The sequence below is a fragment of the Eptesicus fuscus genome, chromosome 6 (genome assembly GCF_027574615.1).
Source record: "Eptesicus fuscus isolate TK198812 chromosome 6, DD_ASM_mEF_20220401, whole genome shotgun sequence".
In the NCBI taxonomy this organism is placed as follows: Eukaryota; Metazoa; Chordata; class Mammalia; order Chiroptera; family Vespertilionidae; genus Eptesicus; species Eptesicus fuscus.
The window spans coordinates 22,256,019-22,328,107 of NC_072478.1; the positions used below are offsets into that span (position 1 = coordinate 22,256,019).

General features: G+C 44.5%; 2 protein-coding genes across 2 annotated transcripts in view; both read right to left on the reverse strand.

Annotated features, from left to right (window-relative positions):
* Positions 1-8,962, reverse strand: part of LOC103304565 (zinc finger protein 14-like) — a 22,753-nt gene extending 13,791 nt beyond the window's left edge. The window contains exon 1 of the mRNA XM_054717389.1: positions 8,868-8,962. Coding sequence (XP_054573364.1) covers positions 8,868-8,870 — 3 coding nt within the window. The 5' untranslated portion in view covers positions 8,871-8,962. The remainder of the gene's footprint in view (positions 1-8,867) is intronic.
* A 10,132-nt stretch (positions 8,963-19,094) lies between these two features.
* LOC114229662 (zinc finger protein 709-like) lies at positions 19,095-45,362 on the reverse strand. Its single transcript, XM_054718337.1, is given in 6 exon segments — positions 19,095-19,520; positions 19,522-20,923; positions 21,567-21,627; positions 21,833-21,959; positions 38,489-38,515; positions 45,318-45,362. Coding segments are annotated over 6 exon segments (1,743 nt in total). The 3' UTR covers positions 19,095-19,439.
* Between the last annotated feature and the right edge of the window lie 26,727 nt (positions 45,363-72,089).

Here is a 72,089-nt window from a genome sequence, read left to right on the forward strand (position 1 = left end):
TTAATCAATAAAGAAATTAAAAAAAAAAAAGATGGCAATACCTGTGGAACCATATTACCTGAAGTACTGGATTCCATCCGGCCACCAACTTGTTCAACTAACAAGCCCCTGCATCTACCCCTTCAGGATGTCTACAAAATTGTTGGTGTCAGTACTGTCCCTGAGGGCCAAGTGGAGACTGGTGCTCTCAAAACCTGGCACAGTGGTCACCTTTGCTCCAGTGAACACCACAACTGAAGTGTGTTGAAATGCTCCATAAAACTGAGCAAGACTCTTCCTGGGCACAACGTGGACTTGAATGACAAGAATGTTTCTGTCACAGATGTTCACTGCAGCAATGTGGCCGGTGACAGAAAAACTGCCCACGAATGGGAGTAGCTGGTTTCCAGCTCAGGTGATTCCCCTGAACCATCCAGGCCAAATCAGTGCTGGGTATGCACCTGTGCGGGATTGTCACACAGCTCACATTGCTTGCAAATTTGCTCACCTGAAAAAGATGAATCATCGTTCTGGAAAAAAGCTGGAAGAAGCCCCAAGTTTTTGAAACCTGGTGATGCTGCCATCATTGATATGGTTCCTGGCAAGGCCATGTGTGTTGAGAGATTCTCTGACCATCCTCCTCTGGACCATTTTGCTGTTCATGACATGAGACAGACAGTTGCCGTGGGTGTCAGAAAAGCAGTGGACAAGAAGGCAACTGGAACTGGCAATCACCAAGACTGCCTTGAGGTTTCAGAAGGCTGAATAAATATTATCCCCAATAACCTGCCACCTAGTCTTAATCGGTGGTGGAAGAACAGTCTCAGAACTGTTTGTCTTCATTGGCCATTTAAGATTAAAGTAACAGACTGGTTAATGATTACATCGTAAAACCTTCAGAAAGAAAGGAGTGTTTTGGAAATATTTGGTGTGTTTTTCCCCTGTGGCAGTTTTTAAATTTTTAGTTTTGAAAAATCAGTACTTTTTGGCAGCAAGAGAAAAGCAGCTAGATACACAAAGCTGAATACCCATATGACTATCGGCCAATTTTTCAGGAGAAACTTTGCAGTCCAGAAAATAATAGCATGACATATTAAAAAAGGTAAAAGGAGCCCTAACTGGTTTGGCTCAGTGGATAGAGCATGAGCCTGTGGACTGAAGGGTCCTGAGTTCAATTCTGGTCAAGGGCACATGCCCGGGGTTGCAGGCTTAATCCCCAGTAGGAGGCATGCAAGAGGCAGCCAATCAATGATTCTCTCTCAACTCTGATGTTTCTCTCTCTCCCTCTCCTTTCCTCTCTGAAATCAATAAAAAAAATATATTTTAACAAAAAGGTAAAAGGAAAAACACCTACAAACAAGCATACTCCACCCAATAAGGTAATCATTCAGAATTAAAGGAGAGATAAAAAAAAATTTCCCAGTCAGAAAAATAAAAAAATCTCACTAGTAAAAGTAAATAAACATTTAGTAAAAGTAGATCAACTAATTGTAAAACTACTATGATGGTTAAAGACAACAGTAGTAAAATCAGGATTATATTAAATAATTAAGAAAGAAACAATGGACAAAAACATAAAACATGTTATTATAAATGTAATATGTAGAGAGAGTGTAATAAGTGTAGTATTTTTAGAATGATTCAACTGAGGCAGCCATTAACTTAAAATGGACAACTTTAAACATAAGTTGTTATAAATGAAGCTCATGGTAACCACAACCAAAAAAAATATAATAGATACAAAAAAAAATTTAAAGAGAAATGTATCCATATATAACATTAAAGAAACTTATCAATACCCAAAATAAAAAAGCCAAAAATGAAATACAAAAAGAACAACTACAAGAACAAAAAAATAACAATTAATACAATGGCAATAAGCACATGTGCCTATCAATAATTACTTGAAATGGAAATTGAACAAAATGCTCCAATAAAGATTTAGGGTGACTAAAGGGATAGTAAAAAACAAGATATATTCATATGCTGCCTACAAAGACTAATTTCAGACATAAAGACATAGACTAAAATGTAGGATGGAAAAGGTATGTCATACAAACGAAAATGAAAAGAAAGCTAAGGTAGCAAGACAAAAAAAGACTTTAAAATTAAAACCATACCAAGAGACAAAAGACATTACATAAAGATAAAAAGATCAATCAAACAGGATGATATAACACTGTACAAATCTATGCACCCAACATCCTATATAATAAAGAGGTAATATGCAAATTGACCCTCAAACCCTTGTACAAGATGGCCGCCCCCATGTAGTCAAAGATGGCCGCCACAAGATGGCTGGCAGGGGAGTGTAGTTGTGGGCGATCAGGCCAGCAGGGGAGGGCAGTTAGGGGTGACCAGTCCGGCAGAGGAGGGCAGTTAGGGATAACCAGTCTGGCAGGGAGGGCAGTTAGGGGTGACCAGGCCGGCAGGGGAGGGCAGTTAGGGGTGACCGGGCTGGCAGGGGAGGGCAGTTAGGGGTGACCAGGCCAGCAGGGGAGGGCAGTTAGGGGTGACCGGGCCTGCAGGGGAGGGCAGTTAGGGGCGACCAGGCCGGTAGAGGAGGGCAGTTGGGGGTGACTGGGCCGGCAGAGGAGGGCAGTTGGGGGTGATCAGGCCGGCAGGGGAGGGCAGTTGGGGGCAATCAAGCCTGCAAGGGAGGGCAGTTGGGGGCAATCAGGCCTGCAAGGGAGGGCAGTTGGGGGCGATCAGGCCTGCAAGGGAGGGCAGTTGGGGGCGACCATGCCTGCAGGGGAGGGCAGTTAGGGGCGACCGGGCCAGCAGGGGAGGGCAGTTGGGGGCGACCGGGCCAGCAGGGGAGGGCAGATGGGGGCAATCATGCTGGCAGGGGAGCAGTTAGGTGTTTGTCAGTCTGGCAGGGTAATGGTTAGGGGGTGATCAGGCTGGCAGGCAGGCGACCGGTTGGGAGCCAGCAGTCCCGGATTGTGAGAGGGATGTCTGACTGTGGGATTGGGCCTAAATTGGCAGTTGGACATCCCCCGAGGGGTCCCAGATTGGAGAGGGTGCAGGCTGGGCTGAGGGACAATCCCTCCCCGCCCAGTGCACCAATTTCGTGCACCGGGCTTCTAGTAGTAGCACCTAAATATAAAGCAAAAATTAATAGATATAATGGAAGATATAGGTACTATAATAATAATAGGAGGGGACTTCCAGTACCCCATTTAAATCAATGGATAGATCATCCAGACACAAAATCAACAACAAAAAAACTTGGCTCAAAATGACATTTTATACAGGTGGATTTAATAGCTACTGCAGAATATCCCATCTACAGACAGCAGAACACACATTCAAGTCCAATGCACATGAAACATTCTACAAATTAGATCACATTAGTCCACAGAACTAGTCTCAATAAATTTAAGAAGACTAAAATCATATCAAGCATCTTATCTGACCACACATTATAAAATTAGAAATCAATTACAAGAAAAAAAAAAACTAGAAAAAGCACAAATATGTGAAGGCAAAAAAACATGCTACTAAGAATATATCAAAATATATCTTAAGACAAATGGAAATGGAAATACAATATTCCAAAATCTATGAGACAAAGCTAATGTAGTTCTAAAAGGCAAGTTGATAGTTACACAGGCCCTCATAAACAAGGAAAACCTCAAATAAACAATCTAAATAACAAGGAATTACAAAAAGAACAACTAAATCCCACTGTAGTAGAAGGAAGAAAATAGTAAAGATCAGAGCAGAAATCAAGACTAAAAAAAAAAAGAAAAAAAAAATCAATGAAACCAAGAGCTGGTTCTTTGAAAAGATAAACAAAATTGATAAACCCTTAGTGGGATTTATCTAAAGACAGATCGAGAGAGACAAAGAGACAGGCCCCCCAAAAATACAATCGGAAATAGAAGAGAAGTTACAACCAACATTAATAGAAACACAAAGTGTGTACTATGAATGATATACCCACAAGCTGGACAACCTAAAAGAAAAAGACAAATTCTTAGAAACATACAATCCTCCAAGAAGAATCAGAATGACACAAGACAATCTGAACAACTGCTTACTGGAAACAAAATTGAATCTGGAATCCTATATAATCCTATATCATAAAGAGCTAATATGCAAATGGGGCCGGGGGACCTGAGGTCACCCCCCCTGCCCCGGCGTTGAGGCACCTGATGCTGTGCCCAGGTCTGGGGACCTGGGTCTGGGGACCTGAAGCTGCGCTGGGGGACCTGAGGCTGTGCCCCTCCCCTTCTCCCCCCTCCCCCCCCGGGGCCCTGCCCCAGTGCTGGGGGACCTGAGGCCACACACCCCACCCAGACCCAGCTTTTTTCTCTTGTCTGTCTTTTCTCAATCCTTCACTGCCCCCTGTGAGGTTCACTGAACCTGGCTGAGCTGGCTCGACACATATTATAATACATTCGGGATTTCTAATTAAACCCCTCCCCTGAAATGAACTAGAAATTCCAAAGGTTTCCATGTTTTGAGGTGTTTTCCTAATATCAAGGAATACAGAAATGCAATTGCTTTTCCACACATCCATTAAAATAGGAACTCATTCGCTTTAGCATTAGTATTGTGGCAGCATAGTAAGAAGCTAGGAAAATTCCTGGGCAAGTAGAATAGGGAAACGGAGACAAGAAAATGAAACAAGGCCAAACAACTTGAAAAACTTAGAGCCAGCTTGTGAATCGCAAGACCTCATCTTCCCCGACCAAGAACACTTGAAAGCAAATGGTTTCTACCTCCCCTACCTAACCAGAGAATACATAGCTTAAATAACCCTGGTCAGGGAGACAGAGGACAAAGACAATGCCATTTGTACCAGCTAAACCCAAGGACAAATGAAGTCAGGGGACCAAATAACAAAACCCCATTAAAGCCAGGCAGACCCAAAATAAAAGTAAAACAGACCAAAGAAGAATCCCAAACTTCCCTATACACTCATTTTGATGCATCAGCATATTAAAAATGTACATGGAAAGATGATGAATATCCTGCTGAAACACGCCCCTAAGATTCTCACCTGCAGCCAAAAAGATTTTAAAAAGACAAAGACCCAGTGTGGGCTCACTCTAGAGCAGTGGTTCTCAACCTTTCTAATGCCGGGACCCTTTAATACAGTTCCTCATGCTGTGGTGACCCCCAACCATAAAATTATTTTCGTTACTACTTCATAACTGTAATTTTGCTACTGTTAATGAATCGTAACGTAAATATCTGTGTTTTCCGATGGTCTTAGGCGACCCTGCTAGCGGTTCTCGACCTGTGGGTCTCGACCATCGGAAAACACAGATATTTACATTACGACTCATTAACAGTAGCAATTGTAATAAGCTACAGTTATGAAGTAGCAACGAAAATAATTTTATGGTTGGGGGTCACCACATGAGGAACTGTATTAAAGGGTCGAGGCATTAGAAAGGCTGAGAACCACTGCTCTAGAGCATGCCCATGCCCCTTCTCTGGCCTGAACTTTTTACTTCCCCCTCAACTCCAAGGTTCCTCACAAGACTTGCAACCAGGGGTGCTTACCCCCGGATCCCGTCTCAAGGCCTTCTTTTCTCTCACTTCCCGGTAGGCTAAGGCAGCCTATAATGTTTCTAGACAGCCAAGGCAGAGCACCGCCTGGCCTTTCTCCTGCTGCTTCTGCTCCCCGAAGCCCTTCCTTTGTGTCACTGTCCCCAGCTTTCATAAACATCCCCTCAAAATCACCCGGACTCATGTTGTGAAATCTTTCCTGCACAAAGTCAAGAACCCACGCACTACCGGCCGGCCTCAGACGCAGAACCACTCCGGGCCTGTCCCTATCCATAACCACATGTCCTTTTAACTGTCAAACTTCTCTAGAGAAAGAAACATACAAGTGATGACAAAAAAAAAAAAAAAGGAAAAAGCACCTGAGACACCCATCTCACATCTTTTGGTTCTCTTGCCTAAAGAGAACCAAAATTCCATTAATGACAGAATTTCCTTGCCTTACATAGTGTCTCTCAATTAACTTACCTACTAAAAGCCCAAGGGCTAACGTAAACTAGAAAAGAACTGTAATAGTCAATGGAGAAAAAAAATATCCGAAGAGAAGAAACCTGATGTTGGAATCCAAATATAGCGGGCTGCTTCCCTAGAATTCAAAAGAAAAAGCCACGTGAAGAAAACTGAACATCAGTGTGAATGAAAAGGGGCTCCGTGATACATCTGACAAAGCTCTGTGAGGGAAACGCACCTCACAGGGCGATCTAATCACAGACTCCTAACTGCAGTAGGTCAGGAAGGGTCACCCAGCCTCGGGCCTCACAGATCCCTACCACAATGCTTATTTACCCCCTGCCTTAAGCAAGCCCTGTCCATTGTTCCAAACACACCTTTGAAATTCGAGAAAGTCATCCGTCTTTCTCAGACCCCTGAGCCTTAACAAACCTCAAAGGAGCACATAATTTTTATCCGTGTCCTGTCCTGGAATCCAGCCCTGGCCTTGCCATCTTTCACCTTCATCTAATCTTCTCTGCTTCCTCTTTAACTCCCAAAGTGTTAAAAGAACTGCAAACTGTCTTTTTGTTACCAGAACAGGGACCTGGCCTTGAACAGGTCTGCACAGGGCCAGCTGGTACTGTGTGTGGGTTTTTGCCTTCATGCAGAAAAGATTTCACAATACGAGTCCAGGTGATTTACAGAGGAGGTTTATTAAAGCTGGGGAAGGGGATGGAAGATATATGTAATACTATCCACAATAACAAATATATTTAAAAATGAAAAAATAAAGCTGGGGACAGTGAAACAAGGAAGGGCCTAGGATAGAAGTAACAGGAGAGGGACTAACTAGGTGGGGAAATGAGCCTGGCCGGACTGCTTTGGCTCACTAAGAAGTCAGAGAAAAGGGGGCCAGCAGCCTGACACCCTGAGAGTTTGGACGAAGAGGGGGAAGGGACAGGCCTGGACATGTGTGCTCCTGGGAGGGAGAGCTGCATGCTAGGTCCTTGGTTTTTAAGGCTGGGAGTATGGGGGCGGTCTTAGTGGAGGATCAATAGAATATTCATCATCTTTATGTTGATGCACCAAAATGAGATGTACTCCCTGAACTTCATCTGTCTGTCCCTGGACATCTGCTGTCTACCTCCCTGAGTAGGGGGTGATTTAAGCTATTCATCCTCCGGTTGGGGAGAACGGTAAACCATTTACTCTTAAGTGTCCTTGGTTTAGGGAAGATAGGATTTACTAGATGGCTACAAACTGCTTGCTTAACGATCTGTCTCAGTTTCCCTATTCTGTTTGCCCTGGCTTACTAGCCTGTCTCATTTTGAGATCTTGCTTCAAGGCCTATCCTGTATTTGGACCAAATAAATTCTAATAAACTCTAAATTTTTCTAAAAATTTGGGCTTTTTTATGTCAACACCAGATTTGGAGCTTAGACAACCCCCGTTGAGACAAAACCTATATAGCAGGCGTCCTCAAACTACGGCCCGCGGGCCACATGCGGGTGTTTTTGCCATTTTGTTTTTTTACTTCAAAATAAGCTATGTGCAGTGTGCATAGGAATTTGTTCATAGTTTTTTTTTAAACTATAGTCCGGCCCTCCAACGGTCTGAGGGACAATGAACTGGCCCCCTGTTTTAAAAGTTTGAGGACCCCTGCCTATAGAGTTGGTCAGTCTGGGTGGGGGGGGGGGGTGGAGGAGAGAGAGGATGGGAACACCTGAGCAGCCCAGGACTGAACTCTTAGAGCTCCACACACCCTCCCCTCTTGTAAACATGGAACCGCTCCCGCTAGTTTAAGGTTATGACCCAAATGGCCCCCAATTTCATGAACCATTGGTTCATGAGATAAAACACCTGATCTTCACACTTGCTCAGTGTATACAAACTATCATCTGAATGCAAGACAACAACAAAATCTATAAGTGTCTAAGCCTAAAAAGCCGTAACTACAACCTCAGAAAGGGCATCATCACCGCCACCCTACCCCAGCCCTCCCTGCCGTGTTCCCCACCCCCACCCCGCCTTGCACCCCCAGCTTTCCAGGGCTTCCTGGCGTTTCTCACGAATCTAACTTGGAACAATTCCGCTTTGCAAGACTAAGCCCTGGGATTATATATTAAAACTCCGAAAATAACACACACGTCAGAAACTTGCTATACATGCTCAGGAAGAGAGAATTCTACAAAAATAGAACGTAATGCTGCAGTACTTTATGTTTTCTGAGTTCACAACCTTCCTGCCTGCTTGGAACTATTTTATACTGTCTTCCAAGCTCCAGTAATTAAATGCATTTTTACTCCCGTTGAAAACAAATAATACCTAAATTAGTACATGTTTTCAAGTGACAAGCCCAGGGAAGGAGCGGTAATGCCAAGAGAGAACAGCCAGGAAAGTTCCCCAAGAGGAACCTCCCATGAACTTCCCACAGGATGTCTGGGCCCAGGAAAGGGGATGGGGAAAGACCAAGGAGGATTTCATGTACGTCTTCCAGGTGGTTCCTGTCGGCTTTCCCCTCGTGTAAAACAGCCACAACAAATATAAATCCTTACAACACACACACACACTTTTTTGAAAAGTCAAACTGTGACGCCCAAGACGGACATTTGGCTTTGGGAATTTAAGGAGGGATTTGGAAATGTAGAGATGTACACCACTCCTAGGAAGAGCCACCTCGGGGGAACAGAATCTTGGATTTGAGCACTGCTTTCCAAACAATTCGAAAACTCAGGAAAAAACTGAACCCCAGCGGTTACAAAAGCACCACAGCTCCTCCCACTCGTGAATCCGGGAAGCCAGGGCGGAGCTGCGCCCAGCGCGGTCTCGCGTCCGCGGACTTCAGACTTGACCAGCGGGGAGACGGGTCTTGCCCCGGGTGGTTCCAGGGGGCCCTAGGTCCCCGTCCCGGTCTCCCAGCCACGCACACTCACCATTTCCCAGCGTCTGGGGTCCCTTTGAGCGGTCCTGTCCGCTCCCGCGGCGGGTACCAGTCACAGCGGCACTGACGCCGCCGCAGGTACCTGCACCGTTCAGCGCAGGTGAGACTCGAGCCCGGTCAGCCTCGCAGGTCCCGGGGTTTGCTGAGAGCGGGCCCGCCCACCTGCCCCGCTCCGCCCCTGATAGGGCAGTTTGTGAGGACCCGCCTCCCTCCCTCCTGAGTGACGGCCGAGGGAACAGCTCAGGTGGCTGAGCAGAGCCAGCTTCCGCTGGTGGGCGGGACCATCCTCCAGGGAAGTTTGCTTTTTTAAGAAAAAAAAAACAACAACATACAAACTTATTTAACAGAAGTAAAAGGTAAAGTCAAACAGGCACTAATGTTATGAGAAAAAGCACCTAGGAGAAATGTTATGTTAAACACCTTACAGTAACCTGCCTCCAATTGCATGTAACTGATCTCTGTTGCCGTGACGACACAGCTCCTGCCCGTGAATGGATGAACGATCTGAACACTTTTTCAAATGCCCACTGAATACTACCATATGTACGTACATATTGCATTTGGGGGTGGGGCAATGTAATGGACGACCCCCCGACAGACTTCTGGAAGAGGCCGTCTAGAGAGAAACATCTGCGCTTCTGGCTCCTGAACCGCGTTCTGAACCCAGCCTAGACGCTGCTGGACACCAAGTGTCTTCAGACCTCAGCGGGTTTGGAAAACTTGTTTGGGAAAGTTCTTGGGGTCACATGACATTCCCGTGTTCATTGTGCTCGTGGAAGTATCTGTCAGCTACTGGATCTGATTGTGCGCCGTTCTGCCGGCAGGTGGGAGGTGCACGCGGGGGGCAGTGGGGGGCGCAGGGAGAGCGGGCCAAACGTACCCCTCGCTCCAAGGCCTGGATTGTGCTGTGACCAACCCCAGGGACGTCTGCTTTAAACAAAACTTCCTGCTTCTAGAGTAAGGTGACCAGATTTTAACATTGGTAAAGCGGGACACCATTGAGCGGGGGGGGGGGGGGGGGGGGGGGGGGGGGTCTTTTTCTTTTTAATATATTTTATTGATTTTTTTACAGAGAGGAAGGGAGAGGGATAGAGAGTTAGAAACATCGATCAGCTGCCTCCTGCACATTCCCTACTGGGGATGTGCCCGCCACCAAGGTACATGCCCTTGACCGGAATCGAACCTGGGACCCTTGAGTCCGCAGGCCAACGCTCTATCCACTGAGCCAAACCGGTTTCGGCCAGGGGAGAGGGGGGGATGGGGGGGGTTCTTGATTAAAAATTTGGTCTATATTGTAATCGCTTTTGGTTTTTTTAATAAAAGGAAATTCACTTCTTAGATCATCGTTGAATTTGCATCCTCTTTTCTTACTCATTATGTTAAAAATCTAAAAAAAATAATTTAAAATTATATTATAAATTATTATATACATATTGCTTAAAAACACAGTAAGTAGGTACATAATTACATGAACATATTTTATTGTTAGTTTATAAATTAATTTGATTGTTATAAAGTAACTAGATTTAAAAAATTATTTTAATTTTAATCCTATATTTCTTTCTAAATAATAACAATACTAACTTGTATTATTTTTCCTCTGAATTTGCCGTAACGTAAGTCGTAAGTGTCACTTTCAAGGCCGGCGCTAGACTTTTTGCCGCCACTATAAAATATAAATAATACGAGTACTGTCTGCTAAATTCAAGAAAATTTATGTATTTATGAAATAAATAAATAAGTTCCTTACCTAAATTATCTGAATAGCTGATTTGTAATGACATCACTTGTTTAACTAGCTTACTAGCATGCAGTACGATGTGTATCATCTGAGAGACAGTTACAAAATGTTTTCGTCGTTGCCAATCCCAAAAAATGCCATTGTTCATTAAGTCCAAACAATGGTGGTCGAATTCTAACAACTGATCAACAATGCGAACTTTGATAAGCAGTTCTCGATAATCAGTTCTCAACAATTATTTGTTATTATTAAAGTTTAACATTATAAAATTAACAAAAATAATCTAAAACTCATATCCTGGCTAAATAGCCACATGGCCGCCGAAAACCGTATATTCCCTTCCCGTTCTCCCGCCGTTCCCTAGTTTGTCGTGCATTCTTTAAAAAAATCGGGACTTTTTTAAAATGCCGCGGGCCGCGGGCCAAATTGTTAAAAATCGGGACTGTCCCGCCAAAAGCGGGACGTCTGGTCACCTTATTCTAAGGGATAGTGGCGTCTTCCCGCAGACACAGATGTGAAGAGGGAATTTCAGATGTTGCCATCCTTGTCCTCAGCAAAAGGGCTGCTCAGGCCAAGCCAGACTGGGACCAGGGGGTCAGAGGTCCTCCCCGGGTCAGAGGTTGGCAAACATACTTTAAAATGTTTTACAAACACACTTAAAAATAACCTCACCATATGCAGTGGAGAGTTTTCGTGTTTATTGGCAGCATGTAGACTTCCACCCATCCATCTCTACCTCTATACATGTGGTACTTTAGCTAAGGAGCCCCATGGCTTCCCAAACATTTGGATCTGGTGGCAAATTTGAACCGAGCAGAGCCACATGGGTCACATGGGTGCAGGGACTCTTCTGTGTACAATCATAAGCTTGAGCTGTGCTCAATAAAACTCACAGGTGCACTAGTACATTTTACAGAAGGAGGGAAACATTTTTTATAGTTGTTTTTTAATCCTCACCTGAGGACATGCTTTGAGAGAGGAAGGGAGAGAGAAGAGAGAGAGAGAGAGAGAGAGAGAGAGATAGAGAGAGAGAGAGAGAGAGAGAGAGAGAGAGATGGATGTGAGAGAGAAACTTCAATTGATTGCCTTCTGTTTGTGCACCTACGGGGGATCAAACCCAAAACCCAATTATGTGCCCTGACCAGAATCCAACTGGCAAACTTTCAGTACGCAGGACAGCGCTCAACCCACTGAGCCACTCCAGCCAGGCTCTTTTTATAGTTTTTGAGTGTGTGCCTAGAGATTTTGTAATGTAAGTGGCTATGCTATCCATAAGGCAGTGATGGGCAACCTTTTGAGCTTGGTGTGTCAAACTTCGCCAAAAAACTGAGCATAACTCAGGTAGTGTGTCACTTTGAGGGAAAAATCATTATTTCGCAAATGTTTCATCCTCAGGAGCAGCAAATGTTTCATCCTCGGCATGCGGCCGCCTCAGCAGCCGCGTGTCATCAGAAATGGCTACGCGTGTCAGTGCTGACACGCATGTCATAGGTTCGCCATCACTGCCATAAGGCAATTGAATTTCTATTTTCACCAACATGGAAAAAAACAATAAAAGATTTTGGAAAATTGGATGTATATGAAAACTCAATATACTTAACACATTGGTTCAAAACTTCTAATTATTTGTATATTTAAATAGCTTTATTGAAGTACAATAGTACGCTATATAATGCTTCCCTTTAATGTGTACAATTCATTGATTTTCAGTATACTCACAGACAACATACAAGCATTACAGTTTTTGAACATTTTTGTAGTCTCAAAAAGAGCCCCCTATACCCTATAACTATAAATTCTCCATCTTTTCATGTTTCACCTGAAAGCCACAGTCCTCTTATCTTTCTCTTTCTATAGAATTCCCTATTCTGGGTTTACATATGAATAGAATCATATAATAGGTTGTCTTGATAAGTAACTTCAGTAACAGCTTAATTTTTTCAAGAAACATCCATGAAGTAGCATGTATGGGATACTCCATTTCTTTTCACAGCCAAATACCATTTGATCGTTTGGATAAAGCACAATGTGTTTATTCATCTTTTCATAGTCATTGGGTGTGGTTCCAGCTTTTGGCTATTCTGAATAATGTTACAAAAAAGCCTATATGGCCCTAACCCAGGAGCTCAGTTGGTTAGAGTGTCATCCCAATATGGCAAGGTTGCAGGTTCGATCCCCTGTCAGTGCACATAAAAGAATCAACCAATGAATGCATAAATAAATGAAACAACAAACCCATCTACTTCTCTCTCTCTCCCCCCTCCTCTTCCTCTCTCTCTAAAATCAATAAAGATATTAAAAAAAAAAAAAAAAAAAAAAGCCCTAGCTGCTTTGGCTCAGTGGATAGAGCATCAGCCTGCAGACTAAAGGGTCCCGACTTTGATTCCGGTCAAGGACACGTGCCCAAGTTGTGGGCTCCATCCCCAGTAGGGGGCGTGCAGGAGACAGCTAATCAATGATTCTCTCTCATCATTGATGTTTCTATTTCTCTCTTCTTCGCCCTTCCTCTCTGAAATATATATATATCCTATCTAATAATAGAGTAACATGTAAATTACCATCACTCCGCTACACCCACGATTGGGCGACGGGAGGCTGGGGGGCGGGACTCGGGGTGGCCTATCCGGCCATTGAGAGGCACGGATCCGCTGCCACTGAGGGGAGCTACCCGCTGTTGAGAGGCGCAGGGGGCGGGACTCCCACCCCCTGTGCCTCTCAATGGCCAGATCCGAGGCCGCTGAGGGGGCCTGCCACAGACACCCAGCTGGGCCTCTCAAGGGCAGGGTAGCCAGGTGTCGGTGGCAGCCCCCCTCAGCGGCCGTTGAGAGGTGCACAGGGCGGGAGTCCCGCCCCCAGCGCCTCTCAACAGCAGGGTAGCCCCCCTCAGTGGCAGCAGACCATCAAAAGTGTGGGAGCTGGGTGCCTGTCTGCTCAGGCACCAGGCCTTTCAGAAGCCTCCGCCGCACTGGAGGCTTCTGAAAGGCCTGGTGCACCAGCGGACAGGCACCCAGCTCCCTGCGATCAAAAGCAGAAGTGTAGGGGACCCTACACGTGCATGATTCAATCATGCACTGGGCCACTATATATATATATATATATATATATATATATATATATATATATATGCGCCTATATGTACAAGTTTTCATTTGGGCATATGTTTTGATTTATTTGGGGCATATACCTCGGGGTGAAATGCTGGGTCCTATGGCAATCCTCGCTTTAATTGTTGAGGACCTGCAACCTGTTTCCTAAGTGGCTACTGCACCATTTTATATTCCTACCAGCAGTGGGTGAGGGGTCCAATTTCCATATTCCCCACAGAACAAATTATTATCCCACTCTCTGATTCCAGACATCCTGGTGGTTGTGATGTTGTATTTCATTGGGGTTTTGACTTGGATTTGCTTGATAACGAGTAATTTCTAGCATCTTTTTTTGTGTGTTCTTGCCCATTCCTACATCTTCCCTGGGGAAATTTTCTATTTACATCCTTTGACATTTTATTTATTTGTTTATTTATTTAGTTTTTTACAGAGTACAACAAGATTGGTCACTTTTATTTAAAAGAAACATTAGCCCTAGCCTGTTTGGCTCAGTGGATAGAGTGTTGTTGGCCTGTGGACTGAAGGGTCCCAGGTTTGATTCTGATCAAGGGCACATGCCCAAGTTTCAGGCTCGATCCCCAGTAGGGGCATGTAGGAGGCAGCTGATCAATGATTTTCTCTCATCATTGATGTTTCTATTCTCTCTCTCCCTCTCCCTTCCTCTCTGAAATCAATAAAAATATATATTTTAAAAAAGTCAGAGAGAAAGGGATTTGGGATTTGGGGACAGAGAAAGGGGTTTGCCCAGATGAACTACCCCTGCCCTTGGCTGCCCTGGTTCTAAGCCTCATGGGTCCCCTAGAGTTTGAGAGGTGCATGTGGGGAAAGAAAATAGGGAGGGGGTAGGAGGAGGAAAGGGGAAAGGCACTGTCATGCTCCGAGCATGGGGAGAGTGTGCATTGGGACCTTTGTTTTGAGGGGTTTTAAAGGCTGAGAGTTTAGGGGAGGTCTTATGGGAGGATTTTAATAGAATATTCATCAGCTTTATGCTGCTGTACCAAAATGAGATTTATTCTCTTCATCGGTCCTTGGTTGGCAAATGGCACTAATGTGGTTGGCAAATGGCACTAATTGGATTTCTGCTGTCTCCCTGAGTGGGGCGATTTAAGCTATTTACCCTCTTATTGGGGAGAACTGTAAACCATTTACTCTTTAAGTGTCCTTGGTTTAGGGAAGATGGGATTTACTAGATGGCGGCAACTGCTGTTTAAATCTGGTCTCAGTTTCCCTATTCTGCTAGCCCTCGCTTACTGGCCTGCCTCAAAATCATGTCACGTTCCAGAGGAAGGCATTGCTTTCATAGATGACAGCTCCATGTGTGTTATTGCTCCAGAAGACCTTCCAGTGGACAACAGATGAGGAAGACAGTGAAACTGATGACCCTGACCTGGTGTAGGCCTAATGTGTTTGTGCTTAGTTTTTAACAAAAAGTAAAAAAATAAAAAATAAATAAATAAATAAATTTAGAAGTCTTATAGAATAAGGAATAAAAATATTTTTGGAAGCTGTAAAAAAAAAATCATATCAAGCATCTTTTCTGACCACAACGGTATGAATTTAGACATCAATTACAAGAAGAAAACTAGAAAAAGCACAAACAGGCGAGGGAAAACAACACGCTACTGTTGGCGGTGCAACGGCACCAGGTGTTAGACTGGTAGAGTCAGACCAGACCTGGGTTCAACAACCTCGGGACTTGAGTTCTGGCTAAGAAAGAATTCAGAGCCAAGACTCAAACTATAAGGAGAAAGTTTACTTAGAAAGTCACAGAGTTAGAAGTAAGCCATAGAATAAATGGGCTCAGGAAACAAGTTGCAGAGTCAAAAGGGAGGGCCCTTGGAGATTGGGAGAGAGGAAGGTAAAGGTAACGTGCCTGGGGGAGAAGAGAAGGAGGGGCGTGCTCCTGGGAGGGAGAGTGTGTTGGGTCTTTCCGTCGTCTTTGTAAGAGCTTTTAAGGGTGAAGACTTTAGGGGAGGTCGAAGGGGAGGATCTCAGTAGAATATTCAGCAGCTTTTCACTAGTGTCTCCTCAGGGTTGTGGTCTCCACTGATTGGTCTGCTCAAGGACAGGGGGTCATCAGTCAAAGCAGTTGGCCCTGATGTCATCCATGGCATTGCTTATGTGGTATTGCTGCTTTTCTGGGCCTAGAGCTGAAGCACAACTGAGGCCTAGATGTATTTGATGCAGGTCAGAGCCTCATTGTCTTGGGGGCTCAATGCTTAAGGGCTGTTCTCTGGCCCCCTTATTTATTCTCCCTCTAAGGGTGTTATGCAAAGTGCTGAGGTCCCAGGAAAACCTCATCTTATTGTTCATGGATTGCAAAGAAATAACCCAGAGGAATATCTGTGAAAGACATGGGATTATTAGAATTTGCGTGTGCACTGGTGGTGGCCGACTGGTGAAGTTTACCATGGCACCAGCTGCCACCAGTGAAGTTGTCCAAGTCCCACCTGGGGAAGAGTTGGAGCATGGGAAGGGCCCCATGTTCCTGTCTACCATATAAAGGGGGTCTAACCTGCATGACTAGCCACATGTCAGCGATATGAAAGGTCAGGAGTTCTAAACGGAATGACCAGCAATATGCTAGGGAAGGAAAGATGACCCTAGTTTTGCCAGTTGCTAGGCGCCCATGGCTTTCTGCCCTGGTGACCTTCTGTACCTCGCCCATCATCCTTGCTCTGCTCATGTCTAACTGCCTACCACACAAAAACTTGTTCAACCTGATCCTCACCTGTGAAGGGTGTGCAAACAGGTGGCAAAAAAAATCTGAATTTCAGAGAGCAGGAGACTTGCTCAATGTGGACATCCAGGACAACCACAGAGATGCCACCCTGGGCACCCGTGAGCTCTGCCAGAGCTCTCAGCACATGAAGGAGGGGAAGAGAGAGCAACAAGCTGCTACAGGAGTTTGAGAAGAGTGGCAACACCTTCCTGTACACCCTCTGCTTCTACTGAATTACCCGTTTTCCTAAAGCTACCTTCTTGAACTTACTCTTGTTAATCCTCTTTCCTTCTTAACCCTTGTTTGTTGGAGTTTCATTGTTGTTGTTTGTCCTCACCAAAGGAAATATTTGGTATATCTTTAAAATATATTTTTATTTATTTCAGAGAGGAAGGGAGAGGGAGAGGGAGAGAGAGGGAGAGAGAAACATCAATGATGAGAATAACTGATCAGCTGCCTCCTTGCGCACTCCCTACTGGGGATTGTGCCCGAAACCCAGGCATGTGCCCTTGACTGGAATTGAACCCAGGACCCTTCAATCTGCAGGCCGACGCTCTATCCACTGAGCCAAGCCAGCCAGGGCTCACCTGCACTATTAATACCATAAAACTGTTTCCTATAATTGGGCCTCATTTTGACATAATCCAGAAAAGAGGAACACCAGAAAATACTCGCAAGCATCAAAGTCTGAAACTATTTCCTGGTGGACACAGATGGCTTAAAAGTAATCCACCCTCCAATAGACCTTTGATGTGGATCTTGTGAAGACGTCTGTGGAAAACTACACCTCTAAGAAAACGAAAACTGAAGAGTTGGTGGTGGTTTTGAAGATACACTTGATTGAAGAGTAAGAAATCCAAAAAATCAGCTGGAAGATGGTATCCTCGAAGTTCCTATGTATCTGTCTCCCTCTGTATGGTGGTGGCTCCAATATCACACAGAATGACTTCTTGGCTTCTGCCTCCCAAAGCCATACAAGTGAGGCTATTGGTATATTTTAACATGGAACCACAGAGAAAGTGAGTCCTGAAAAATCTACTTTCTACCACTACCAAAAGAGGGAATAGCTCCAACTGAGATATTTTGCCCTATCACAGAACTCCTCTTTTTTTTAAATCCTCATCTGAAGATATGTTTTTATTGATTTGAGAGAGAGGAAGGGAGGGGGAGAGAGAGAGAGAGAGAGAGAGAGAGAGAGAGAGAGAGAGAGAGAGAGAGAGAGAGAGAAAGCTATGAGAAACATCGACCAGTTGCCTCCTGCCTGGAATCAAACCTGCAATCCTTTTGGTGGACAGAATGATACTCCAACCAACTGAGCCATCCAGCCAGAGCAGGTCTCTCTTCTTAAATCAACATCTACTTACCATATGTCGGTCAAAAGCAAAAGCAAAAGTTTAACAGTAAAAATAATAACACATAAAACTTCATTCTTTCATAAACATGACAAACAAAATTTACTCCAACTTTTTATGAGTGGGAAAAGTAGGATTTTTTACCCCCCCCCCCAAAAAAAGACTTATTGAATAAGAAAGGGAGAATATATACTAGTATAATAGACCAGGAATGTGCAGGAACTGTCACAAGGCCTGTAGGAAAGTCTCAACTTAAACCAAACTGTCATTTTTCAATGGCCCTTTAATACATACAAAAATAAACATCTTAAAAAAATAAACCTAATTGCATATTAGAAATACACTTGAATTAACCCATAAATCTAACAGACTTCAAAATATAAAAAGACAATGTTACTGATTTAATAAGTCACTACCTTGTCATGTTATAGACTATTGCTGAAAGACAACTCGCAGAACTATCTCCCATCGATATTCATTTCTGAAAATAGTTTCAGTTGACCCTTGAACAACGTAAATTTGAACTGCACAGTCCACTTATATTGGTGTTAAAAATCTCTGTAAAAAATTGGAAATCCATACATGCAGAGGCCCATCTGAAGTTGTAGGTGGATTTTTGATGATGTAATTGGTCAATGCTCCTAACCTCCCCTCCCCCTTGTCCAAGTGCCTACTTCAGTAAAAACCCAGTATTCAATGATGCACTATTTAGTAAGAAAAGAAAGAAGTTGGGTGAACATAATTTACAATTTTATTACCAACCCTTTAATGTTGAAATTTTTCTACAATATTATATGTATATGAATTAATTTGTTTCTCACCTGAGGATATGCTGGGGTTATTAAAATTGATTTGAGAGAGAGAGAGAGAGAGGAGAGAGAAAGAGAGAGAGAGAGAGAGAAAGGGAGAGGAGAGAGGGAGAGAGGAAGAGAGAGTTACAATTTTATTATTAACCCTTTAATGTTGAAAATTTTCTACGATATTATATATGAATTAATTTAATTCTCACCTGAGGATATGCTGGGGTTTTTAAAATTGATTTTACAGAGAGAGAGAGAGAGGGAGAGGGAGAAGGAGAGAGAGGGAGAGAGGGAGAGGAGAGAGAGAAACATTGACATGAGAAAGAAACATCCTTTCAGTTGCCTCCCTTACATGCCCCTACCAGGAATTGAACCAGAAACATGGGAATGTGCCCTAACTGGGCATCGAAACTACAATCCTTTGGTGCATGGGAATGACACTCCAACCAAGTGAGCCACATCAGTCAGGGCTATATTAATTACTTTTCATAACGTATTCTTACATTATTTACATTTTTATATTTTTGGTGGAAGTTTTACAAGTAAGGATATGGGCCAATTGAAGCATTTCCCACACTGATTACATTCAAGAGATTTGACCCAGTGAGTCCTTTCACATCTTCAGAAGAGAAATGACTGAAGGTTTTCCCACATGCCTCACATTTATGTAGTTTCTCTGCTGAGTACACTCTCATCTTGTGATTTTGAAGGATTTTGTTAAAAGTAAAGGCTTTTATGCAGACCTGACATTCATAGCTCTTATTCCAGTGTGAGTTCTTTCATGTCATTGTAAGGAACTCTGTTCAATGTAGGCTTTACCGCATTGTTTTCATTCATAGTGTCTATTTCCAGTGTGAATTCTTTTGTCTTTGATGCAAACTAAGACAAGTGAATGCTCCCCGACACTCCTTACACTGATAGGGTATTATTTCAAGTATGCATTTTCACGTGTCTTTGAAGGGATTTTCGAGAAATGAAGGCTTTACCACAATGTTTACATTCAAAGGGCTTCTCTCCAGTGTGAGTCCTTTCATGTGTTTGTAAGGAACTGTAAGATATGAAGGCCTTTCCACATTGCTTACATCCATAGGGTCTCTCCCCACTGTGAATTCTTTCATGTATTCGAAGATTACTGGGATATCTGAATGCTTTACTGCATTTTTTACAGACATAGGGTTCCTCTCCTTTGTGAGTCCTTTTGTGCATTTGTAAAGAACTGGAATATCTGAAGGATTTTTCACATTCCTTGCATTTGTAAGGTTTCTCTCCTGTGTGAGTTCTTTCATGTGTTTGTAAGTTACCAGAAGATCTGAAGGCTTTTCCACATTCTTTACATCCATAGGGTTTCTCTCCTGTGTGCGTCCTTTCATGTGTTTGTAAGGAATTAGAAAATCGAAAGGCTTTTTCACATTCTTTACATTTATACCGTTTTTCTGCAATATGAGTTCTTTCATGTTTTCGAAGGTAATTGGGAGCGCTGAATGCTTTACCACAATGCTTGCATTCATAGGGTTTCTCTCCAGTGTGAGACCTTTCATGTATTTGTAAGGACCTGTAATTACTGAAGGCCTTTCCACATTCCTTACATTCATAGGGTTTCTCTCCTTCATGAGTTCTTCTGTGTGGTTTTAAGGCACTGTAAGATCGGAAGGCCTTTCCGCATTCCTGACATTCATAGGGTTTCTCTTCAGTGTGAGTTGCTTCATGTATTCGAAGGTAACTGGGATACATGAATGCCTTACCGCATTTTTGGCACAGATAGGGTTTCTCTTCAGTGTGATTTCTTTCATGTCTCTGAAAACTTTTATAACATCTGAAGGCTTTCCCACAGTGTTTACATTGATAGGGCTTCTCTCCTGTGTGGGTTCTCTCACATATTTGCAGTGCAGCTGAAGAACTAAAGGTTTTCCCACACACCTTACATTTATAAGGAACATCGACAGTGTGTGTGATCATGTGTCTTTGGAGGGCTTTGAGCCACATGAATGTTTTCCCACATTCCTCACATTTATAGGGTTTCTCAACGTTGTGATTTTGTTTGTGTTTTTCAAAACACTGAAGATAACGGAAAGCTCGCCCACATGTGTTACATTTATATGGCTTCTCTCCATACTTATGATACTCAGCCGGCTTATGTCCAGAGTGACACCTAGTGTGCCTATTATTGGATGAATGATCCATGATGACTTTTCCATGCACACTGTCTTCCCAGGGTTTTACTGATGGAAACATTTTCTTCTTCACATTCATATTGGGAATAAAGCTGAAGTTTTCCCCATACTGACTACTTTTTTCTCCTTTACAGAGCCTCTCTACCATATGAATTCTGGAGGAGGGGAAAAAAAGAAGCACATTATTAATAATTTATTTATTAGTGATGTTATGTATTTATTAATAGAATATTTGAAGTATATTTTTTATAATTTATAGCAAAATTGTAAGTATTCTGCTTGATTCATATTGTTTGAAATAGAACACACTGAAAACTCTAAAAGACAACTTTACCTTGCAATTATTAAAACAGTGACATTCATATATACAGTTTATTAATGCTGTCTCCATGGGAACTAGTTTGCAAAAATGAACATCTATGTCATATATAAGAAAGTAATTTGGTGAAAATTTCTGGGAAGTAATTAATTTGAAGCAGGGGTTATTTTGTCTTCTTCTTCTTCTTCTTCATCATCATCATCATCATCATCACCACCCAAAGATATTTTTCCATTGATCTTTTAGAAAATGTGGAAGAGAGAGGGAAAGACAGAAACATCGATGTGAGAGAAACACACTGATTGGTTGCCTCCTGCATGTGCCCTGACCAGGGCCTCGGCCGGGGAGGAGCCTGCAACCAAGGTATGTGCCCTTCACTGGAATCAAACCTGGGACCTTTTGGTCCACAAGCCAACACTTTATCCACTGAGCCAAACCAGCTAGGGCTGTGAGACCCTGCTTTCTACTGTGTGACTCACCTTTTTTTTCTCTGTTGGTTTTTGTACTGATCTTCCATATCAACATCTTCCCATTTTTTACCTATAATGCAGACCCAAAGAAAGCATTCCAAAGTATTAAAAATTATAGAAAATTTATTAGATTTTAGTTCTATAATTAGCTATGACCATGCCCAGTTTATTTACCAGTGTCCTCTCTTCCCACATTGTACACCTTAAGACAATGTTGAAGAATAAGAAATATTTGTCCTGTAAATGAGGAAGTGAAGGGAACTTGTCATCCTTACCTATTGAAACCAGGTTCCTAAAGGTTTCCAGCATCACATCTCTGTAGAGTTTCTTCTGTGAAGGCTCCAGTAAGGCCCACTCTTCCAGACTGAAGTTCACAGCCACATCCTCAAAGGTCACTGAGTCCTAAAACACCCCAAATGTGTGTACAGTAGGATGAGTGAGACTGATAGCACTGGACACCTAGACTCCATTTATAAGAAGGTAACATCTGATTCTATCATTTACAAACATTTATACTATGAGTTAATCATCAATAATTTACTCTCTATCTACACTTATTTTTTTTATAAAATTAATACCATCATAAGGAAGTAAAAATTATCAACACATTTTTACTGTGATCACATTACATATCTTTCTCTAATGTCAGGGTTCAGAGTATACTGGGAAATAACAGACATGTTACACTAATAAAACAAATATTATTATTTTAAAATCATCTGCCCTGACCAGTGTGGCTCAGTTAGTTGGGCATTGTTCCATGCACCAAAAGGTTGCTGGTTGGATACCTGGTCAGGTCACATACCCGAGGTTGTGGGCTCAATCCCCAGTGGGGGTCATGCAGGAGGCAGCTGATTGATGTTCACTCTCACATTGATGTTTCTCTTTCTCTCTCACTCTCCTCTCTCTCTAAAAAGCAATTATGTATGTATATACATATATATATATATTAAAAAGCATCAGGTCTGGCCGGTGTGCTCAGCAGTTAGAGCGTCAGCCCATGCACTGAAGGATCATGGGTTCGATTCGTGGTCAAGGGCACATACCTGGGAGGCAACCAATTGATGTATCTCTCTCACAACTGATGTTTCCCTCTCTCTCTCCCATCAATTCATTATGAAAAAAATTCTTTCCATCTGTCTCCTTATTACCCATTTACCGCACCCATGATACCTCATCTGCATGAGGTTTAAATAAATAAAAACATAGTGAAAAACTGGAAGCTTTTCCTTCTGTTCCCATTACCAGAAACGAAGAGTCCAGGAGGCTTGTGGAAATCCTACATTTAGCAGAGCCTAGCTGGCCATGCTGTCTTAAAGTTCTACAGACCATTAGGAGTACAGACATACTTTGTTTATTGGGCTTTAATATATTGCATTTGGCAGATATTGCATTTTTATCAATATGGAGATATGATTACACCTCCTTGAAGGCTCAGATGATGGTGAGCTTTTTTTAAGCAATAAAGTATTTTTAATTTTTATTTATTGATTTTAGAGAGAGGAAGGAAGAGAGAAACATCTTTTTTGTTGTTGTTCCACTTATTTATGCATTCATTGGTTGATTCTTGTATGTGCCCGGACTCAAGATCGAACCTGCAACCTTGGTGTATTGGGACAATGTTCTAACCAACTGTGCTACCCAGCCAGGACTGCACAGTAAAGTATTTTTATTAACTATGGCATGTACACTGACATTGGAGACATGGTATTGCACACTTAACAGACTAAAGTATCATGTAACTAGAACTTCTTTATATACTGGGGAACCAAAAAAACTGTAGAATAATTATTTTTTTATTTTTTAAAATATATTTTATTGATTTTTTACAGAGAGGAAGGGGGAGAGAGAGAGACTTAGAAACATTGATGAGAGAGAAACATCAATTGGCTGCCTCCTGCACACCCCCCACTGGGGTGTGCCCACAACCAAGGCACATGCCCCTGACCGGAATCAAACCTGGGACCCTTGAGTCCACAGGCCGATGCTCTATCCACTGAGCCAAACCGGTTAGGGCTAGAATAATTATTGACTCATGCACTTTTCTGCAATGGTCTGGAACTGAACCTGCAATATCTCCAAGGTATGCCTGCAATCCGAGGCAGCTGGCTGACTAAAACATTCTTATGGGGAAGCACTGCTTTGACCTTGGGTAATATTTATCACAGACTCAGTTCTTCCTTCTTCTTTCGGTACAATTTTATGGCCTAGAAAGTTATTTGGAACTTAGAGCTCAGATATTAGGAAGAAGGCAGGGCAACTTAGACCACAAAACCCCTATCCTCGTGTGCATCAGGGCTGCTTCTGAGGCAGGATAGTAAGAAGGTAGGGGGATTGCTTGGCAAGTGGAATAAGGGAAACTGAGAGAAAATAATTAAACAAGGCCCAACAACCTGAGCAATTTACAGGCAGCTAATGAATCACAAGGTTTTATCTTCTCTAACCAATGCCACTAAGGAGCAAATGGTTTGCAAATTCCAGACTGTCCGGGGATAGAATGGCCTCAATCCCTCTACAATGATGTTCTTGATGACATTCCTTAAAAATGAAACTAACCAGCCCTAGCCAGTTTGACTCAATAGACAGAGCGTTGGCCTGTAGATTGAAGGGTCCCTGTTTGATTCTGGCCAAGGGCAAATGCCTGGGTTGTGGGCTCGATCCCCAGTAGGGAGCATGCAGGAGGCAGCCTATCAGATTCTCTCTCATCATTGATGTTTCTATCTCTCTCTCCCTCACCCTTCCTCTCTGAAATAAATAAATACATATATATATATATTTATAATATATATATCTATCTATATATATATATTTTAATGAAACTAACCAGAAAATAACCCCTGACCCCTCTATATGCACATTTTGATGAGTCAACATATTGAAGGACACACCTGAAAAGCTAATGAATATTCCCCTAGGATTTCGGGAGTCAAAGAGAAAGAGAAAAAAAAAAAAAGCTTCAAGACAAAGAAGCCACCTTAAGACTCTTCAAAGAGCACACACACACCTTGTATCTTTTTTTTTTTTTCTCACCTGAGGATATTTTTTTCATTGCTGTTCAGAGAGTGTGGAAGGGAGGAAGGCGGGAGGGGGGAGTGACGGGGGGGTGTGGAGAAACATTGATGTGAGAGAGACACATGAACTGGTTGTCTCCTGTATTCACCCCGACTGGGGTGGGGAGTGAAACCACAATCCAGGTATGTGGCCTTAACCAGGAACAGAGCCCTTGACCCTTCCGTATGAGGACTGAAACTCTAACCACTTAGCCACACCAGCCAGGGCCACACATTGTATCTTTGTTTGTATCTTTGTTGTTTTTTTTCTCCTAAACCCCATAAGACTTCCAACCAGGGGAGCATTGGGCAGCAGCAGTTCGAGCTGACACCCCGAACCAGTCTGCAAGTCCCCCTTTTCTCTGAATTTTCCTCGCCTGTTGCCTTTCCTACCTTTAGCCCTCCCTGTCTTTAATGAACACACTCTCAAAAGTCACCTGGACTCATGTGAAATCTTTCCTACATGAAGTCAAGAACCCATACACTACAGGCCAGCTCTAGGCAAACCCGCCCCGGACCCAGACCCGGTCTGATAACACTTCCAGCCAATTCTTGGCACATGCAGGTACACACACTGAGATACTAATAAGACAAAGTGCTCCTTCTAGCACAACCCTAACAGTCAATTCTGGGACCTGCTGACACTGAAGAGCAGGTTAAAAGCTACAGATTGCAAGAGAGCTCATCGGCGTCCACCATGGTTTCATGATGAATTTGCCATGATTATAAATTACATAAAGGCATCAGCAGTGCTTCCCTTCAGCCACTCTAGAGGATGCCCTCCCATTTTTTCATTTCCAACACCCCTCACCACGCCCCCTGGGGAGTAAAGGAACAAGATAGCTCAACTCCAGCATGGGAATCCCTCAGCTCATGACACCACACATGGCCAATAGGGTATGAAAGGACCTGTTATTCCACAATTTTTTAAAATATATATTTTTAATTGATTTCAGAGAAGAAGGGAGATCGAGAGAGAGATAGAAACAACAATGATGAGAGAGAATCATCAATTGGCTGCTTCCTGCACGCCCCCCACTGGGGATTGAACCTACAATCCGGGCATGTGCCCAGACTGGGAATTGAACTGTGACCTCCCGCTTCACAGGTCCACAGTCAACCCCTGAGCCATGCCACTGGGCTTACTTCCACAACTGAAGTCTCTGGAGAGACTAAGTCAGTCATCTCCAGCAGGCATGAAATAGCTCGAAAGAGCAAAACAAGAAAACTCCATGGACTTGTGTCTTGAGGTTTGGAAGTGCACTAGGGTGAGAGTTCACACACGGGCGGGAGCTTGGGTGGCTTCAGTCTCTTCTGACTACAAGGAGAGAGCACTAAGGTTTTCTTATCATCGTGAGCAGATGTGGGCACAAGGGGAAGGAGGAGGGATGTGGTTGAAAAATATAGGAAAAAATATAGGAAGTAACAATTACTGAGATTTTCCTAAAATTATGAGAGACAGCAAACTGTCAACCCAGGGAGCTCACATAACACTAAATATGACAACCAAGTATCTCAGATTCAAATTGGGCAAATCCAAACACAAACAGAATATATTGAAAAAACTCAGTTACAATAAAAAAGGATAAAAATTAAATCAAATTTCTTTTCTGAAATTATTCAAGCAAAAAAGAGACTGAAGTAAAATAGTGTTGTTTGTTTCTTTAATATGTTTTTTATTGATTTCAGAGAGGAAAGGAGAGGGAGATAGAAACATCAATAATGAGAGAATCATTGATCGACTGCCTCCTGCACGCCCTCCACAGGTGATCGAGCCTACAACCTGGCATGTGTCCTGGACCAGAATCAAACCCAGGACCCTTCAGTCCACAGACTGATGCTCTATCCACTGAGCCAAACCAGCTAGGGCAAAGTGGTTTTTATATCTTAAAAAAAAACCAACACTCTTCTAGAATTCTGTGTCAAACAAAATTATCCTTCAAGAATAAAGGAAGCCAAAACCGGTTTGGCTCAGTGGATAGAGCGTCGGCCTGCGGACTGAGGTGTCCCAGGTTCGATTCCGGTCAAGGGCATGTGCCTTGGTTGCGGGCACATCCCGGTGGGGGGTGTGCAAGAGGCAGCTGATTGATGTTTCTAGCTCTCTATCCTTCTCTCTTCCTCTCTGTAAAAAATCAATAAAACATATAAAAAAAAAGAATAAAGGAAAATAAGGTCTTTGATAACAAAAATCGGGGTAATTTGTCATGAGTACACTTACTTTGAAAGAAATGGTATTCAGCTCTAGCTGGTTTTCTCAGTGGTTAGAGATCTGGCCCACAAACTGAAGGTCACTGGCCTGATTCTGGTCAAGAGCACACACCTCAGTTGCAGGCTGGACCCCCTGCTGGTCAGGGTGCATGCAGGAGGCAACTGATCGATGTGTGATTCTCACGTCCATGTTTCTCTCTCTCTGTCTCTACTCCTCCCTTCCACTCTTTCTAAAAATCAATGGAAAAAATATCCTCGAGTGAGGATTAACAAAAAAGAAAGAAATTATATTCGTTAGGAAGAATGTAAATGATGAAGGTGGTCAATAAGAAAAAGAATAAATTAAGGTATTCTTAATAGTTTTTGTATTTCTTATCATAATTTATATAACAGATGACAGTTTATCTAAAATAATAGATTTAAACTTAAAATAATAATAAAGAGGTCCATTCTCCAAGGAGGCATAGCAATCTTCATGTGTATGTGCATAACAACGGACAAGCAAAATACATGGGGCAAAACTGATAGAGTGCTGGGGAAAATGGATAAGTCCACTGCTATCATTGCAGATTTCAACAACCCATATCATGAATAATAAATTCCAGCGGCCATAAAAACACCAAGCACAGAGAAGACCTCAACAGCGCCATGTAACAACTGGATCTCATTGTAATTTATAAAATACTGCAATAAGAGTGGAGTATCTGTTTTTCTCAAGTTCACATGGAATCTTTACCAAGACAGAACACATTCTGATACATAAAATACACCTTAACAAATCTGACAAAACAGAAATTATACAAAATATGCTCTCATACCACGGGCATTCATCTAGAAATCACTAACAGGACCATAGTTGGAAAACCCCCAAATATGTAAACATTTAACAACATAAGTTCTAAGTAACACATGAAATCAAAGAAGACCTCTCAAGAGTAAAACAATTATTTTGAACTACATGAAATAAAAGTAAAATTTATCGAAGGTTATGGGCTGCAGCGACAGCAATGCCCAAAGGGTAATTTATGACATCAAACAAATACACTAAAAAAGAGATCTATACTTATTAACATAAGCATACAATTACAAACAAGAAAGAGAACTATTAAATCCAAAGTAAACAGAATTAAAGAAAATGCATGCATACTATGGAATACTATCCAGCCATAAGAAAAGATGAAATGCTATTTGCAACAACATGAATGAACCTTGAGAATATGATGCTAAGTGAAATAAGTCGCTTAAAAAAACCTAAGAACCATATGATTTCACTCATATGTAGGGTATAAAACTGAAACTCATAGACTACAGTATGGTAGTTACCAGAGGGAAGGGGGAGTGGGGAAATAGTTAGGGTGAGAGGACCAAATATATGGTGATGGAAGACTATTTGATTTTCAGTGGTGGGCATATAATACAATATACAGATCATATATCATAAAAATGTACACTTGAAACCTATATGATCTTATTAACCAATGTCACCCCCCAAAAGTAATAAAAAATAATAAAACAGAAAAAGAATAAAATTAATTGTGTGAAATCATTTTAAAAAATAAAACAAAAGGGGGTTCTCAGTGAAAATTGATAAACATCTACTTAAAATAAAGAAATAAGCAAGACAGAAATTACAACATAAGGCCATCATGGGTAGCTCCAAGAGGTATAAGAGGTGGTAACTGAAGCCTTATAATGAAGGAGTCTCAGAGGACATTACCAGGTGTGCCTGTTGCACAACTATTTAAACAGCCTAGAATCTTCTATAAGGTGGGACAGTGGGCAAGTAATGGCATAAATGAACTCAAGTAAATTTTGTAAACAAGAAATATATTGCCTCCCAAACACACACACACACACACACACACACACACACACACACACACACAAAATCTACGCCAGATGGTGGTTGCTGAGAGACTATTTCATTGTGTTGTCATTTTATTTTTATTTTCTGGTTAATCCTGACACAAAGATATTTTCCCATTGAATTTTAGAGAGAATTGAAGGGAGGGCGAGAGACAGAGAGGGACATAGATGTGAGAGAGATAGGCTAATGCTCTATCCACTGAGCCAAACCGGTTAGGGCCCATCCACTTTTTTTAGGTATGTCAAATGAATGTCCACAAAGGGGAATGTCATGACATCATGTCATACCTGCTCTCCCGGAGCGAGGTGAGTGCAGTTCAGCCCCTGCCTGCAGAGACTGTGTGCAGTGGTGATGGTGCTGCGGTTCCCTGAGGGTAACCAGGTAAAGGAAAGGTATCATGTCCCTTCAAGGTGAAGCCCAACTAAAGCTGAGAGGCTGTTGAAACGGACACTAAACAGAACAGACCAACCTACACTTATGAGAGCAGAATCTGTACAGGTTGCTGAGTCAGCAAATCCAAGGTGGCTGGGTCCTGGGGACAGGGGTTTATTTGGCGTGACCACAGCCTCACGGTGTTGATAATCCACTGTGAGGTGTCATTCTTTCTTTTCAGGTTCAAGTACATGCCCAACTCAGCTGTTCAAGGGATAGCTGGAGATAATCATGTCTTCCTAAAAGGTTTCTTAGAACAGTTTTCAATCCTTGAAGCCCCTGTTTAATTTACACTGGGCCATATCATCTAATTTTCCTAAGGGGTGATAACCATCAAGTCCCATTTTGTGCCCCTAAATTGGAAGTGGCAAATAATATTTTATTTTATTTAAACTCACGAATTATTGTTTAGGAGTTTTCCTGCTCAATAAGAAGTATTTTAGGAGAATAGGTGTTATAATAATAAAGTAAGGATGGCCCTCAAAAATGTTTTTATTTATTTATTTTATAAATCCTCACCCGAGGATATTTTTCTCCATTGCTTTTCAGAGTGGAGGGAGAGGGCGGTGGAGAGAGAGAGAGAAACATTGATGTGAGAGAGACCACATGGACTGGTTGCCTCCCACACGGGCCCCGAAAACTCAGGAAGGGAGGGAACCTGAGACCTCAGGTGTGTGGGCCTATGCTCTAACCACTGAGCAACCAGCCAGGGCAAAAAATGTTTTGCTAAGTGAACTAAGCCAGACAGACAAAGACAAACACTGTATAATTTCACTGATGTGTGGAATCTAAAAAGAACAAAACCAGAGAAAAAGAAAAAATGGCGACGGAATAGAGTCGGGTTTGGAGTCTGTTCCTGGGGCGGAGAGTCGGAGCAGCAGAGGCTCGCAGAGGGAGTGTATGTGGGCAAGCCAAGGGACAGCTAAACTCCAGGAGAAGGCGGGGGAGTGCTGGGCAGTGTTCCTCTGACCGCGCAGCACCCACAGGGGCTGGGTCCCCTCCTGGAGCTGCGTGCTCGCCGGGCGCCTCGCCATCTTGCAAGGAAAGGAGGATTTTAGTGGAAACCTGACTTTCTGCGACAACTGCAAACACTGAACTGCTGGGAGCACCAGACCACCGGTCCCCTATCAGCGCAAACATTCGGATTCAAAGAAACTCTTCACTGCACCACGGAAAGGTCAGATTTCGTCTGAAATAAGGTGGGGTTTCTAATCCCCGCGGTGGGTGAGGGAAGCGCTGGGTGAGGGAAGTGCGGCAGCCGCAGGACCGGCAGGAGCCGGGAGGTCTGTGCCTAGAAAAATCGGCGGCAGTTGGAACTGCCGTGATCCGTGAATGAGGAGGGGGGTCTTCTGAGCTGCTAACAGAAGTGACCTCTTGAAAGCAACTCATTTTAATCTGACGAGGAGGGTCAGACTAAGAATTTTCAAAGGAGTGCAGGCTCCTTAGTCTGGGGCACAGACCCACGGTCCGCACACCTGGGCTCTTTCCGACTCTGATTGCTAAGCCCAATACAGAGGTAAACCCAGGTGGAAACCCTGAAAGACTGCAGGGGGAAGGTGTTTTTTCGGAACCTGGGGCCAGAGCTGCGTGTGACCATCAGAAAGGCAGCTCTGAGGCGCACACCTCCACAAACTGGTAGTGAGTGCCATAGAAGGGGGAAAAAAAAAAAAGAAAAAAGAGCTAGAGAGGCCCGGAAGTCAATTCAGAAACACTGCCACCCAGGGGCTGAAACGCTAATTGTCTCTGGTGTAATCAAAAATAAATACGAGAAATTAAGACAGGGCTGGCTTAAAAAGCAGGACTGGCTTCCAACACTGAGGAGCCCTGGAATGAAGCTGAACTGAAATACCGCCCAGACTGGGAAAAAGGCGTACCAAACAGAATAATAGAGGAAGTGAATGACAGCCGCTACTGCACATTTTAGTCTTCCTATTTTTTAATTTTCAATTCTTTTTTCAATTTTTTAATTTTTTTATTCTCATATTTTTTTTATTTTCATTTTTTGCATCTTTTACTTAAGAAACTAATATTTTTTTCTTTTTCCTCACTTGATTTTCACCTTTTTAATTATTACATTTTTATTTTCAATCAGCACTATTATTACTATTATTTTACTTTTTTTTTTTTTTAATGTCATTAGATTTTCCCTTTCTTTTATTTTCGGATTAGTGTCCTACATTCGATTTGCATCTTTCCCTTACAATCGCTTTACCCTATCTCAAAGCTAAAATTATGCCATCACTCTCCTCCTAACCTTTCCCCTTTTGGTCCCCAGTTTATCTTAACCCTTTCTGGCTTTAGATTTTCCCTACTTTTTCAGTTTACTCCCTGCTAAAACTTCACCCTACTTATATATCCAATTCCCAACCCCCTGCTCCAAATCCATACAAACCTCTCTCTACGCTACCTTTAAAAAATTATTTTTCTCTCGGGCCTTTTGTTGTTGTTTGCTTGAATGTTGATTAGATTGAATTTTTATGCTTTTTTATGAGATTGTTTTGATTATTCTTTTTGTTGGTTTGGTTGGTTCTTTTGTTTGCTTTGTTTTTGTTTGTTTTTTACTTTTGTTTTCCCTTGCCTCACTTGATATTAGCTGCTGTTGCAGTTTGTATTAATCTCCAGGCTCGTGTTGCTGGAATTTGCTGGGAATAGTGGTTGTTCTAGTGGAGTTTACTCCCCATATATATAGTTTGTTCCCCTTTTCTCTCTTAGTATCATTCTTGTCTCTCTTACTTTTTTTTTCTTTTCTTTTTCTTTTCTGTTTTTTCTTTTCTTTCTTTCTGCTCTTTTCCCAAGTTCAGATTCACACTCTTTGTTGTTGTTTTTTTTTCTTCGTTGTTGTTCTTTCTTTTTACTCTCCCTCTTCTACTCCTATTCCCTAATTTGTCTTTCTCTGGTGGTTACCTTTATTGGAGGTTATTAATATCGTGAATACAATTCTGTTCAGTGCCTTGTCTGTTGTGCCTGGTTGTGTTGTATTTTATACCTTTAAATCAACGCCAGAGAGAGAAATCTATATAACCAGACATCCGGAGAAGAGAGACCATGGGGAGACAAAGAAACAGCCCAAACAGGAAAGAGAAGCAAGCATCACCAGAAAAGGAAGTAAACGATTTAGAGGCAAACAACCTATCAGAGAAAGAATTCAGAGAAATGGTCATAAAGTGGCTGAAAAGGATGGAAGACAAATTCGACAATATGAGTAAGAACCAAGAAGAAATGAAGAAGAACCAAGAAGAAATGAAAAATGACATCGCTGCTGTAAAGAACTCAATAGAAAGCATCAAGAGTAGACTAGATGAAGCAGAGGACCGCATAAGTGAGCTAGAAGACAAGATGGAAAAAAATACCCAATTACAACAGCTCCTAGAAACAAAAATTAGAAAGATTGAGGAGAGCGTAAGGGAACTTCGGGACAATACAAAACAAAACAACATCAGGATAATAGGGGTGCCAGAAGGAAAGGAAACTGAGCAAGGAATAGAAAACCTGTTTGAAGAAATAATAACAGAAAACTTCCCTGATATAGGGAAGAAAAAATCCACACTAATCCAAGAAGCTCACAGAGTTCCAAGCAAAATGAACCCCAAAAGACCGACGCCAAGGCACATTATAGTTAAGTTGGCAAACACCAACGACAAAGTAAGAATCTTACAAGCGGCCAGAGAGAGACAGACAGTTACATACAAAGGAACCCCCATCAGACTAGCAACTGATTTCTCAACAGAAACTCATCAGGCCAGAAGGGAATGGAATGAAATATACCAAGTCATGCAAAGGAAGGGTCTAAATCCAAGAATACTGTACCCAGCAAGGCTATCAATCAAAATTGAAGGTGAAATCAGGAGCTTCACAGACAAAAAAGGACTAAGGGAGTTTATCACCACCAAACCAGCAATGAAAGAAATGCTAAAGGGTCTGCTGTAAAAAAAAAAAAGAAAGAAAGAAAGAAATAGGAAGCAAAGAAGGTACACAGGGGTATAGAATAAAAATGGCGTCAAATAAGTACCTATCAATAATAACTTTAAATGTAAATGGATTGAATGCCCCAATCAAAAGACACAGGGTAACAGACTGGATAAGAAAACAAAACCCAGATATCTGCTGTCTACAGGAAACCCACCTCAAAAAAAAGGATGCATACAGACTGAGAGTAAAGGGATGGAAAAAGGTTTTCCAGGCAAATGGAAATGAAAAAAAAGCTGGGGTTGCAATACTTATATCTGACAAATTAGATCTCAAAGTGAAGGACATAACAAGAGATAATGAAGGCCACTTCATAATACTAAAGGGAGAAATCCAACAAGAAGAAATAACTCTGGTAAACATATATGCACCCAATACAGGAGCACCAAGATACATTAAAAAACTCCTGGAAGATATCAAAGGAGAGATTGACAGTAATACAATCATAGTAGGAGACTTCAATACCCCACTATCACCATTGGACAAATCCTCTAAACAAAAAATCAGCAAAGAAACATCAATCCTAAATGACTCACTAGAACAGATGGAATTAATCGACATCTTCAGAACATTTCACCCCAAAGCCACAGAATATACATTCTTCTCAAGTGCACATGGGTCATTTTCAAAGATAGACCATATGTTAGGACATAGGCAAAGTCTCTCCAAATTCAAGAAGATAGAAATCATATCAAGTATCTTCTCAGATCACAGTGGCATAAAACTGGAAATCAACTACAATAAAAACAACCCAAAGAAATCAAACACTTGGAGACTAAACAGCATGTTATTAAACCATGACTGGGTTACCAAAGACATCAAGGAAGAAATAAAAAACATCATGGCAACAAACGACAATGAAAACACAACAATCCAAAATCTATGGGACACAATGAAAGCAGTCCTGAGAGGGAAGTTCATAGCTCTACAAGCCTACTTCAAAAAACAAGAAACAATGGTAATAAATTACCTAACCCAACAACTCAAAGAGTTAGAGAGAGAGCAACAAGATAAGCCCAGTGTAAGCAGAAGGAAAGAAATAATAAAGATCAGAGCGGAGATAAACGACATAGAGACCAAAGAAACAATACAAAAGATCAACAAAACCAAGAGCTGGTTCTTTGAAAGGATAAACAAGATTGATGGACCTCTAGCCAGGCTCACCAAGAAGCAAAGAGAGAGGACCCAAATAAACAAAATCAGAAATGAAAGAGGTGAAATAACAACAGACCCCGACGAAATACAAAGGATTGTTACAAAATACTACGAACAACTCTATTCCAACAAACTGGACAACCTAGAGGAAATCGACATATTCCTAGAAAAATACAACCTTCCAAAACTCAATCAGGAAGATTCTAAACAGCTCAACATGCCAGTAACTATGGAAGAAATTGAAGCAGTCATCAAAAAGCTTCCGGCAAACAAAAGCCTGGGGCCAGATGGCTTCACAGGAGAGTTTTATCAAACTTTCAAGGAAGAACTAAAACCTATCCTCCTCAGACTATTCCAAAAAATTCAAGAGGAAGGAACACTTCCAGGCTCCTTCTATGAAGCCAGCATCACCCTAATACCAAAACCAGATAAAGACAACTCAATGAAAGAGAATTACAGGCCAATATCCCTCATGAACATTGATGCCAAAATCCTCAACAAAATTCTAGCAAATCGGCTCCAGCAGTACATCAGAAAGATCATACACCATGACCAAGTAGGATTTATTCCAGGAATGCAAGGATGGTACAATATCCGCAAATCAATAAACGTGATACATCACATAAACAAATTGAGAGATAAAAATCACATAGTCATATCAATAGATGCAGAAAAAGCATTTGACAAAATCCAACACCCTTTCTTGATAAAAACTCTCAACAAGGTGGGAATAGAAGGCTCATACCTCAACATAATAAAAGCTATTTATGATAAACCCACAGCAAACATCATACTCAATGGGCAAAAACTAAAACCATTTCCCCTAAGAACAGGAACAAGACAGGGATGCCCACTCTCACCACTCCTGTTTGACATAGTACTGGAAGTATTAGCTATCGCAATTAGGCAAGAAGAAGAAATAAGAGGCATCCAAATTGGAAAAGAAGAAGTGAAGCTGTCCTTATTTGCAGATGACATGATATTGTACATAAAAAACCCAAAAGATTCCATCAAAAAACTAATAGACTTAATAAATGAATTCGGCAATGTAGCGGGATACAAAATTAACGCCAAGAAATCTATGGCTTTTCTATACACCAATAATGAACTTACAGAAAGAGAGACTAAAAAAGCAATCCCATTTACCATCGCACCAAAAAAATTAAGATACCTAGGAATAAACTTAACTAAGGAGGTAAAAGACCTATACGCAGAAAACTACAGGACACTGAAAAAAGAGATAGAGGAAGAAGTAAACAGATGGAAGAACATACCATGTTCCTGGATTGGTAGAATCAACATCATTAAAATGTCCATACTACCCAAAGCAATCTACAGATTCAATGCACTCCCCATCAAAATACCAACAGCATATTTCACAGACCTAGAAAGAACTCTCCAAAAATTCATCTGGAATAAAAAAAGACCCCGACTAGCCTCAGCAATCCTCAGAAAGAAGAATAAAGTAGGTGGGATCTCATTACCAGATTTCAAGCTGTATTACAAAGCCACTGTTCTCAAAACAGCCTGGTACTGGCACAAGAACAGACATATTGATCAATGGAACAGAATAGAGAACCCAGATATCGACCCAAACCACTATGCTCAATTAATATTTGACAAAGGAGGCATGAACATACAATGGAATCAAGACAGTCTCTTCAATAAATGGTGTTGGGAAAACTGGACAGATACATGCAAAAAAATGAAACTAGATCACCAACTTACACCATACACAAAAATAAATTCAAAATGGATACAGGACTTAAACATAAGACGGGAAACCATAAAAATACTAGAGGAATCCACAGGCAACAAAATCTCAGACATATGCCACAAGAACTTCTTCACTGACACTGCCCCTAGGGCAATGGAAGCTAAAGAGAAAATTAACAAATGGGACTACATCAAAATAAAAAGCTTTTTTACAGCAAAAGAAACCATCAACAAAACAACAAGAAAGCCCACTGCATGGGAAAACATATTTGCAAATGCTATCACTGATAAAGGTTTAATCTCCAACATCTACAGGCAGCTTATGCAACTCAATAAGAGGAAGATAAATGATCCAATAAAAAAATGGGCAACAGACCTAAACAGAATATTTTCAAAAGAAGACAGAAGGAAGGCCAAGAGACACATGAAAACATGTTCAATGTCACTTATTATCCGAGAGATGCAAATAAAAACAACAATGAGGTACCATCTCACACCTGTCAGAATGGCTATCATCAACAAATCAACAAACGACAAGTGTTGGCGAGGATGCGGAGAAAAAGGAACCCTCGTGCACTGCTGGTGGGAATGCAGACTGGTGCAGCCACTGTGGAGAACAGTATGGAGTTTCCTCAAAAAACTGAAAATGGAACTCCCATTTGACCCAGTAATCCCACTCCTGGGAATATATCCGAAGAAACTAGAAACACCAATCAGAAAGGATATATGCACCACTATGTTCATAGCAGCACAATTTACAATAGCTAAGATTTGGAAACAGCCTAGGTGCCCATCAGCAGATGACTGGATCGGAAAACTGTGGTACATCTACACAATGGAATACTATGCTGCCATAAAAAAGAAGGAATTCTCATCATTTGCAGCAACCTGGATGGAATTGGAGAACATTATGCTAAGTGAAATAAGCCAGTCAATGAAAGAAAAATACCACATGATCTCACTCATTTAGGGATAGTAAAGAACATTATAAAGTGGTGAACAAAAAGATAGATACAGAGACAGTAAAGCATCAAACAGACTTTCAAAGTACAGGGGGAAAGTTTGGGAAAGGTGGGGGAGTTATGAAATCAAACGAAGGACTTGTATGCATGCATATAAGCATAAACAATGGACGCAAAACTCTGGGGGGGGAGGGCATGTGTGGGTGTGGGGTGGGGGGGGTAATAGTAAGATATGTACACATATAATACCTCAATAAAAATATTAAAAAAAAAAAAAAAAAAGAACAAAACCAATCAACAAACAAAACAGAAACAAAATCATAGATACAGAGAACAGACTGATGGTTGCCAGAGAAGTGAGGAGTGGAGAGATGGGTGAAAAGGGTGAAGAGGTATAAGAGGTACAGCCCTGGTCCGTGTGCTCTGTGGTTAGAGCATCAGCTCTCGGACCAAAGGGTCTTGGATTCGATTCCCAGTCAAGGGCACGTACCTGGGTGGCAGGTTTGATTTCTGCTCAGGGGAGCGTGTGGGAGGCAACCAATCAACATCAATGTTTCTTCTCCCTCTCTGTCCTGCCTTCCTCTCTCTTCCCCCTCCCACTCTCTCTCCCTTCTACTCTTTAAAAATCAATGGAAAAATATCCTCAGGTGAGGATTAATAAAAAAAAAAAAAAAAGGAAGAAGAGGTACAGACTTCCAGTTATATAATAAATAAGTCACCGGAATTTAATGTACAGCATAAAGAAAATAGTCAATACTATTGTAATAACTTTGAAAGGTGACAGATGGTTACTGACTTATTTGCTGATCACATCCTAAAGTATATAAGTTTTAAATTACCATGTTATGCATCTGAAAATAATATGATATTGTATATCAACTATAATTTAACATGAAATAAATCACAACTTACAAAATAGAAAAAGAGAAAAAAGCCTGCTTTTTAAGGAATAACCATCTGATGGTGTCACCAAATTCATAGGCTACAATGAGCCTAGTAATCACCTATAACTCACCTAAATTTAAAGGAGAACTTAGCCTCAGTCACATCTTCACTCTAAATGCACAGATAGGTTCCAAACGAAACATCAGACCCGAAGCACTGTCAGGAAGACCCCATTCCCATACTTCTGTTCCCTCCCAAAAAACAAATGATCAATCATTACACCCAGAATCCTTTGTATATAAAACGCGGGCTCAGTAGGGTCTCCTAACGCTTTGCTGTGCCATAATGAGACTATGGGAGTAGTCCCCGGTGGCCCAGAGGGTCAGGGTCTGTGCTTCCTCGAGGCAGGTGCAGCAGCAGAGGCAAAGCAACCTGGCGAGCCCTCTGGTGTTAGGGATGTGGGCTCAGCCTGCTCCCTGGGAGCCGCCTCTCCCTGCCTCTTCTCTTTCTCTCGGAAATAACTGCTCTTCAAGGAGTGAACACCTTATGAGCTCACCTCATTCACAGGGTACAATCATCCTTGTTCCCCCTGAGAACACCCTCCTATTGGGGGGACCCCAGCCTCAGCCACACCTGCACACTAAAGACACAGGTAGGTTCCAGCCAACACATTGACCCAGGACCACTCACCCTAAGGAGGGCTCCATTCCCAGCCTCCTGCTCCCAAACATCAAGGAATGACTAAACCTGCCAACCCAGAGTCCTCTGAGCACAGAACCCAGGCTCTGTGAGGTCATCAATGCAACACAGGGCAGCACAGCTCAGGGGAGGGGCTCCCCAGCAAGCAGCAGTGCCCAGAGCAGGAGCCTCCAGGTTCTCACCAGCCTGACAGATAAGGACAGGGGAAGGGAGGGGCAAGGCTTAAGTTTTCAGTAAACAAATATCAAAAGTGTGAGTCTACTCTCATTCCAAGAACAAATACCAGTAAGGAAAATGGGAATCCTCATTGGCTTGTTTTTATATAAACACAAGATGATCAAAAGTGATTAAAATTGAGTACTTGAGGGTGGATGGAGTAAGAGCACAAGGGTAGAGCAGGATATACTAGTATAGGCAGGGAGTCTCAAGTTAGTTTCCTAGCTTAGAAACTGAATTAACCTTCCAATATACTATTTCTTTTTTTAAAAGGAAAAATATAGCCCAGCCAGCGTGGCTCTGTGGTTGAGCGTCAATCTATGAACCAGGAGGTCACGGTTTGATTCCCAGTCAAGGACACATGCCTGGGTTGCAGGTTCCATCCCCAGTGTGGGGCATGCAGGAGGCAGAAGATCGATGATTCCCTCTCATCATTGATGTTTCTCCCTCTCCCTCTCTCTTCCTCACTAAAATCAATTTAAAAATGTTTTAAGAAAAAATATTTATATATACCATATCTTCTATGCTTAATCAGTATTTTAATTAGCTTTTGCTTTTTAGAATTAATTTAATTTTACCTTTTCTACATAGAATACCACTCCAAGATTTAATCCTTGAAACAGTAATGAATATAAAACAGGAGATCATCAAAACTTTCCCAATCTCTCTCTCACAAAAGGGACAAGATGTATTATAACAGTTTGTCCCTTCACTGTATTTCACACTGGGGATATTTTTGGGGAATGAGTAGCATATGATAATGCTTTAGGAGTTTGCAATGAAGACCTAAAAAATACCATGATTTTCATAAATTCTTACAAGTTTTGAGGTGTTTCCCTCATGTCAATGAAAATATAAACTCAATTGCTTTTTTCTCACATCCATTAAAATTGGTTAATCTGTTGCCTTAGAAATGGCAAACCTTTTCAATATGCAAGTTCTCTAGAGACATGGACATACAAACACTGCCCCCAAAAATAGGAAAAACAGCCCTAGCCGGTTTGGCTCAGTGGATAGAGCATCGGCCTGCTGACTGAGGAGTCCTGGGTTCGATTCCGGCCAAGGGCACAAGCCCGGGTTGTGGGCTCAATCCCCAGTGGGGGGCGTGCAGGAGGCAGGCAATCAATGATTCTCTCTCATCATTGATGTTTCTATCTCTCTCTCCCTCTTCCTTCCTCTCTGAAATCAATAAAGAAATATATATTTTTAAAAAATAGGAAAAACACCTGAGAATTTAAAACACTCACCTCATATCTTCGGGTTCCCTCGCTAAATGGGACCAAAATTCTCCTTGATTCCACAATTATCACGTGGTATCTCTAAATCAACTTACAGATGAAAAGCCCAGGTGCTAACAGTGGTTCTCAACCTTCCTCATGCCGAGACCCTTTAATAAAGTTCCTCATGTTGTGGTAACCCCCAACCAGAAAATTATTTTTGTTGCTACTTCATAACTGTAATTTTGCTGCTGTTAATGAATCGTAATGTAAATATCTGTGTTTTCCGATGGTCTTAGGCTCTACAGCAGCGGTTCTCAACCTGTGGGTCGAAACTAGATCACAGTGCTGCAATATTCACCAGAGAAAGTAATTCAATAAAAAGAAACACAGCCCTAACCAGTTTGGCTCAGTGGATAGAGCATCAGCCTGCAGACTGAAGAGTCCCGGGTTCCATTCCGGTCAGGGGCACATGCCCGGGTTGCTTGCAGGAGGCAACCAATCAATGATTCTCTCTCATCATTGATGTTTCTATCTCTCTTCTCCCTCTCCCTTCCTCTCTGAAATCAATAATAATAATAATAAAAGAATGAGCCGAAACCGGTTTGGCTCAGTGGATAGAGGGTCGGTCTGCGGACTGGAAGGTCCCAGGTTCGATTCCGGTCAAGGGCATGTACATTGGTTGCGGGCACATCCCCTGGTGGGGGGTGTGCAGGAGGCAGCTGGTCGATGTCTCTCTCTCATCGATGTTTCTAGCTCTCTATCCCTCTCCCTTCCTCTCTGTGAAAAATCAATAAAATATATTAAAAATAATAATAATAATAAAAGAATGAATTTTTAAAAAAAGAAACACAAATATTGCAATCAAGATAAGCAGCCTGCCTCCCTCCAGTTCAGAAGGAAACGCACACTCAGAAAGTGGAATGTTTCCACTAAGGGTCTAGACACCCCCTGCTGAGATAAACCCCTGCGGTGGGTCAGCCCCTGGGGAAGGACATGGGTGACACCTGAGTAGCCCCAGGAGTCACTGGGAGCTACACCCTTCCCTCTCCTGTAAGCATGGAAGCACTCCCTCCCCAGGATTCCATTCTCACCGGGAGGAAACCCTCAGCCTGAAACCTCCCAATTTGTAAACGCTTTGTCCATGGGACAGAAGCCCTGATCTTCACCGACCTCTCAGTGTGCACATATTACACTCTGAACGCAAAGTATCTAGGCCTCAGGAGCAATAATTACAACCTCAGAGAGGGCTTCATCACTGCACCCGCCCCGGCACGTACAGCTCATTTCCAGGACGCTGTAGCTTTTCTCATGAATTTACTTGAACACTTCTGCTCTGCAAAAGGACTCCCTAGAATTGTATTTGTTTTGTTCTAAATATATTTTTATTGATTTCAGAAAGGAAGGGAGAAGGTGAGAAAGATAGAAACATCAATGATGAGAGAGAATCATTGATTGGCTGCCTCCTGTATGCCCCCCCCCCGCCCCTCCAACTGGGGATGGAACCAAAACCCTAGCAGGTGCCCTAACCAGAAATCGAACCTTGATATCCTTGTTTGTAGGTCAATGCTCAACCACTGAGCCACACCAGCCGGCTGGAACTGTATTTGAAAACACCCTGTCTATGAGCCCAAGTGGCCCTGGGTCTGGGAGAGGCCAAGCATCCCTGGGTCCGGGTGAGACCAGGTGTCCCAGGATCCGGGTGAGGCCTCGTGCACCTAGGCCCGGGTGAGCCCAAGTGGCCCTGGGTCTGGGAGAGGCCAAGCGTCCCTGGGTCCGGGTGAGACCATGTGTCCCTGGATCCGGATGAGGCCTCGTGCACCTAGGCCCGGGTGAGGCCACGTGCCCCTGGGTCTGGGAGAGGCTAAGCGTCCCTGGGTCCGGGTGAGACCATGTGTCCCTGGATCTGGGTGAGGCCTCGTGCACCTAGGCCCGGGTGAGCCCAAGTGGCCCTGGGTCTGGGAGAGGCCAAGCGTCCCTGGGTACGGGTGAAGCCAGATCCTGGGTCCGGGTGAGGCCGTGCGCCCCTGGATCCATCCGGGTGAGGCTGGGTCCCAGGCCCGGGTGAGAACACGCGCCCCTTGGGTATGGGTGAGGCCACGTGCCCCTTAGTCCGGGTGACGCCGTGCCCCTGGGTTCGGCCGAGACCAAACCAGAAGGAGTCGGACCTCCGTTACCACCATTTGTCCACCATCCAGAGCTGAGGGGTCAGTGCTGACATGTACACATAAGGAACTACTGGACATCGAAATTGGGTCTCAAAAGAACTGTTGGTCCAGGGGGAAGCTCACTACAGATTGATTCATTTGCCTGTCAGCATAAATATTATTGCTCGTCTCACATTCAGTTCTTATTAGTATATATCTAGTGACATATGATCTCGTTCATCTAGAGGAAATGATGAACAACATAGACTGAGGAACAAGAACAGAACCAGAAGCAAGGAGGCATCGATCGGACTATCGGGCCTCAGAGGGAGGATAGAAGAGGGTAGGGGGAGGGAGGGGGAGGGGGAGAGTTCAACCAAAGGACCTGTATGCATGCATATAAGCCTATCCAACGGTTAAGTTCAACAGGGGATTGGGGCATGCGTGGGGAGAGGGGTGGGGTGGGAATGGGGGGATGAGGACAAATATGTGACACCTTAATCAATAAAGAAATTAAAAAAAAAAAAAAAAAAAAGAAAACACCCTGTCTACATAAGAAATGTCCAAAACATAAGAAATGTCCAAAGCCTGCAGATAATTTTTATGAGTTTATTTGGGCCAAGACTGATGACAATTGCCAGGAATCAAGATCCAAAGAATAACAGTTTTGCAGTTTCTTTTATACATTTGAAATTAAGGAGGGGCTATAAGGAAGATCACTTGAGGGTAGGAAAAAGCAAAGGGGGATTGGATTACAGGATAATTAACAAGATGATGTGCTCTCTTGAAGAATATTAATTAGTGCATTTTATTACTTTTATTTTTAAAAATATTTTTTATTCATTTCAGAGAGGAAGGAAGAGAGAGAGAAACATCAATGATGAGAGAGAATGATCGGTTGCCTTCTGCATGGCCCTACTGGGGATCAAGCCGGAAACCTGGGCATGTGCTCTGACGGGGAATTGAACCGTGACCTCCTGGTTCATATATCAAGGCTCAACCACTGAGCCCCACCAGTCGGGCTAATTATGGCATTTTAAAGGTGTGTTTGATAGATCCTCCCTTCCCCCAACTGATGGACAGAGCATGACGTAAACTCTACCTGCAGCCGGACATTCCTGAACACCTTATATGGACTGTACATTGAACCACCAATCAGCACCTGCCATATAAGTCCCCAATTCCTAAATCCCTAGGCCCCTAACCATGTACCTTACATGAAACCACCAATCAGCGTGGGCTGAGTGCCCTAAGCCCCGTCCCCTCTTTTCCTCCCCTTAAAAGACACTCTCACCCCAGCAAGCTCTCTCTCTCTCTCTCTCTCTCTCTCTCTCTCTCTCTCTCTCTCTCTCTCTCCCCTTTCCCCTCTGGAAGGCGGCCGGCAGGGTGATCGCCAATAAAGCCTGTGTCCTGGTATCCCATGGTCTCCGGCCCTCTGTTTCATCTTTCTGTGTTAATCTAGATGCACAAGAATAATGGGTAGGGCTGGCTTAGAACCTCTTACTAATGGAGTTATAGGCCTGAGGTCTGACTATCCACCATGACCTGCCCAATTAAGAATGTGACAAGATCACCCATGAGGTTGGGTCCCCTTCAGCACACAGAGCCCCTCTCCTCCTGTTTTTTGGTCCACAAATTAAAAGCAAAACAAACCGAAACCGGTTTGGCTCAGTGGATAGAGCATCGGCCTGCGGACTCAAGGGTCCCAGGTTCGATTCCGGTCAAGGGCATGTACCTTGGTTGCGGGCACATCCCCAGTAGGAGGGAGTGTGCAAGAGGCAGCTGATCGATGTTTCTAACTCTCTATCCCTCTCCCTTCCTCTCTGTAAAAAATCAATAAAATATATATTTTTTTAAAAAAAAAAAAGAAAAGCAAAACAAACTTCAGAAACTTACTGCACATTCTCAGGAGAAAAGAATGAAAGAACTCTATTAGGCCTACCGTATAACTATATAAAAATGTAATACTGAAATATTTAATTTTTTCAGAGTTTACCTTTTGTGCCTGTTTGGAACTACTTTATACTGTCTTTCAAGCTCTACTGATGAAAAAACATTTTATTCCTATTGAGAAAAGATGAGACAAACCAGTCAATAAAGGTTTTCAAGGTGACAGAGTCAGGGAGGGGCAGTGCTGACAAAAGAGAACACTCAGGAAAATGTCCCCCCCAAAAAGGAACCTCCACCCACAGGCCTTCCCATAGGATGCCTGTGCCCAGGCAAGATCCTGGGAAAAGAGGCAAAAGGATTTCATACAACATATTTCAGGCAGTTATTCTAGGATTTTTTTTCCCTGTAAAATATTCACAGACAAATATAAATTTTAAAAAGAGAACATTCCATTACTCTGTTAAGAAATATATAAACAAGTAAAATATGGGATCTGTTTGAAATGCACCCCGGAGGACCAATCATTGAAAAGGATACTGTGGCCGAAACCGGTTTGGCTCAGTGGATAGAGCGTCGGTCTGCGGACTCAAGGGTCCCAGGTTCGATTCCGGTCAAGGGCATGTACCTTGGTTGCGGGCACATCCCCAATAGGGGGTGTGCAAGAGGCAGCTGGTCGATGTTTCTCTCTCATCAATGTTTCTAACTCTCTATCCCTCTCTCTTCCTCTCTGTAAAAAATCAATAAAATGTATTAAAAAAAAAAAAAAAGAAAAGGATACTGTGATTCAAAGACGGGTATTAGCCTTTGGGAATGCATACAGGAAACTGGGCATTGCCAGTCCCAAGCGACCGGGGTGACAGGGTCATGGTATTGAGACCCTGCTTCCAACATATTTGAAAAAACCCACCAGAAAAGGGGCACCCCAGGGCAGGAAGGAGAAACTGGAGGCACCACATTCCACAGCTGCTTTCACAAACAAACCCAGAGACCGAGTCATGACTGCCCTTTGATGATCCGCCCTGCAGGCGAGCACGTTCTGGGAGATGCGGGGGCTGCCAGCGCAGAGCTGCCCAGAGAGGCTGTGGGCCCGGGGCCAGCGTCACTGAGCACATGGACTGGACAAGACAGCGGGGGGGGGGGGGGGGGACGGGAGGAGGGAGGGACGAGGGGTTGGCTGCCAGCTCAGCCCCGCGCTGTGTGCTGAAGGGGACCCAGGTCTCAGCAGAGCCCGGAGGAAGGCGGGTCTGCAGGCTCCGGATTTGACCGTGGGAGGGCTGGTCCAGCACAGGCCCTCCGTGCGGTCCCACCGGCCTCTCGTGCCCATCTCTGAAGCTGGCCCTGCACACTCACCATTTCTGGGTTTCCTGGGTCTCGGAGTCCCTCCCAGAGTCCCATGGTCTCTGTAGATCACAGTGGCACAGAGGCTGCCACAGAGCCACCGGGGACCATTAAGGAAGGGGGGACACGCTGTCACCAGCCAGTTCTGACATTCAGCCTAGGAGGTGTGTGGCCCCACCCACCTGCCCCAGCGGTGCCCCTGATTGGACAGAAATTCATGCACATCTCTTTCTGCCTAATTGACAGCTGGCAGTGAGGACCCAGAAGTCAGGGAAACCCTCCCTACTTCAACGTTAAACAACACACTCCTACATGGCTTGAGCAAGAATACGGGCTTATGGAGTAAATCTCACCAGCTCAGGAACCGAAAGCAACCTCACAGGACCATCAGATCAGGGAGGGCAGTCACTCCTCAGGCCTATAACTTTTAAAAAAATTTTTATATTTATTTTTCCATCACCATTCATCCTTATATACCCTATTCCAGTGGTTGGCAAACTCATTAGTCCACAGAGCCAAATATCAACAGTACAACGATTGAAATTTCTTTTGAGAGCCAAATTTTTTTAAACTTAAGCTTCTTCTAACGCCACTTCTTCGAACTAGACTCACCCAGGCTGTGGTATTTTGTGGAAGAGCCACACTCAAGGGGCCAAAGAGCCGCAGTTTGCCGATCACGGCCCTATTCCATCTCCACCACCACCGTCCCCACCCCTCACCCCCTGCAATCATCGGACTGTTAGGCCTATAACTTCTTTAGTAAAAGGTTTATTTTTGCCTTAAGCCCTGTCCACAGTGCTTGTGCATCAAAGTTAAAACACCTTTGAAATGCCAGGTTAATCCTTTTCTCCAGATCCTCTCAAGGAAACACTAGATCTTATTGCCTAGAGATCATTCCAAATTAACGTGCTTTTTATTCAATCATAACATGTTCCCGCCTTGCTGTCCCTCGCTTTCTCACTCTACCACCAATGGAAGTCATGTAATCTTTTTTACTTCTCCTCTTTTATTTCCCAGTGCATAAAAAGAACTGCAAAACTGCCCTTGTCCCGAGCATTTTCTCAGACCCTGGAAATCATGTTCCAGACACGTCCTTGGTTTGCCTCAAAGAAAATCTAATAAACACATTAATTTTTCCATAGGTTTGGATGTTCTAATGTTAACAAACTCACGGATAAAAGAACTCTCAAGAGTACTTAAGGGCTCTGCGGAGCCCTCTGGTAGTAGGGGGTGGACTCAGCTGGCCACCTACTGGCTGTATTTCCTCCTCTCTTCTTTCTCTATTTAAATAACTGCTCTTTCAAAAGTGACAACTAGATGGGGCCACAGGGTGTCGTCTCCCTTACCCACCCCCACCCCCAGGGCATGTTGGGGCCAACCCAGCCTCTGTCACAGCTTCCCTCTAACACACAGATGAATTCCAGCAAAGGCAACAACCCAGGACCAGTTTAAGGAGGGGCCCAACCCCACACTCCTGCTCCCAAATGCCTAAAATTCAATTCTATTTGTCAAAGATAGTAGGGCAGAATTTGTTGAGAACCACTGTGATAGGTGTAGAGACCTCTGCTGTGGGATTTTGCAGTGGGTGAGAAAGGGCTCTTTCAAAGATTGAAGTCAACTCTGAGCACAGCATGGGCAAGGGGACTTCATGGCCAGAGAGCAGGGTGGGGGTCAGTGGATGGAAAATTCCTCAGAGAAAAATCAGGGGTGAGGGGGTACCTGCTAAACGGACCAAACAAGATTCTTACAGCAGACAGGCCAGGGGGGCCAGGCATCACCTGATGGTGGAGGAGGAGGAACCTGAGCAGATATGGAGGGTGGTCAGATAGGAGGGGTGCAGGATTCTGGTTCACCCGACTTAGCGGGGTACCTGCTAAAACCGAGTTTTACAAGGACATGCAAAGATAGGCCTGGGAGGAGTCAGGAGCCTGTTCAAGCAAAGACTCTTTGTCAGGGGCAGAGCCAGGGCAAGAATTCTGCACACAGATGAGTTTGTGTGGTTGGAATCTGAAGCCAGTGCCAGAGGAGGGAGTCCCGAATTTTCTTATCAGCCTGCCCTGGTGCGGACACAAGGAAAGAGAGAGGAGGAGGCCTAAGTTGTCAGCAAATACCGAACAATGTGGAATATGACTTCTCATTATACGGACAAACATGGAGAAGAACAACATGCACTTACAATGCTTTGTTTTTAAATTTAAAAAACAAACAAACAAAAAAAAACACCAACAAAGAGGCTCAAGAAATGATGAAAACTGTATTTGGGAGTGGCTGGAGTAACATTTCTGGAGACACCAGGATATGTGGGCAGTGAGTTTTCTTAAGTTAGACATTTTTATCTTACAGATTTAAGATAAACACAGAAAATTATATATACCATGTTTTACTTCCTGCAAGTATTTCTTTAATTACAACTTTTTAACATAGGAAACCATTCTAAGATTTAATTATTTTAAATACTAATGATTATGGAAATGTAAACCATACGAATGAAAAAAATTTGAATCTCTTGCTAACTAAAAGACAAGTTGCATCCTAGTTTGTCCTGTCCCTTAATCTCACTTAAAGGTATTTTCAGAACTATGTAGCATATTATGACACAATTTGGGTTTGGGTTTAGCTGTTTAAACATAGTACCTTTTTAAAAAATTTGCAAAAGCTTTGATAGTTTTCCTCATATCAATTAAAAACACTGATGTCAAAAGAAAAAATGGGCCTGAGAGCTTAAACACATTCATCTCACATCTTGAGGTTTTCTAGCCTGGAAGGTTCCAAAAATTCTATTTAGTGCCAGTATTTACTTGCCTTACCAACATGATCTCCCAATCAATTTACAGAAATTCTGTTTGATTCAACTAACTTTATTCACTCTTTTAAAAAAATTCCTTTTTATTGACGAGAGAGAGAGAGAGAGAGAGAGAGAGAGAGAGAGAGAGAGAGAGAGACATCGATGTGAGATAGAAACATCGCTCTGTGGCCTCCTGCACAGGCTCCAACCAGGGATCAAACCCACAACCTAGGTATGTGCCCTGACCAGGAATCAACCCACAATGGCTAGGACTCAATTTACATTTTTAAGTCCAAGACACTGAAAGTGTTATTTCTCACACAGGGAATGAAATTACAAAGTGCTCAGGGAAGTAGCGTGAAAGGCCTGCACTATTCAGTGGATAAAGGATCCGAAGGAAAGAAACAAGTATTGGAATCAGCTCAGAGGAGCAGCCTGCTTCCCACAGGACAGGAGAGCCACTTTCAGAAGGTTCCACATCCTAGACTCTCCAGGTTGAGACAGAGCCCCTGGGGTGGGCCAGTCCCTGGGGAAGGAGGGAGGGACGCCTGAGCAGCCCCAGGAGTGAAGTCTGGGAGCTCCAATACCATCCTCTCCCCGGGGAATAACAGAAACGCTCCCTCTCTCAGGCTTCAGCTCACAGTGAGGGGGTGCTCAGCTGGATTCAGTGTCAGGTTCTGATCCAAATGAACTCCCAAATTCACAATCCCTAACCCAGGACACAGACTCCTGACTTTCACAGACTTCCTCAACGTGCACAAATGACACTGAGAGCACCCACACTGGGGATGCAAAACTCAAACAAGGTCTAAAACTGTCTAGAGTTAAGAAATCACAGCCTTAGAAAGGGCCGCCTCCCCACTCCCCCTCCTTGTGCACCTGCACCCCCAGCTCTCCAGGGCTGTAGCTTCTCACTGTAAAGGCTCCTTCCCTGCCGGGTGTGAGCAGGTAGGACACCTGAGGGGGAGGCTCCCCAGGAAGGTCAGTGGGCCTTCAAGTACTTCCCTTGGCAGGCTCAAGCGGGGAGGGGGGGTAGTCACTGACCTCAGGACTCTGCTCCACCCTGGAGTCTCTTTGAACATGGTTGATTTTTTTAAATATGCTTTTATGCTCCGTCTGGTTGCTCAGTGGTTAGAGCCTTGGCCTGCGGACCGAAGGGTCTCGGGTTCAATTGCCAGTCGAGAGCAGGTACCTCTTACCTCTGTTGCAGGTTCCATCCCTGGCCCGGGTCAGGGAGTGTGCAGGAAGCAACCCATTGATGTGTATGGAGAGGAGGATGAGGGGCTGGTTGGACCAGGGTGGCACGCGGGCGTCCCTGCCCTCACCTCCCGGGTCTGCGGACCTCAGTCCCCTCCAGCACACAGCATTGTGGCTGGGCCGGCAAGAGGGATCTCTCTCTCTCTCTCTCTCTCTCTCTCTCTCTCTCTCTCTCTCCACTCTCTTTTCCTCCTCCCTCCCTTCCATTCTCTAAAAATCAATGGGAAAATATCCTCCAGTGAGGATTAACAAAACAACAAAAAAATGTTTTCTTTGATATTAAAGAGAGAGGAAGGGAGAGAGAGAGAAACATCGATGAGAGAGAAGCATCGATTGGCCATCTCCTCACATCCCCCCTGGGGACTGAGCCTGCACCCAAGAGCCTACAACCCCAACCCAGGCATATGCCTGGACTGGGAATCCATCCAGTGACCTCTTGGTGCACAGGTCGACCGCTGAGCCACCCCAGCCTGGTAGAACATAGTTGATATTGTAAATGACACAAGCCCGGTGTTTGAACAATCCAGCAAAATGACTTACAACCAGCTTGTATGCAGAAAGAAAGAAAACTGTGATGCACTTGTACTAGTAACTAGTTCAACTAAAAACACACACACACAAATACCTATTCCTTTCAGAAGAAAAAAGTTAATTATTGTTTGCAGGGAAATTATTAGTCTTGCAAATAATGAATTAGACTTGAACACTTCGAAGTTGCCCTGCAAAGGCAAGCCCTGAAATTTTACTTGAAAACACCCCAAAGTGGACAACAGGCCTCAGGGACTTACTCTACCCTCAGGGGAAGAAAGACGGAAGAAGAATTCTGTGAAAATGGAATGTAATCTCAGGATGTTTTTCTCTGGAATTCACTTCCTTCCTTGCTCTTTGGAGACATTTTATACTGTCTTTCAAACTCTGATGACTCAAAAGAGTTCACCCCTGTTGAAAACGTAAACTTAAATGAGTGACTAAATCAAGGCGGCTCAGGGAGGGGCGGCGCTGACAGGACACAGCGCCCCGAAAACCTTTCCAACAGGAGCCTCCACCCAAAGGACTCCCGGAGGCTGTCTTGTCTGTGCCCAGGAAAGATCCTGGGGAAAGAGGGACAGGGATTTCATACAACACCTTCCAGGTGACTGTTCTAGGCTTTCTCTCCTATAAAATATCCACAACAAATATAAATCTCTAAACACGAGTCATGCCCTGGCTGGTTTGGCTCAGTGGATAGAGCGTGGGCCTGCGGACTGAAGGGTCGCGGGTTCGATTCCCGTTTGCGAGCTCCATCCCCAGTAGGGGACATGCAGGAGGCAGCCAATCATTGATTCTCTCTCATCATTGATGTTTCTATCTCTCTCTCCCTCTTCCTTCCTCTCTGAAATCAATAAGAATATATATATATTATAAAAAAAAAAAAAACGAGACATTTAATTCTGTGGGAAAAGAATACAATATTAAAATATTGGGTCTGTTTGAAATGTATCCCTGAGGACAGAGTTAGTCATCGTGATGTTGTGACTCCAGGAGGGGAAGTGGGCTTGGGAAAGCGAGGAGGATTCGAATATTTAGGGACGTACTGACATTCACAGGAAAGGCTAGCCTGGGGCAGAGTTTCCTGAATGTGACTCCCCCCCCCCCCCCCACCAAAAAAACAAAACACACACACAACAGAAACATTTGAAAAACAAAGGAGAAAACAGTCACCCTTGGGGAGGAAGGAGGGACCGGGTACCCACCGACCACAGCTCCTCCCACACTGCAACCCCGCAGACTGAGTCACCACCGTCCCCTGATGACCCTCCCCTTGTCCCCGCACCATCTGGGGAGACGCGGGGCTGCGGGCGCGGAGCTGCCCAGCCAGGCTCCGGGGCTCCGGGGCTCCGGGGCTCCGGGGCTCCGGGGCCGAAGAATCCGCGCGCAGTGACAGGGCCCGGCCACCACGCTGCGTGCGGGCGGGGACCGAGGCCCGCAGACCCGGGAGGCGATGGCGGGGAGGCCCTCACGCCACCGCGGGTCCGACCAGCCAGCCCCTCGGCCCCGCACACTCACCATGTCTAGATTTCCTGGGTCTCCCCGAGTCCTTCCACAGCCGGTGCCGCTCACAGCTGGACCGAGGCTCTGGCAGGGCCCCCCGGGACCTGAAAGGGCAGGCGACAGCAGACCCCGAGTGCGGCCGGAGCAGAGAGGGACCCGCACGCCCGCTGTCACAGGCCCCGCCACCCCCCGCACCCCCCTAGGCAGTGCTCCAGGCCACGCCCCGCGGGCCTGACCCACCAGCGCGCGGAGGACGCTCTTCTCCCGCAGAACCAGCGCCAGCAGGTGGGCGGAACCTGACCCCGCCGGGCGCGTTTGACTTGGAAGACAGAAGTTTTTCCTGGCCGGGGGCTGCCGCGCTCTTTCCCCAGCTCTCTGGGACCCGCCAAGGCGCCGGTGAGCACAGAGCATTCCTGGTTCAACCTCCAGATGCAGCGGGTGAGCAGGGAGGAGAGGGTGGCCCGGGCCAGGACGGATGGAGACGGAGGCAAAGAGGGATAGGGGAAATACACAGTGGAGTCATTTTAATCCAGCTGTTACATTACTAATGCCATGAAGGCTGAGGCAAGCATGAAGAAAGGATCCTTTTTCTTGTCTTAGCTTGCCTGGGAACGTAAGCTTCTGAAGTTTCCAGTCCTGTGCAATAGCCTGACATTTATTTACTGGCAGATAACCCCGCGATTATCTTCTAAAGGACGCAGGAGGCCACCAGACCTCCTGGCGCCCATCCTCCGGGCCACCTGGCATCCCTTCTCCAGGCCCCCGGACATCTGCCTGATAAGCCTCCTGGACCCATCCGAGGGCCAAGAATGCAGCACAGATATTTCTCCACCACGTGACTTTACTCTGAGAACTCTTAATTTTTACATCTTCTTTGGAACGAACACTTGGGGGATTTTCGCCTAGCTGTGTTTCCACGTTGCAAACTAGAAGACACTTGAAGAAATCTTGACCATTTATTTTCAGCCAAAGCCTCCTTATTCATTAACACTTGGTTGACAGAACAAGAGGGGCTTTCACCCTAGAGCTTGGGGTAAGGCTAGGAGGTCACGCATGGAACTGTGAGCTTTGTTTAGACACATGGACACTTAATATGACCTCACCATCTGTAATGAAGTGTCTGGCTCCATTTCAACCTTTGATCCTTGACAGCACAGAGCCTTCTACCCATCCCTTCCACATCTCCTCTCATTTGGTCCTTTTAGTAAGAATCCCAGAGCACTTGGCTCTGGTGGGAACTTGCAGAAGTCCTAGCCTGGATGCAAGGGCTCTTCTCTAACCACTGGGTGTGAGATGTGGCCATTATATTCTCAGGTGTACATCTTACACTGGAAGGAAATTTAATTTAGATCAGTTTTGAGATGCATCTGAAAACCCTCCCACCCCTCCACCCCCCGCCCAGCTTTATTGAGCTCTAATTCACTAATAAAAATGTGAAGATTACATGATGGTTTCATATACATATACTGAATTGTGCAATTATAAATTGCTAAGAGAGTGGATCTTAAGCATTCTCTCCACACACACACACACACACACACACACACACACACACACTAAGTTGATAGATGTGTTAATTAATCTGGAAACTCTTATATGCCTAAGAGCCAGGATTGCAAAACTCTTTTGCACTATGTGTTGGTATTGAAATTTAGATGCCTAATTTTCAGGAAGATTTTTGGAATATTGCCTGTCTTATGCTACTTGCCCTACTAAAACATGATCACCTTATTAATTGGTGATTTTGTAATGTATCCCAAGAATCATTTCTTTGAAGAATACATTTCAACTACAATGATAATTATTGGACTTCTTTTTTTTAATTACTTTATTGATTAAGGTATCCCATATTTGTCATCAAACCCCCCCCCCCATTCCCATCCCAAACCCCCCCACACGCATGCCCCCATCCCCCTGTTGTCCGTGATCACTGGTTAGGCTCATATGCCAGCACACAAGTCCTTTGGTTGATCTATCTCCCTTGTCCCCACCCTCCCCTACCTTCCCTCTGAGGTCTGACAGTCTGATCAATGCTGTTCTTGTTCTTCAGTCTATGTTGTTCATCATTTCCCCTAGATGAGTGAGCTCATGTGATACTAGGAATACACTTATAGGAACCGAAAGTGAGACAAGCAATAATGGTTATGCTGAGAGGCAAATGAATCAGTCTATAGTGAGTTTCCTTCTGGGCCAACAGTTCTTTTGAGTCCCGGTTTCTCTGTCCACCAGTTGTTTATGTGTGGACTTCTTTTCTTTTTGCATATAGTCTGAGCAATCTCTTTCTATCCCTCAAACAAGGAATATTACAGGTATTAGTATAGGAGTCCAAACACTTGCTACAATATCTATTATTTCCTTTTTCTTTTTAGTTTCTCCTGGAAGGATAACTGCCTAGTTCACATATCCCAATCCCTTGCAAGTGGAGGAATTTTGACAAACTGTTGGATTTGTCAGAAGCCTCCTCTCTCTGTTCAGGAACCGAAAACTCCTTTACAACACGTAATTACCGATTTCTCAACCATCTCTCCCTTAACTCTGAGTACCAATGTTAATATTAAACCTACATATTGGGTGAGACTTTCCTGGACTCCTTCTAGAACTTCTCACCTAACCAATCAAGCCTACAGAGAAGTAAGAGGTAACGTTTATAACATGGAACAGTGAGCCTCCCGAGCATCCCAGGTTTCAACAGTTGTTCCTTTGCAACTTTTGCTACTTATGCCAATGCAATTTAACTCCACCCACCTTCTTAAATGCTCACATTTTTCAGAGTCTTGATTCAATCAGTCTTGGTATCCTACCTCCATGATCTGTGCCCCATTAGGATTAATTTTTAATTGCAGTTGGCAGGAAAATCTATGGGGGAAACATTGCTTAAATCCTTACCAGCTTCGAAGGTGTTATGTAGTCAGATCATTGGTTATGCCCATTTCATTACACATTTAATCAGAGACTCAGTATTGGACATCACTCTTACATTTACATCACAGATTACAACCAGAATTGCCTGATAGTGTTTCTGACAGTGAAGGAATGAGATTTTTTGAGAATTTCATTCCATGGTGGGTTTCAGTGTAAGTAAATACATGGCCAGAAATGTGTCCAGAACTTTAGGGGAAATTACTGACTGTAGTGCCAAAACATCAGCTGTTCAAGAAAAACCTTCACATTCGCCTGCTGCGGTTGTTTTAGACAACAGCCTTTCTCCTGGTGATAACTTAGCGATGGTGTTTGTGCCATCGCTAATACCATCTGCTGTACTTGGATAAATCCTTCAGGACTCACTGAAACACAACTCCACAAACGCAGAGAAAGAGAACCAGCACACCGTTGACCACAGGGGCCTCTAATAGATTCCACTTGGGGAGACCTGCGGGCTACGCCTTTATGTTTCAGAACCACAGTATTTCTACGTGACTGTATGGGGAACAGGATTTAAACCCACAGGCAAACCTGGGAGGCCTCTCCCTTCCTCCAAGTTATGTGCACGAGACGAGGGCAGCTGAAACCCTAGAGGCTGTTTTCCAAGTAAGACAGGGCAGCAAGAGAGGCCTGTTGGGGCCCGAGTCCTTCCTGGTCCTTCAGTTCTTCCTAAGAAGGACCCCACAGTTGTGGAAAGAAGAGTTGAACACATAAAAATCAAGGCTCAGCAGAGCTTAACATTTTTCTGGAACAGCAAAGCATTTTTGTCTGTCTTCTATTATTTTGAATACACATACATACTTAGGTAAGGAGGTTAGGTTTCCATCCCAAGTTCCTGATTTGCTTTTCCCTGGGCACCAATTAAAATAACCACTTGAAATAAAATAAAATTAATTAATTAATTAAATAAATAACCACTTGAGCCCTAGCTGGTGTGGCTCAGTGGCTAGAGCATCGGCCTGCGGATTGAAGGGTCCTGGGTTCTATTCCCGTCAGGGGCACATGTCCATGTTGCAGGCATGATCGCCAGTGCGGAGGGTGCAGGAGGCAGCCGATCAATGATTCTCTCTCATCATTGATGTTTCTATCTCTCCTCCCTTCCTCTCTGAAATCAATAACAATATATTTATATTTAGAAAATCACTTGAGCCCTAGCCAGTTTGGCTCAGTGGATAGAACGTTGGCCTGCAGACCAAAGGGTCCCAGGTTTGATTCTGGTCCGGGGCATGTACCTTGGTTGCAGGATCTCCCCCCCCCCCCCGCCCCCCCACCAGCCAGGGGCCTAATCAGGGCACGTGCAGGAGGCAACCAATTGATGTGTTCCTCTCACATCGATGTTTCCCTCTCTCTTCCACTCTCTCTCTAAAAGATCAATGGAAAAATATCCTTGGGAGAGGATTAAAACAAGCAAACAAAATAACCACTTAAACAGGCAAAAAGTTTGTGACCGCTTCCCTAACCACCTTATAATAGGTGAATGCTATCCTGCTCTCTGTCTTCTGCTGGCTTGTGATCTTGGATGAAGGACTGCCCTTTGCCCAGCTCATTGTACTCACCCACCCTCCCATTTCTGGGATCTGTAAGAAATCTTTTTTTTTTTTAATCATAATTGCTGATTCTTTTTTAAATATATTTTATTGATTTTTTACAGAGAGGAAGGGAGAGGGATAGAGAGCCAGAAACATCGATGAGAGAGAAACATCGACCAGCTGCCTCTTGCACACCTCCTACTGGGGACGTGCCCGCAACCAATGTACATGCCCTTGACCGGAGTCGAACCTGGGACCTCTCAGTCCGCAGACCGACGCTCTATCCACTGAGCCAAACCGGTTTCAGCAAGGAATCTTTTTTAAATCCTCACTCAAGAATATTTTTCCATCGATTTTTAGAGAAAGTAGAAGAGAGAGAGAGAAATATCCATGTGAGAGAAACACATCGATTGGTTGCCTTTTACAAGCACCCGACCAGGACCAGGACCTGGACCGGGAAGGAGCCTGCAACCCAGGCATGTGCCCTTGACCGGAATCGAACCCAGGACCCTTTGGTCTGTATGCGGACACTCTATCCACTAAGCCAAATGAGCTAGGGCTGTAAGAAAGAAATCTTGTGTCTCTGCTTGCTTTGTGTGAGTGTACTGATGCGCACCTTCAATCAAAATGGTCCCAGAGTTCTTACTTCCCCAAAGTTGGAACGAATATGATGAGGGAGCTGCCTCCTGTCCCCCTGTGGATGACTTGTGCCCCCTCATTCAGGAGGCCATAATCTGCAGAATCTTTATTTAATACACTAACTATAGCTTGTGCCCCCAACACAATTGGTGACAAGAATGGGATTTCGGGTGTAGTTTGAACTCCCATAACACGCATTGGAGCCACCGCTGGCTCGCTCAATTCCTCTCCGACTGCTCAGTCCCTCTGGGAAGGAACGCTGCTTGCTCTGTACGGTGGCTGCGAGTGTTGCTGCAAATTCCCACCTGAAATTGTGGGTGCTGTCAGACATCAGACTCCCCTCCAGAGACTGCCCAGCAGGCCCCAGGCTGAGGTGGGTGTTTCCAATTAGTCTCTAAATGAGACCCCACTGGGTGACAAGTCTGGAGGCGATGGGCTATAATCATAGGCCAAAGTTCCCTCGGTGAGCCAAGGTGAACTCACCGAAAGGGCTGGGAGCCAAGGAGGGCTCCCCTAGAAGAGTGTGGAAGGGGAGGGCAGTTGTGGGACACACTGTGTCCATGGTGGGGACCAGGGTGTTAAGCTTGGAGAGCCAGCCCTGACTTGTGACAGAGGCAACTCTACCAGGGACACCGTGTCCCCCACGGTGGGCAAGCGCTGAGGCAAGCGCTTCCTAAGCTGCTGCATTCCTTGCTGCTGTCACAAATCATCCCCCAACCCCACGGGGTGTCAGGGGTCCCACGCTGGTGTGGTGCAGCAAAACGAATCTGGATTAAAGCACTCCTCCCCCCAGCACATGATTCCAGCTCCGCCCAAGTTCCCAGAGGAGGTCGAAAAACTAGACAAGCTGGACGTGTATTCGAGCCCTGCTCAAATGGCTTGGGCTTTACTGGGTGGTGACATACCGATGTGCCAATTGCTGGTGTGTCCTTGTCAGGGACTTTCCCCCAACATCTATGAATGTCCCACTGGTGGAAGTGAACCCCAACTCCTGGGGGGCTGATTGGGACACCTAGACCAGGGGGTGGCAGCATTTGAGTCCTGGGAGAGGCAATCGCCGTCCCAGGTGTTCCCTGATACTATCCATCCTACCAAAACGTCCAACAAGGAGCAGCAGGCATGAGAGATGGACTCACGTAAGGATACCACGAGAGGAAAACAAGGTTTTCTAGATAATTCTGTCCAAAGCGGGGAGAAAAGCTTTGTCTCCTATGGGTTTTTGGAACTGGCTCCCAGCTGTTGGTCACAGCAGCTAAGATGTGCCAGGTAGGCGAACTGGCTAAAGACCCCAAAGTTCGTAATTAAAAAACGGCTAAGGTATGGAGAGCCCATTTTATTAGAGTCTCAGATGAGCCCGGGACTTGTCATGCAGCAAGGACACTCATGAATGTTGAAGCCACCAGGGCAGGAAATGGAGGCAACATAAAATGGGGGGGGGGGGGGGAGTGGACTCTCTAAAGACACCGCCTCCCTCAAGCCTCCAGAGCCCACAGGGAGGACAAGCTCTGCCTCTCTTGACTTGGGTTTTCCTGGCTTGGCACCAGGCGCATCCATCTGTCATAGTTACTAAGCAAAGGCTTCCTGCAAGCAGACAGCCCTGGACGGAGCACGCCTCCACTTACATGAAAGTGGACGGTTCAATGGGTAAATCATTTTATTTTTTTAAATATATTTTTTATTGATTTCAGAGAGGAAGGGAGAGGGAGAGAGATAGAAACATCAATGATGAGAGGGAATCATTGATTGGGGATCAAGCCTGAAACCCAGGCATGTGGGCTTGACTGAAATTGAACTGCGGAGTGATTGGGGTCGGTGCCATCGTGGGTGTGAGTGGGGTCGTCGCCGGCAGTGGATGCGAGAGGCAGCTGCTGCCCCAATCACCCCTCAGGAGCAGGGGGAGGTGGAGAAGCCCTGAGGGGTGATTGGGGCCGGCAGCCGCTGTTCACACCTGCTGATGGCGCTGAGCGATCAGGGCTGGCGCCGCCGGGCACTGGCGGTGGGTGTGAGCGGGGCCAGCATTGGCAGCAGGTGCAAGCCCCAGGCGGGACTGCAGCATGCGGGAGCAACAAATTTTCAGTAACCACTAGAGGCTCACCCCAATGACAGTGACTGACACCCTGCCTTGGTCTGACGACCCTGCTCACTCGCCCACCATCCCGTTGAGGCCAATGCCTGCCATGTTCCACATGCGCCCCCTGGTGGTCAGCACACGTCATGGCGACCGTTTGTTTGGTTGTTCCACCATTCGGTCTATTTGTATATTAGAGTTTTATATATATAGATATCAATATAATTATTTTAGGTGTGCTTTTGAGTTTTCACAAACAGGGAATGATACTACTATCAAGAGATGGAAAATATGTGCTGGGTGGCTGCTTGGCCCACCATTCAGACTCTCACCTGGCAGCAGCCTCTTGGGTGTCACCATTCAGTGTAGCTGCTGTGGGACCCATGGAGTGGCAGCAGTGGGTTGGGGGATGTCTGCCATTGGTGTATCTGAGATGGCCTCAGGAGTTTGTCATTGAATGTCCCCACTGGCCTTGCTAGTGACAGCCTGGACCCTGAGTTGGTGGTGATATCCTAGATAATCCAGCCAGGCCGGCTTTCCTTTGTGGCTCATCCCATACTCCTGCTGTCGGGGCTGGCCACTCTGCCTGCCTGTCTGCCAGTTCCTCCAATAGCACTGTCCAGCACCTAGAACAAAAAGCAGTAGGGCCAGTATTGCTTTGTTTGACCCTGCACTGTTTTGCAGGGGCCTTTCCAAGCACCAGGGTTTTGTTTCCCAGTTGAGTTTAAGAAATAAACCTGCAGAATATCTGGAGCCTGAAAAGAAAAAAAGATGGAAAACATTTTATCACGCCAAAAGACCACTTCCTTTGTGCCCATTAAAATGAAACCCTTCCAATACATGTTACCACTACAAAAATAAACAAAAGCAAAACAGAAAAGATTAAATTCCTGTGCTCTTTACAAAAACTTGTAGCTATTATCTTTGTTTCTCACTGTTTCACAACATATGCTAGAAATCCTATATAATAAAAGGGTAATATGCAAATTGACCCTAACGGCGGAACAACCGGGAATGACCGGTCACTATGACAAGCACTGACCACCAGGTGGCAGGCGCTCAACGCAGGAGCTGTCCCCTGGTGGTCAGTACACTCCCACAGGGGGAGCTGCTCAGCCACAAGTTGGGCTGACGGAGCCTCTCCCGCCTCCTTAGCAGCCTCTCCCACCTCCTTAGCAGTTGGACATTCCCCCGAGGGCTCCTGGGCTGCCAGAGGGATGTCTGACTGCCAGCTTAGGCCTGATCCCCCGGGGAGCAGGCCAAGCCGGCAGGTGGATATCCCCCAAGAGGGTTCCGGACTGCAAGAAGGTGCAGGCCGGGCTGAGAGACCCCCATGAGTGCACGAATTTTCATGTACCGGGCCTCTAGTAAGCATATAAAAAAATAAAACTCGTGAATAGCAAAATGGGCTACAGTGCCTGTTAGTGATGGTCAAAAAGACTTCCAGCTACCCTTGTGATAAAAAGGCATTGAAATTTTAGCACATATTCTTTTCTACTAAATTACTAATTTTATACTAACCTAGAGGCCCGATGCATGAAATTCGTGCACAGGGGAGGTAGGGTGTCCCTCAGCCCAGCCTGCACCCTCTCCAATCTGGGACCCCTCGAGGGATTTCAGGCGACCGGGCTGATCAAGGGAAGGCACCAGCCCCACTACCCCGCTGCTGCAGCCACTGCCAGCCACTGAAGCTGCCAAGGTGTTTTCATCAACACAGACTCTAGTCCCTTCACTGTAAAAAAATGACAACTTTCTTTAGGCATTTTCAAGATGTATCTTTCATAGGATATGACATTTCTTTTTTTTTTATTTATTTTTTATCCTCACCTGAGGATATGTTTCCATTGATTTTTAGAGAATGTGGAAGAGAGAGGGAGAGACAGAGAGAAACATCAATGTGAGAGGGACACTTGGATTGGTTGCCTTCTGCATGAGCCCTGACCTGGGCCCCGGCCAGGGAGGAGCCTGTAACCTAGGTACATGCCCTTGATCAGAATCAAACCTGGATCCTGCGGTCAGCAGGCCGAGGCTCTATCCACTGAGCCAAACCAACTAGGGCAGGATATGACATTTCTTAGCCCCTCCAGTAGCAGACCTTCGTTTTTTCCTCCAGGAGTGTGGTAGAAAAACTTAGATCACCTTCTTGGATTCTTATAACCCAAGTTACCAAGAACACTGCAAGTGGCGGCCTACAGGGAGCTTAGCCAATGAGCTATCAGAAAAGATATTTACTCTCAAACTGGTTTGGCTCAGTGGATAGACCGTGGGCCTGCAGACTGAAGGGTCCCAGGTTTGATTCCTGTTAAGGGCATGTACCTTGGTTGGAGGCACATCCCCAGTGGGGAGCGTGCAGGAGGCAGCTAATCGATGTTTCTCATTGATATTTCCAACTGTCTATCCCTCTCCCCTTTTCTCTGTAAAAAAAAAAAAATCAATAAAATATATGTTTTTTAAAAAGGTGTTTCCTCTGCAGCTCATGCAGCCCCTGCGTTGTGTCCACTGGGCTAGAGGCGTGTCCCTGCCACCCGGTGGTGGCCGTCATCCCCCCATCAAGGGCGCTGGGCTGGGGGCGTGGATGCGAACCGCCGCTTGGTGCCAGAGCTCCTGCAAGCCGCTGGGGGCGGGGCAGGAACATCCCCGTGTCGCTATGGCGACGCGGGGATGTTCCCGCCCCGCCCCCAGCCACTTCGTGCCTGCACCCATAGGCTCAGAGTGGCCAAGGGTGTTCTGGGACCCCTGCCGCTGAGCGCCTGCATATGCAAATTAACTGCCATCTTCATTTGGTTAATTTGCATACTCGCTCTGATTGGCTGTGGGCGTAGCGAAGGTACGGTCAATTAGCATTTTTCTCTTTTATTAGTGTAGATTATTGAAAATAATTCCCTCTTTTTACTGCTCACTTTAATTATTCATTGGATGATTGCTCTAAACACCCACAGCTCTTTGTTTCCACTGGGGAATTGCAGCAGACTTGCAGAGGTATCATCCTACTAAAGAATAAACTCAGGATGGACTAGAACAATGCAGATGAACTTGTTTCCCTAAAGAGAGGGACTCCATGGTATAATGGGGTATACACTGTGTACAGCAGCAAAATGTAAATGCCAAATACTGTTACATTTAAAATTTAAAGGTAAGTAAAAATCCTCTCAAATGACTTTAAACACAAAAAGGCATAACATCTCTGTGGCCCAAATCATTAGTAAGTTTCAGGTCTCAGATAGCAATGTAAGTACATATTCTATACATAAAATGTTTAACAATTTAAAAAATGAAGATAAATGATGTCTAGATTTTTGTGTTTATGGGGAATCTTTTCTGTTAATCACAGGAACGCAAGACTTTATATATTGCACAGCTTTATTTCCACACCCAAGCAGCTCCTAAAACAGTGAGTAAGATGTATTACAAATAAATTCAACTGATCAATAATGGCTTCATCATCTACTGAGGCTCCTACCTTCACAGCAGAGACATACACACCCCAGCCTCAGTATTACCTCATTGTTTTTATTGCATTCAATCATAGCTTTTTTTCATCTTATAAACCAAAGCGTTACCAATTGTTATCCATCTTTTCCCCAAAAATATAAGCATCAGGACTGCAAAAACTTGCTTTATGCCTCTATGACCAAATTCTACAGGGTCTTCATTATTTCTGCTAAGTTGGGTACAATGACTCTCACATGCATGGCAATGAGGGATGTTTAAAGATTAGCATCAAGAGTACAGTCTCTCCTTCTGGGAGAATGAGCACGGCAGAAGAGCCTGAGGGAGACCTGGGGGTGAAGCTGCCAGAAACAAACCTCTTTGAAACTCACAAAATTCTTATAAGTACCGTGCGCTAACCAATTGCACCACTGGAGCTCCATGAAACTCACAAAATTATTGATATCTGTGTGGCAAAAGCTATTGAATGCCCTCCATCTCAAACCACAGCCAGGCTCCTTGATTAGCTGGTTGGGGAGTTTCTGAAAGTGACATGCATCGATCTTATGTTCATCTGTGATCACCCGCAGATAATGAGCCCTTTGACAAAATGGCACGGCTCTCAAGAGGTTCTGACAGCTTAGAGCTTCTTGTCACAAAGGAAGGAAAGAAATACGCAATGCCTACACTGAGCTGAATGACTCAGGAAGCACTGGCAGCTTTTCAAAGGATAGGCCAAGGCTGGTGATAATGAGGTCATGTTCAAAGATGAACACTTCTGCCCTGCCCTGGAATATGGGGCACAGATGGCTGGGGTATGGGCACCAACCAAGTTACCATGTTTCTCACAGACTCCAATAACATCAAGGAAGTACTCCTGTTTCCTGCCATGAAACCTGAAGTCAAGAAGGAAAATGTAGTAAATGCTGATACATTGGAAAGCACAAGAGCTGGTCACATAACTCAGACATCTTTGCACTTCGGCAAAAGATCAAGGACCGCAAGAGAATTCTTTTTTTTTTTTTTTAAATTTTTAAAAATATTTTATTGCATATAAGCATAACCAATGGACGCAAAACTCTGGGGGGTGAGGGCATATATGGGAGTGGGGTGAGGGGGGCAATGGTAAGATATGTACACATATAATACCTTAATTAAAAAATTGAAAAAATATATATATTTTATTGATTTTTACAGAGAGGAAGGGAGAAGGATAGAGGGAAACATTGATGAGAGAGAAACACTAATCAGCTGCCTCCTGCGCACCTCCTACTGGGGATGTGCCCACAACCAAGGTACATGCCCTTGACCGGAATCGAACCTGGGACCTTTCAGTCCGCAGGCCGACACTCTATCCACTGAGCCAAACCGGTTAGGGCTGCAAGGGAATTCTTTATGTTGTTATCCATTTCACTGCAGTTCAGTCACCAGAAGAGAGAAAAGGAATTAAGAATTCCTCTTTTACTCGTTACCAAAGGAACCTTTTGTCTCTTAAAAATAAGAAAATCAGCCCGGCCAGTGTTGCTCAGTGGTTGAGCATCGACCCATGAAACAAGAAGTCACTGGTTCGATTCCCGGTCAGGGCACATACCTGGGTTGCTGACTCGATCCCCTGCAGGGGGCCTGCAGGACGCAGCCAATTGATGTCTCTCTCATCGATGTTTCTGTTTCTCTATCCCTCTCCCTTCCTCTCTAAAAATCAATAAAAACATTTTTATTTTTTTTTTTACAAATCAAAAATGAAGTATAGTCTCTAAACAAGAAAGGCTTAATTGAACAAGGTATCCTTTCCCCTTGGCTAGGATTGTGTTCACTCACAATCAACTCAAACTTAGAGACCTCAGTTGATTCAGAAAGGTGGTATTAAATATATTACACAGTATACCAAAAAGTAAATTTATATGTTTTAACTGAGGTGCTTTATGGTAAATGGTGTCTAATTCACTGTAGAAAATACATCTATATTTAATAACTAGGAAAGGCAAACCCTGGTGCAGAGGGAGCTGGCCTTGCTCTCCTTGTAAAGCCAGTCTTATCCTGCTGAAGAGAGAAACGCCACACCCCTTTACCAAAGTGACCATGACACACCAAGGCATTTGTAAGGGGCTTTTGTATCCATGGCTCTAAAAATAAAGATATAGTTCCACATCATAACAATAACCAATAGTCCCCTCTTCTTACTAATATCACTGACTGGGGCTTCTCCCAAGTTACCTTTAGCTCCACTACATTGTTTTTGCCTTCTAGAAAATGACTATGATTACTGATGATCGAATAAAGTTTACCTCCTCACAGCATTCTATACAGAAAAAGGTCTTGCTTCCTTAATAGCAATGAAATCATCTAACACAAGTCAAAATCCTGTTAAAAGTCCTTTTGAACATGGTGACATTGTACCTCACAGTCCCTGCTGGTTTGTCTTCATTCTTATTAGAATCCATTGCTCCGCTCTTTTTGACGAGAGGTGTAATCCTGCAGGTCACTGGCAAAAGAGAACTGAGAAAAACATGATTTACAGTTCTGGCATCAAGAATGAAAAAAAAAAATCAGTATTTTTGTGGATTTTTTTAAACTTATTTTTCTGAAACGTGCTTTACAATGTTTTGTGTCCTTAAACACGATTTTTTGTTGTTGTTAATTTTCACCTGAGGATATTTTTTCCATTGATTCTTAGGGAGAGTAAGAGAGAGGGAAAGACAGAAACATCGATGTGAGATGTGAGAGAAACACATTGATTGGTTGCCTCCTGCACGAGCCCCGACCAGGGCCTGTGCCAGGGAGGTGCCTGCAACCAAGGCACATGCCCTTGATATGAATTGAACCTAAGACCCTTTGGTCCGCAGGCTGACGCTCAATCCACTGAGCCAAACCGGCTAGGGCATAAATCAGTTTTATAAGATTGTATCTATGAAAGATTAAAATATAAAATCTGTTTGAGGCCCTAGCTGGTTCGGCTCAGTGGATAGAGCGTCGGCCTGCAGACTGAAGGGTCCGGAGTTCAATTCTGGTCAAGGGCACATGCCTGGGTTGTGGGCTCGATCACCCATAGGGGGCATGCAGGAGGCAGCTAATCAATGATTCTCTCTCATCATTGATGTTTCTATCTCTCCCTCTCCCTTCTTCTCTGAAATCAATAAAAATATATTTAAAAATAAGTAAAATAAAATTTGTTTGAGAAAGAAAACTGAACTTGTATGTACATGATAATATTGACTAACAATAATATGTAATCATTAAATGTAAAAAATTTCCAAGTGTATCTGAAAATGCATATTATAATGAGACATTTTAATATATTCTTTTCAGGAAATGGAAAACAAAATATCTATTAGCATTTTATATCCTAAAAACAGTTACTACAATATTTCTATGAAACAACTACATAAGCATTAGTTGGAAAAAAGTAAGCACATAGTTTTAATCACATGTAATCAAGCATAATTAAAAATTTACCACGGCTCTGGCTGAGTGGCTCAGTTGGTTGGAGCGTCATCCCATACACCAAAAGGCTGCAGGTTCGATCACCAGTTGGAGAGCATACAGGAGTCAACAGATCAATGTTTCTTTCTCACATCAATGTTTCTCTCTCTCTCTCTCTCTCCCTCACTCCCTTCCTCTCTAAAATCAATAAAAACATATCCTTGAATGAGGATTAAAATTATATATGTATACATATGTATATCTTGAGGGGTTGGGCTCAGCTACAAGTAATTGGAAACACCTAGTCTTCCTGAGAGGAGGAAGGTGCTTATTTCTCACACCAAAGGACCGGGTCAACACAGCCCCAAAACATGCAGCAGAGAAACAAACTCCATGTTCTTTTCGTAGCAGCATTGTAGATGTCATGGTCAACCAAGGACATATACTAGCACTATTAACAGCATAAGGTATTTCCTATATAATTTAGGACTTATGCAGATGTAATCTAGAGGAAAATCAGATCCTACATAATAAAAGGGTAATATGTAAATTACCATCACTCCACTATGCCCATGATTGGGCCAGCGGGAGGCGCAGGGGGCGGGACTCGGGGTGGCCAGGGTGGCCGATTGGGCTGGTGGGACACTGAGCTCGCTTCGCCAGCAGCGGCGCGAGCTCAGCGTCTGCGGCACAGAAGGGGCCTCTGGGGCAGCGAGCCCATGTCCTGCTGCGGACCATCAAAAGCGGGGAGCGAAAGCGGGGAGCTGGCTGTCTATCCGCTCCGGCACTAGGCCTTTCAAAAGCCTCCGCTGCGCCGGAGGCTTTGCCAGCTCCCCCGCGATCGGGGGAGCTGTGTGTCTGCTCCAGCACCAGCGGACCCCCTGCCATCAAAAGCGGAGAGCAGACTGCTAGGCTTTGCGGGGCAGTGGATATGGCCTGGATGGCAGGTTAGGCCTAGGGGACCCTACACGTGCATGATTTAATCATGCACTGGGCCTCTAGTATAAACATAAACGTTTGAATCAGTTTCATGGTGGACACAAGACAGCTTACAGAAAAATCCAAACTCTGATGGAACTTTGATGTGCAATTTGTGAAGACAGCAGTGGAAACTTATACCTAAAAAGTGGAAATTAAATAGTTGGTGGTGGTTTTGAGTATTCTCTTGACTGGAAGGGCAAAGAATTTTTTAAAATGAGGTGGAAGATGGTACGTAGGTGCCTCTTTCTCCCTGTGTGGTAGCTCTACAATATGACTAATTAATACCTTCTTTGCTTTGGCTTTCAAAATCTCACACTATGGGGCTACTAGTAATGTCTAATGGAACCACAAAGGGCATAGATTCTAAAAATCTAGTTCCTAACACTACCCACAGGGGTGTTATTTCCAACTCTATTTATTTTCCTATTTAATACAGGTCTCTCTTCTGAAATAAAAATCTATTCACCAAATGCAAGTCAAATAAAACAACAGCAAAGGCTGAAATATGAAAATAATAATTCCCATGAAACTAAAATCTTTCATAAACTTGACATACTTAAAAATTTATTCTACCTGTTTAATTAGAATGAAAAAAAAATGGAAAAATTATCTAATACCCATCACCCCACATAAGGAGTTTTGTCAGTATGAAAGTGAGAATATATATATATCATGGAATAGAAATATCCAGGAACTATCAAAAAACCAGTAGGAAAATCGCAACAAATAACAAACTGTCTTTTTTTCCCCAATGGCCCCTTAACATGAAACAAAACTTTAAAAGTTAAACCTAATTGCATATTAGAAGTAAACTTGAATGCACCCATGTATCTTACAAGCTTCAAAATGTAGAGACAATGTTATTAACTGACTAGAGGCCCAGTGCATGAAAATTTATGCACTGGAGGGGGGGGGGTCCCTCAGCCTGGTCTGCCCCCTCTCACAGTCCGGGAGCCCTCAGGGGTGGGAGGTGACCGGGGGATCAGGGGAAGGTGACGCCCCCATCACACCTCTGCTGCTGCCACTGCCAGTAGCGCAAGCCTCGGCCTGCCTGGTTACCTGAGCCTTGGGCAGCCCTGGTCGGCTGGGCAGCTGCCATCCAAGGCTTGCCTGCACCTCGGGCATCAGCTGGGCAGCCACCATCCGAGGCTTGCCTGCGCCTCAGGCCGGCCCTGGGCAGCTGGGGGGCTGAGGATACTGGGGGACTCTGGAGGCAGGTGCCCCAGTGGGGATGAGGGGATTGGGTGCCACCATCTGTGGGTGCCTCCATCTTTGAGGACGTGACAGTAAATTAGCATATTCCCTCTTTATTAGATAGGATGGTAATACAGAAAAAGGTCTTCCTTCATTAGCAATGAAATCATCTAACACAAGTCAAAAACCTGTTAAAAGTCCTTATGAACATCCTGATATTATACCTCCCAGTCCTTGATGGTTTGTGCTCCTTATTAGAATTCATTAATTATTCACTATCTATTAATGTTATATAATTACTAGAGGCCTGGTGCACGAAATTCGTGCACGAGGGGGGGAGGGGTGTCCCTCAGGCCAGCCTGCACCCTCTCCAATCTGAGACCCCTCCAGGGATGTCCGACTGCCCATTTAGGACTGATCCTGGTGGGATCGGGCCTAAACGGGCAGTCGGACATCCCTCTCACAATCCAGGACTGCTGGCTCCCAACTGCTCACCTGCCTGCCTTCCTGATTGCCCCTAACCGCTTCTGCCTGCCGGCCTGATTGATGCCTAACTGCTCCCCTGCCAGCGTGTTTGCCCCTAACTGCCCTCCCCTTTAGGCCTGGTCACCCCTAACTGCCCTCCCCTGCAGGCTTGATTGCCCCCAACTGCCCTCCCTTGCAGGCCTGGTCCCTCCCAACTGCCCTCCCCTGCTGGCCATCTTGTGTCCACATGGGGGCAGGATCTTTGACCACATGGGGGCAGCAATCTTGTGTGTTGGAGTGATGGTCAATATGCATATTACCCTTTTATTAGATAGGATAGAGGCCTGGTGCACGGGTGGGGGCCGGCTGGTTTGCCCTGAAGGATGTCCCGGATCAGGGTGGGGGTTCCCTTGGGGTGTGGGGCGGCCTGGGTGAAGGGCCTGTGGTGGTTTGCAGGCCGGCCATGCCCCCTGGCAACCCAAGCAGAGGCCCTGGTATCTGGGGTTCATTTACCTTCTACAATTGAAACTTTGTAGCCTGGAGCGGAGCCAAGCCTCCTACTCGCTCCGTGGCCGGCAGCCATTTCTTTTGGGGTTTGTGTATATCTTCTATAATTGAAACTTTGTAGCCTGGAGCGGAGGCCTAGGCCAGCCAGGGCTAGAGAAGCTTTGCTTCCTCCATTGCTGGGGGAAACCCAAGCCTCCCACTCTTTCCAGCTCAGTGGCTGCCGCCATTTTTATTTGGATTTGTTTACCTTTTTTTTTTTTAATTTCTTTATTGATTAAGGTGTCACATATTTGTCCTCATCCCCCCATTCCCATCCCACACCCCACCCCACGGATGCCCCAACCCCCTGTTGAACTTAACCATTGGTTAGGCTCATATGCATGCACACAAGTCCTTTGGTTGATCTCTCCCCCCTCCCCCACCCCCCATCGATAGTCCAATCGATGCCTCCTTGTTTTTGGTTCTGTTCTTGTTCATCAGTCTATGTTGTTCATCATTTCCCCTAGATGAGCGAGATCATGTGTCACTAGAGATATACTTATAAGAACTGAATGTGAGACGAGCAATAATAGTTATGCTGACAAGCAAATGAATCAGTCTGTAGTGAGTTTCTTTCTGGACCAACAGTTCCTTTGAGACCCAATTTCAATGTCCACCAGTTCCTTATGTGTACATGTCAGCACTGACCCCTCAGCTCTGGATGGTGGACAAATGGTGGTAACAGAGGTACGACTCCCTCTGGTTTGGTCTCGGCCGGACCCAGGGGCACGGCTTCACCCGGACTCAGGGGCACGTGGCCTCACCCGGACCCAGGGGCATGTGGCCTCACCCAGATCCAGGGGCACACGGCCTCACCCGGACCCAGGGGCGCGTGGCCTCACCCGGGCCCGGGACCCAGCCTCACCCGGATCCAGGGGCACACGGCCTCATCCGGACCCAGGATCCGGCTTCACCCGGACCCAGAGGCGCGTGGCCTCACCCGGACCCAGGGGCACACGGCCTCACCCGGACCCAGGGGCGCGTGGCCTCACCCAGGCCCGGGACCCGGCCTCACCCGGATCCAGGGGCACACGGCCTCACCTGGACCCGGGATCCGGCTTCACCCGGACCCAGGGGCACGTGGCCTCCCCCGGACCCAGGGGCGCGTGGCCTCACCCAGACCCAGGGGCGCGTGGCCTCACCCGGACCTAGGTGCGCGAGGCCTCACCCAGACCTGGGACCCAGCCTTACCCGGATCCAGGGGCACATGGCCTCACCCGGACCCGGGATCCAGCTTCACCCAGACCCAGGGGCGCGTGGCCTCACCCGGACCCAGGGGCGCGTGGCCTCACCCGGGCCCGGGACCCAGCCTCACCCGGATCCAGGGGCACACGGCCTCACCAGGACCTGGGATCCGGCTTCACCTGGACCCAGAGGCGCGTGGCCTCACCCGGACCCAGGGGTGTGTGGCCTCACCCGGATCCAGGGGCACACAGACTCACCCGGACCCAGGGGCGCGTGGCCTCACCCAGGCCCGGGTGTTTACCTTCTATAATTGAAACTTTGTAGCCTTGAGTGGAGACTTAGGCCTGCAACTGCACACAGAAAGCTTGGCTCCTTTGTTACACGGGAAACCCAAGCCTCCCTCCTGCTCTGTGTGGCTGTAGCCATCTTGGTTGGGTTTATTTGCATATTTGCTCCTGACTGGCTTGTGGGTGTAGCAGAGTTAGGGTCAATTTGCATATTACTCTTTTATTAGGTAGGATTTAAAGGCAAATTGTAAAATTATTTCACCTCAATATTTATTTCTAAAAGTAACTGATGCTTAAACAACATGAGTTTGAAATGTGCAGGTCCATTTTTCTGCAGAATTTAAAATGTGGACCTGTGCTGTTTCAAACTTGGGTTGTTCAAGGATCAAATGTATTTTCAATCTTTGGTTTGGTATTCATTTATGAAGAGGGCTAGCTTAGGTTACACAAACATTTTTTTTAAATATTTTATTGATTTTTTTTACAGAGAGGAAGAGAGAGGGATAGAGAGTTAGAAACATCGATGAGAGAGAAACATCGATCAGCTGCCTCTTGCACACCCCCTACTGGGGATGTGCCCGCAACCAAGGTACATGCCCTTGACCGGAATCGAACCTGGGACCCTTCAGTCCGCAGGCCGACGCTCTATCCACTGAGCCAAACCAGTTTCAGCCAAACATTTTCAACTGCGTGGAAAACAGGTTCCCTTAACTCCTGAGTTTTCCAAGGATCAACTGTAGCATAAATCCCATGTCCAAATGTGCACTTAAAAAACTGATAAACAGGAATCTATGGCGTCACACGTGGAGATATTGGCTGTTGGAAGTGCCGATGTGTACATCCCTCTGAGGGCTCATGTAGTTATGGCTGCTACAATGGGGGTTCTTGAACCCAAGAAGACATCAAGTTTTACATGTGGAGGAACGATATCCATCAACACTTCCTGTCTGTTGGCCGTATTTCCATTGCTTTATGAGGTTCCATCTAAGCCTCTCGAAAAGTATATCAAACCAGATAGAGGCGTGCCAGGGAAAGATGGAAGAGCTGCACAGTGGGACCATTCAGTGGAGAGCGACCCTGAGGTTAACTTGAAAACTGTAAAAATTGCACTATCTCTTATGTTTCATGTCGCCAGAAGACCACAACAGAATCCGAAAACGCAAATAAATAAAAGATTCAATGCCTTATATGCCACTATATTTCCAAACAAACAAGCTCTTGCCATCGAGTTGGATCCAACTTTGGATATTAAAGGAACAGTGGATTGCATGAGTCAAGAAGGATTAGACCAAAAGATATTGAACGTTCTCTTGTTCATACCAAACGACAAGCTTCCTGGAAAGACCTCTCAAGCATTCATCACGCAACTTAAGCTTTTCTCCACCTTTTCAGAGATGACTCCCTATGTGGTTATGAAGGCCCTGATCAATGACAGAATTGGTCATGTGATGACATTGAGATCTATTGCAGATGCTGCTGCTAAATTAGTGACGGTGGAAAGAGAGCTCATGGAAAAACACACAAAGGAAAGGTTTCCGTATCTGAAAATCTTGCGATTAGAAGGTCATGAACGCATTGTTCCTCAAGCACTTCCTAATCTCTTCAAAGCAGCAACTCTTTGGAAACAGAAAAGAGATGGAACCTTCAGAGAATATCGGTAACAAAGGATTTGCAGTCTGAAGTGTCGGAACAGGACCTTGAGGAAGCGCTATTAATGCCACCACTAAAGAAGAGAGGTGCATCGAATGTGAGCTATGATAGTTTGAGAATCGTCTACGGGATCAGTGCTGAGGAAGTTGGCAGGCTGATGGGCATCTCTGTTCGTAACACTGAAACCAAACGCAGATCTGAGCCAACAGTAATGAAGGACCAAGACTTACCAATAACATCCAGAGATCTTCGACAAATGATACAAACACTTGGGCAAATGGTCAACAAACAGGATGAAATTCTTAATTGTCTACCTCCAAGATAAATAGTTATCAATCTTGAAATACACAACTACCTCAAGTTTTACAGATTAAAGAAAAAAAAACACAAAAAAAA